General features: G+C 41.5%; 1 protein-coding gene across 1 annotated transcript; it reads left to right on the top strand.

Annotated features, from left to right (window-relative positions):
• Positions 1-23,117: 23,117 nt before the first annotated feature.
• On the top strand, positions 23,118-70,994 carry Ppm1a (protein phosphatase, Mg2+/Mn2+ dependent 1A). Its single transcript, XM_057782102.1, has 6 exons — positions 23,118-23,485; positions 57,259-58,112; positions 60,007-60,124; positions 64,356-64,464; positions 67,224-67,281; positions 68,029-70,994. Exons 2-6 carry the CDS (start codon positions 57,279-57,281, stop codon positions 68,056-68,058), a joined length of 1,149 nt encoding a protein of 382 aa, XP_057638085.1. The 5' UTR covers positions 23,118-23,485; positions 57,259-57,278; the 3' UTR covers positions 68,059-70,994.
• The last annotated feature ends 1,095 nt before the right edge of the window (positions 70,995-72,089 follow it).

Here is a 72,089-nt window from a genome sequence, read left to right as displayed (position 1 = left end):
CAGGCTAAGTGTCAGTGAACTCTGGAGCTAGTGCAGCTGTTCCTTGCTCACAGCCTGTTCAGCAGGGCTTGCTCTTCCTTCTGGAATTCTTCAGGATCTCTGCAGAAGTAGAGATCCATCAGGACCTCCCATGGATGCTCACGGGAGATGGTATCATGCATATACAGAACTCTGCAGGCCAGCATCCACATCAGACCCAGCCAATGAGCTCTCAGGCAGGCGTAAGGGATGGCAGTGTGCACGCTGCCTCGGGACAACCTATGTTACACTGAGCGACGGGAGACAGGTTGAAACAAGATGCCTTCGTGAGGGACTGGTCTTCAGCCCTGGGCTCCCTGAAGGATGCTCGGAGCTGGTTAACGAAGCAGCCAGCGATTAGAATGGTTCCGCTGGCAGCAGCAAAGGTCAGCCCAGCTCACTGGCCACTGTTCCGGGAGGAGATGTCAATGACATCTACAGGATTCTCCATGGTAACAAAGGCTAGAGCTATCGGCAGCCACTTCTCCCTGCTCTTCGGATTGGTGAAGTAGATGCCATCACTTTGCCTTTTGTAGACAATTCCTTCTAGAAACCAAGGTTAGTCCCACCAAAGTGTGTTCCTGCAGAAAGGTCTCGTTCTTCTTCATTTGCAAGACCTTGAAACTCTGGGCATTTTGCTGTGTGAGGTCCTTTCATTACATCCAGAAGCAAGAACCATGCTCTGTGGGACACTGTTCTTTCGGCAGTGTCGAAAAGCCTGCTTAGTTTTTTTTTTTTGGGGGGGGGGTAGGTGGAGGTTGGAGACCAAATCATAGCAATGTAAAGGAGGCATCGAACCACATAACAACCACAATACTGACTGTGCCTGATTAGTAATATTGAATCCTTACTGTCCTATGGGATATCGGGAAGACTCATTTAGTTGAGAAACATAATCCCTTAAAATGGAGTCTCATTTTAAGGATTCCTTCTTTTTTAAAATAACACTTGCATTATATGCCCTATGTGTGAACATTTCATTGTTTTTAATGTATGTCTTTTTATGATGATAATGGTGACAACTGCTAGTTGATTGTGCCCTAAAATTCTTAGTTCCAAACCTATACCACTAGCGATGAAGCCTTTGGTTCTCGCATTTGGTCAATTTTGAGGACACACACACTACATACACACACGAATGATGTTCTTTTTTCTTCTCTTTTTTTTTTTTTTTTTGGTGCCTGTCCTGGAACTAGCTCTTGTAGACCAGGCTGGCCTCGAACTTACAGAGATCCGCCTGCCTCTGCCTCCTGAGTGCTGGGATTAAAGGCGTGTGCCACCACCACCCGGCTACAAATGATGTTCTTATTTGAGATTTTTTTCATATAAATTGGATGAAAAAGAGTCAATCTGAGGCTGGAGACAGAGCTCAGTGGGTAGAGTGAACAAAGACCTCAGTTTGTCCCCCAGCAACCAATTAAAAAGCAGCATGGCTCTCTCACTGGAATCTGGTACTTGCCAAATAGGCTAGGCAAGCTGGTCACAGAGCCCCAAGCATCTTTCTGTTTCAGCCTCCCCAAGGCTGGGATTACAAACATACCACTAGACCCAGCATGGTGGTGCAGGTCTTTAATCCCAGCACAGTCAGAAACAGGCAGATCTCTTTGAGTTCGAGGCCAGCCTAGTCTACAAGGTGAGTTCTAGGACAGCTAGAGCTGCTACACAGAGAAACCCTGTCATGAAAAAAACAAAACAAAGCAAACACACCACCATTCCCTACATTGACTCTATCTGTGCTATGGAATACTTTGAAGGCTCATTTAATTGAGAAATATGCACACAAAAATAAATAATAAAATGGAAAGGAAAGAGACTCAAATTAACTCTGAAGCCTCACTTAAAGATACCTGTAATAATAGCATGAGATGTTTCTGTAATAATCTGTCCTGTCCCTTTAAGAGACACGCTCTGCCCACTTCACCCACCCCATCCATCCCCCAAGGCAAGTAGATCTTCCTTCTGCTTCTAGCCTGAGCTGCTTCCCTTTCTCTCTCCCAAAGAGGTAGCTTCTCTTCTCTCCTCTCCTCTCTTCTCCTCTCCTCTCCTCTCCTCTCCTCTCCTCTCCTCTCCTCTCCTCTTTCTCTCTCTCTGCCTCTCTCTCATCGTCCCCTTTCTCCCTCCCTCTCTCCCTTCTCTTCCATAACCCACTAAATAAATATCCAACCTCACTGTGCATGGCTTGCCTATCTGTCTCTGTCTCTCACCCACTGTGGGCTCCTCGTGGGACCTGCTGACCCGCCGAGGTCTCTCACCCGCTGTGCTGCTCCCTACCTGGGACCCATCACCTCTCGTGTTCTGCTGCCCGCTGCCCCTCGGGGAACAGCGCAATTTTATTTTTACAATTACAGTTTCCCTTTAGGAGTCTTGTCTGCTCAGTAATTATTTTTATAAGGAGAAAACTATTTTCTAAATGGGATAGATCTTAGATCTGGAAGAGCTAATGAGAGTTTTCAGCTAAGGAAGTCAAAGGCCTTTGTCAATGTTAATTATTGATATTTTAAAATTTTTTTTGTCATCTGTCTATTTTACCATTGATCAGAAAGACTGAAGGTTGTAGGTGCAATAAAAGTTCTATACAATAGGTCAAATTTTACAAGTAAATTTATATTATTTGTCTACTAAAATAGTTTCATAATTACTTTGTAATTTAGTCAGAATACCCCAGGTAGAAATAATGCTCTGAAAAAAAAAAAGATTCCTATTCTGCTGTTGATAGTAAAACTATTTGGAATTGAAAATGTGGCTCATTTGGCAGAGGCTTGCATCCAACATGCACCAAGCTCTGGGTTTTATTCCTATCACCACATAAACCAGGCATGCTAGTACATTTTTATAATGCTAGCACTTAGAAGGGGAAACCGGAAGATCAGAAGTTCAGCTATAGAGTGAGGTTGAGGTCATAGAGGAAAATAAAATATGACATTTGCAGGAAAATGGAAACTAGTATATAAAAACTAAATAAACCAGACTGAGAAAGACAAACGCGACATGCTTTCTCTCATATGCAGTTTCTATATATAAATGTACGTATTATATATATATGTCTGTACTTACATGTCTTTGCAGACTGTGGAGCTAGAAAAGGGATCATGAGAGGAGAAATAGAGATCTTAAGGAAGGTGGAATATAGGATAATGAAAGACAAGTAACAGGATGCTGGCTAGGGTTGGAAAGGCAAACCTGAAGCATGGGGGAGGGGAGTGGGGGAGGGGAGTGGGGGAGGTTAATAACTGAGACCAAAGTGTAAAGACATGTATGTGTGAAGTCTTGAGATACAACTTATTACGTTTATTAAAAGAAAAAGTGGGGAGGGAGGGAAAACATACAACATATATCAAATCTGAGTACAAAGCAAGGTAGTGTTAGAAACACACAAAGAGTAACCTTGATGTTGTATAAAATAATACCCAATCAAAGGGAAAGTAACTTGACATGGTGATTCTTATTGTAAAAAGTATGTGCCAGAACCCAAATCAGCTGACTGGGAAGAGGGGGCAATACGGCTTTCTTCTTTTATCCGTAAAGTAGATAGTGGCTGCATCTCATGCCACTGGCAGAGCTCAACTTCACAAGCTGATGTGATTGGCTAGGGGAAGGGGAGGGAACTACAAATCCTTGCCAGGTTAGCTACCTTAGATAAGGGGAAAAAATTTCTCACAGTAGAATATTTATATTTCTATATCTTTGAGATGTAAAGACCCAGTGAAAAGTCAAATGTGAGTTCCTGTTTTAAGAACTTAAGACAGGCTGAATGGTGGTGGCACGCACCTTTAATCCCAGCACTTGGGAGGCAGAGGCAGGTGGGTCTCTGTGGATTCTAAGATTTGAGAAAACTTAGGTTCCTCAGTGTTCACTTTTAGCTCTAAGGCCAGCCTGATCTACAGAGCAAGTTCCAGGACAGGTTCAAAAGCTATAGAGAAATCCTATCTTAAAAAACAAAAAACACAAAATCAAAACAAAGAGCTTAGAGAAGTCGTTACACACAGAACTGTTTTATAGAAGTGAGAGAAAGCCCTGTTTTGTAAGTCAATGGTGTGCCAGAGGCCGGGAAATTCTTTAGCAGATCCTAGCAGGTCCTGATGACTCAGGAAACCTCATAATCCCATTTTTAGCCCAGTATTTGTCGGGAAATACAGATGGTATCAGGATCACTTTTTCCTCTAGGCTTTGTTTTCCCGGGCTTTAAAACTGTTCTCCTCTGATGCAGAGTAGAAAGAGTGAACCACAAAGGAGGAAGCGACCATATCAGAGGACCGATGAGAATCGTATCTGAGAAAACTTAGGTTCCTCGGTGTTCACCTTTAGCTCTGATGTAGCCTCTAAAGGTTTTAATTAATAGCCTATATTTATGTCTTTATTTGGATAGTTTCCAAAACGCTTACTAATTTTTGTAAGTTGCAATCGCATCATTTCTGTTGGGTCTCAGAAACCTGGGGCAAATGACTGACTTGGGTTCCTATTAACATATTAAAATAGATGCTGCCCGCTCTTCCCAGCGCTCCTTATCCCATCCTTCTGTACCCTACACCTCGTACCCCCAGAAGCTTCCATTTCCCTTCCCCCAGCCCGATTCCTGTATAACCCAACCATTTTGGCCTGCGCCACCTCCCTCTCTTGCTCTCACGGTCCGCCCTCTTTTCATGGTCCGGTTTAGTCCGCCATTCGTACTCAGCCTGGACTCTTCCCCTCGGCCTGATTTCTTCCTTATGTCTACAATGAAAATCTTCTCCATAGTTAGGAGTAGTCAAGGCCTCCTCCTTTTACTTCATTTCCTTATTCAATTTCTATTTGGGGGAAGTTACAAACTCCAGTTAAAGTAGTCTGCCCCTTTAGGATCTTTGCTTTGGTTCTGTTGCCTGGAACTTCTAATTTGTTGGGGGGGCAGGGGTGGTGCTTGCTGGAGAATATTGGATTTTCCTCATTTTTTAAGACTTGGGAGTTGAGCTATTGTAACTTTGCAGTGTAAATTCGGCTGTGTACCCAAGGAGGGATTTTTCTAAAGCTTTCTTTCCCTCAGCTTCAGTTTCCCATTTTAGGGAAGTTTTGTTGTTGTTTGGTTGAGGTTGTTTCTTCCTTCTTTCTTTCTTTCTTTCTTTCTTTCTTTCTTTCTTTCTTTCTTCCTTTCTTTCGTTTTTTTTCCTCCTAAAAATGTCAACATTCTATGTCAGCTTCAAGGACTTGGGTTTTGGGTCAGATCATGTGCTGTTTGGGGGAGGAGTTCTCTTGGGGTTTACCCTGAAATCAGTTCCCCTACACTGCACCTAAGTCTTATGCTTAAATCTATACGAAAATACTGGTAATTAAGCCCTAACCCTTACTCATAAAAACCTGACTAGACCAATGAACCTTCAATTGAAACAAAAGGAAGGTCCAGGTCCTATAAAGAACTCACCAACAGGGACTGGAGAGATGGCTCAGCAATTAAAAGCACACTGGCTGTTCTTTCAGAGGACCTGGATTCAATTCCCAAAACCCACATGGCAGCTCAAAACTGTCTGCAACTCCAGTTCCAGGGAATCTAATACCTTCACACCAACACGTAAATTAAAGGCAAATAAATTATTAAAAAAGAAAGAAAAAGAACTCACCAACATTCATCTGACAAGACTGTGTGGCGGACTGAGCACAGAGGGCTTGCATGGGCACCTGGCACGAGCCTGGGTAACTCCTCTATTGGAGTAGGTCGTCCTCAGGGCCCACACTGGCACCACAGTTGACTCAAAACACAGTGAGTCTGAGTTAGTTTGTGCCGAGCCACATGGCCTGGGAAATGTGTCTAGGCTGTCCCAAGCCACATGGCCTGGGAAATGTGTCCAGGCTGTCCCCAGCAGTGTGCAACATTGCAGCAGCACTTACTTGAACTTTGAGTCACAGAATAAAAGAAAGTCATGCATCAAAGGGACTGGAGAGATGGTTTGCCCAGCAAAGTGCTTGCTGCACAAGCATAAAGATCTGAGTTCATATCCCCCATACCTCCATAAAAAGATGGGTGTGATCCAGGACAGGCTCCAAAAACCACAGAGAAACCCTGTCTTGAAAAACCAAAAAAAAAAAAAAAAAAGATGGGTGTGGGGGCCAGGTATGGGGGCCCATGGTTTAGGTCCCAGCACTCAAGAGGCAGAGGAAAGCAAGCAGATCTCTGAGCCCCAGACCAACCTGCTCTCTATATATTGAGCTCCAGGCCAACTTGATCTATACATTGATCTCCAGGTCCACCAGGGATGCATAGTGAGACCCTATTTGTTTATAAAGGGGGTGGGGGACAGCGGCACGTTCCTGTAACTCTCCAAAGTTGGAGAGATAGTCAGCGGGATCCCTGGGGCATATATATATATATCAGGTGTTTGCTGTAGTATTCTTAGTGGAAGCAATTACACTGCAAAGTTAATATATTCCAAATGTTCTACTTCATAGTTGAAAGTATTTTAGGTCAGACAAAAACATAGACAACAAATGGCTATTAAGGGCAAACACAGCCCTGGAGAATTTGGCTCGAACATTCCAATTCTCTACATCAAGAAGTTAATCAGCCTGGTAGAATCTTCAACATAGGAATGGCTCCCTCCCCATTCTCTACCCTCTCCCCCCCCCCCGTGCCCCTCCTACCCCCTACACACCCAGGGTACCTGACTTCACACCATCAAGTCTGAAGTCCTAGGGACTTTGAAAACCTTTGACAAACTGAATCTCAGTGTTTGTCCCTTCTGATGCCTAAACGCCTCCCCATCCTTTGCTTCCAAACCAGGAAAAGGGGGATTCCTAGTCAAGATTCCAGACACAGCTCCCTTCGCTGCAGATTCTCCTCTTCATACAAATTTCCCGTGATCCAAGGGTGTACCCGCTGTGACCTCTAGGCACCAATGGACAGAGATGCCAACACGATAGAGCTGATGAAACCAGAACTTTCTTGCCTCAAGTGTCTGAATTACACTGTGGCTTTAGGAACACTCAGAAGAGCCACAGCCTCCTCCCTGTCACTGTTGCCAAGGTTGGGACACGAGGATGCTTGTTTTGGTAATCTCTGAACAGTTGCTGTGGTGTCCTCTAACTGGACTGCTTGGCTTAGGAGTCTAGCCCTACACCAGATTTTGGACACACAGCAGGAATGTACTGAGAAGAAGGGCAAATTCTCCCAAAGGCCCTGAAAATACTATGATCAGTGCGCTGGGGAAAATAGATGCTGGTGAAAGCAGGGTTGTTTTCCTTGTTAGAGATGAATGGTCAAGCCTGCAGGGGCTGTGAAAGTGAACTGATCAACCATTTTTAATTCACATTTGTAGAAACGTAAAGTTCAGAAGGATGAAATGAATGTTTACCTCATACACAGTGACCTAAACTCTAAGACTAAAGACTAAGACTAAAATCTAAGATCAAAAGTAAAACTCTATTTTACCCAGTAATGATCTGGTACAGTGGTTCTCAACCTGTGGGTGGTAACCCCTTCAGCAAAGCTCTTCCTCCAAAAATAATTACACTATGATTCACAACCATAGCAAAATTACAGTTGAAGCAGCAAGGAAGATCATTTTATGGTTGGGGGGTCACCACAACGTTGATGACCTGTATTAAAGGGTCACAGCGTAGGAAGGGTGAGAACTGCCAGTTTGGTTTCTTTTTGAAATGTCAAGGTTAACTTTAAATCTCTCTGTGTTCACTTTAAATCTTTATTTACTCACGCGCTCTACAGAGAGGACAAGTGGCTTCTATTACTCATCCACAAAGCGTAGGTAGCAGCACCTGCTTCGAATGGACAAGTGACACAGTTAAGTAAATGGTGTCTAAGTAAAGATTCTCGGTCCCAGCAAACGGGAAGTGGTCACCAAATGGTAGCTGTTGTTTACATCTCTTGTCATTTTAATAGGGCTTGACACTATATTTTCTTTTCCTCTTCATTTTGTTCCTCCTCCTCCTCCTCCTCCTCCTCCTCCTTCTTCCTCTCTCTCTCTCTCTCTCTCTCTCTCTCTCTCTCTTCTTCTTCTTCTTCTTCTTCTTCTTCTTCTTCTTTTTTTTTTTTTTGGTGGTGGTGGTTTTGTTTTTTCCCAGACAGGGTTTTTCTGTGTCGTTCTGGCTGCTCTGGATCTCTCCCTGTAGACCAGGCTGGCCTCAAACTCACACAGATCTGCCTGTCTCTGCCTTCAGTACTGGGATTAAAGGTCTGTACCACTACCACCTGGCAATATCTTCATCGTGTATGTGGTGTTTAACCTAATTCTTTGTGGATGTGAGGGATCATGGCTTGCGTCATCTAGAACATTTCACTGAGAACCCACTTATAGTCTTCAAATCTATATTAAATAGACAAAAGGATCTGACATTGCAAGGAATACATCATGGCTTTGGTTTTTATTTGTTACATTTGTGTGTGTGTGTGTGTGTGTTTGTGTGTGTGTGTGTATGTGTGTGTGTGTGTGTGTGTGTGTGTGTGAGAGAGAGAGAGAGAGAGAGAGAGAGAGAGAGAGAGAGAGAGAGAGAGAGAGAGGGGCATGTGTCTGGAGATCAAAGGACTGGTTTCTCTTTCCATTATGGGTCCCAGTTATCAAACTCAGCTCTCCGACTTGTCAGCAAGCACCTTTGCCCTTTGCCCATTGAGTCACCACACTGGCTTCTTACGGACTGAAGCACATTTTTTGTAACATTACCTTTGAGACTCTGAGTGTAAGGCAGCAGACAAATTACAGGTCGTCTGTTTGTCCATGTGTTGCTTTGATTTCAGTTTGCAGTTTAGTTCAGGAGGCCCTGACGTGTGATGATGATTCTAGTGACAACATTCTCAGCGGTGTGGCCGCCCTCATCCAGTGTTCATGGGGACGTAATCCAGATACGGCACGCATGACTCACCAGACCGTGTAAACCACTGGTGTTCTCCATCAAGCCGAGCCTTTTCTTTTGGCATCGCATGTTTCAAGTACTCACATTGTGCCCCCCAGCCTTTCCAAGCGTTGTTGTGGTTGACAACACAAAAGAGTTTTGTGTGTCTTGCCTATTTGGACAAAGGTCAGTTCGTTTGCTGCCCTCCCAGGCCATATACAAATAGTTTCTTTACAGTTCAGATGCATATATTTTATTAATCATTCAAGAATTTGGAATTGGGGGCTGGAGAGATGGCTCAGAGGTTAAGAACACTGACTGTTCTTCCAAAGGTCCTGAGTTCAACTCCTAGCAACCACATGGTGGCTCACAACCATCTGTAATGGGGTCTGGTGCCCTCTTCTGGCCTGCAGGCATACACACAGACAGAATATTGTATACATAATAAATAAATAAATAAATAAATAAATAAATAAATAAATAAATATAAAAAAAAAAAAAAAAGAATTTGGAATTGTCGTAAGATAGGATTTGAACAAAATAATATCAGCAATAGCATTGAAGAGACATGAGTCTGATAAGTAGGAACTCTGCAATATATTATTATATCTAATATATATTAGATATTTAATGGTGTTTGACACATAGTAGGTGGGGTTTTTTGATTTTTTTGAGACAGGGTTTCTCCGTAGCTTTGGAGACTGTCCTGAAACTAGCTCTTATAGACTAGGCTGGCCTCGAACTCACAGAGATCTGCCTGCCTCTGCCTCCCAAGTGCTGGGACTAAAGGCGTGCACCACCACTGCCTGGCCCATAGTAGGTGTTTTATTGGGGTTCTTTCTTTCTTTTTCTTATTAAAAAAAAGGTTTTATTTTTAACATAGTAAAATTATATACAACAAAACAATTATTAAGTAAGAATTACAGATACAATATCTAGTCTATTTGTATTTGACAAAATTAAAGAAAATACTCTATTATCTACTTTATCATTTTGAGTCTAAAGTTTTATTGGGTCTTTTTCTAGGGGCAAGTTCTTGTTAGTGACACTATCTGATGTGTTGACTGAGCTTAAACTCAGGATTCTATGTAACAACTATAGTGCACTGATTCTATTGCTAAGTATTTCTTGGCTGATTTTAATGACTTAATTTATGTTGTAATTAAACATAAAATTAATCATAGGCCTTTTCCAAAGACCTAATCTCAGTTTACTTTTTAAAATGTGGGTGCGAGGATGGGGGTTGGGAGAGGTCTTTCGTCTTGTTTTGTTTATTGAAACAGATGCTCTCTACCGAACATCTGGCGAACCTCAAACTCACAGTGTAGCCAAGACTGACTCTGAACTTTCAGTCCTCTTGTCTCAACCTCCTGAGTACTGGAATTACAGGCACAAGACACTGTGCCTGGCTGTATGTAGACAAATTTTTCTTTGGGCTACCAACTCACAAAAATGACAGGGACTTATTATTTATGAAAACACGGTCTACAGTTTAGGTTTGTCCCACTACCGCCTCTTATAACTTTAACTCATTTTAAAATCTACATTTTGCCTTGTGACTTTTTACTTCTCTTCCATCTTGTATCTCCTGTTTCCTTTTCCTGTTTCATCTCCTCTCTACCCATAACTCCTGCCTAACCTCTTCCTGCCTAGCTATTGGCCATTCTGCTCTTTATTCAACCAATCAGAAAGCGACTTGGCAAAGACACATCTTCACAGTGTACAGAAAGATGATCCCACAACAGCTTTAGGTTTACTTTGAAGATTTGCAACAACAGTGTCTAAATTAGACAAGGGGATTCTGGCAGTTTGAAGAAGACAGGCTATACGAAGCAAAAGCTATTCTTCGCTTGGGTTCCTGAGGAGAAGAAATGCCACCTGTCACTGGTGTTACAGAGGTCTTCACTTAAGGTTTTGTTTGGTTTTGGCTTTAACCCATTTCACCAACACATGCCAAGGCAACTTTCTCCCCCACGGGTTAAAGCTTTTCTATCCAAAGGATCTTGTGACTGTATCCTAATATAATCCCTTGCCCCGTGTGAGGACATTTTAATTGTCATCCTCACTGGAGAGCACGAGATAGAAACTAATCGGCAAACTATTTTCTTCAGCATTCAGACATATCCTGAGAGAGAACAAAAAAAGGTCCAAGTAAAGGGATTGTGTTGGGGACTATGAAATTGAACCCCTCAAGTGTGCCTCTGCCTTCCCTATACTAAGCCCGGCCTTTTCTAGGAGATTCTCATCCTTGCTGAATTTCCTAAGAAAGGTTACGTGATGAGTCATTGGCAGAAGTATCCAAATATAGTTTCCAGAAAATAGAATCATGAGTCCCAGGAAAATGGAGCTTTCAAAAGGCTACATGCTCACTACCAAAGTGCGACCACTTCCGGCTGGAAACTAATTTCACTTCCTCTTTAGTGACAAATAGAAGGGACATGAAAGGATTTTTTTCCTGCTCTTACTTTGTTTTCCTAAATATCTATTTCCTATAGTACAGGAAAGCAGAACAGAAATCAGATTGTGCCATCCCTCAAAAAAGCAAGCAAACAAATCTCCAGCGGTTTTCTACAGGAAAGTTTTTATCATTGCCTCTATGCCCACATTTATACAGCACACACACACCCTCGATGTGTGCCAGACCTCCCAGAGTGGTATCTATTCCTGGACATGCCAAACTTATTCTCATTCTAGGGCCTTTGACCTTGTTGGACATCATGTGATAGTTTTCTTCTGCCATTCAGGCCAACTCAGTTGCCAGCCTCCTCTCCTGACAGACTCACTCGGACTACCCATATATATCAATACTATATTGCAGTAACCTGTCCTTTGCTCCCTCGCTGACCACACCCACCATGGCCGGCTTTGCTTGTTTCCTTTACAGAGTGATCTCCTTTTGCATTGACCTTGCTTACTGAAAACCACCTCTCTCTACTGAATGACCTGAAACATCTAGAACTATGTCTGCCATAGCCTCGGAAGTCCCTGTTGCTGGAGAAGGATGTGTGGTGACTCGAGATCTTGGACAGAAATGTAAGAATACGGCTCCATTAAAAACAAATGGGAGCCGGGCGGTGGTGGCGCACGCCTTTAATCCCAGCACTCGGGAGGCAGAAGCAGGCGGATCTTTGTGAGTTCGAGGCCAAGCTGGTCTACAAGAGCTAGTTCCAGGACAGGCTCCAAAGCTACAAAGAAACCCTGTCTCAAAAAACCAAAAAAGAAAAAGAAAGGAAAAAAAAGAAAACAAGTGGGGACTGCGTCCTTCCTGTGAATCATTCTGAAAAATACAGTCTAAAGATGCCATTCAAAACTAAGTGGTGACCTTTGATACAGATATGCATACAAAATGAAAGTGGGACAGTAGAGGTGGGGAGGCAGACATCTACAGAGCCCTCCGTGGGCCTTCATTAAACTAAAGGACCAGATATTTAAAAAGTCTTAGAATGATTTAGTCCTCTCCCTGGCAACTCCAGTGTAACTTACAATAGTGGGTCTTTACTTTTTTTAAAATTTAGTTAATATACCCGCCCCTGGCCCCGCCAGCGCACCGCCCCTCCCCCCACAAAACATCACAATGACACATGAGCTTAAAATGATTCTATTTCCTTGCTCTTGTGTCAGGCACAACGTGGTATGTGCATTACATGCAGGATCTTATCTGTGGCCAGGAGATTAATCTTTGTTCCAGATGAGGACATCAGGCCCGAGAGGTTAAACAACTTGTACACACGCTAGACAGTGCAGAGATGGCCTCTGAACGCCAATCCTTTGTGATAGACAAGAGAGATGGCCTTCGTGACCACAGTATACTTGAAAGGTCTTGGAATGAGAGGTTTTAAAAATCCCCACCATTCCCTGTTTCATTACACCCAGTCTGATGTAACTAACACTTTTGTTTCCAGTCTGGCCCCTACCTGGGTGCTTGGGTTTTCAATTTGGTTTGATTGGCTTACAGTGCCAGGAACAGAACCTGGCCTCAACAGGCTAACAAGTCCTATCCTGAGCCCTTGTGAGTTCACTCTCGGACCCTCGCCGGAACCCCCACCACCTCCTGTTCCCCTCATTGGCTGCTGCTATGGTCGTCCCTGTGACAGGAGGCCTAAAGATTCAGCCTGAACATGGAGGAAACATGGGCATTGTGCCTGGCTTTGTCTTATGATGTAAGATTTATAATAAGTGTGTGGGAAAGAGAGGATGTATTAGCACAAACAGGGAGGTCTTCCTGGGTGGAGAGAGAAGAATGGAGAACAGACAGTTGAAGGCGAAATTCTAGGCAAAGTGACAATTCTACAGGGAACATGATTGTGTTTGCTGTGTGACACACACCTCTTCTCTTCCCCAAGACACTGTTGGTGACGATACCACTGTCAGGATCGTCCCTTTTGTGATCTTATTTGGGGGATTGTTGTTTTGTTGGAGGGGGGCTCTTTGGTTTTGTTTTCATTTACAAAATAGTGATCTGAAAAGGGTCCCTTTCAGGAAGATAGCAAGCCATCCCAAGAAGACTCAACCAGCTTTGCAACAGCAAATACTAGAACCAGAAAATCATGTTGCCCTGTGTTTGCAAAGGAGCTCTTTCTCCAGGCTTCCTCCTTTACAATATATGTCAATATATATATATATATATTTGTGTGTGTGTGTGTTTGTGTGTGTGTATAGACCATGTATTGCATATATCTAATACACACACATGTAATTTATTTCTTGACAAAGTTATAAGAATTAAATTCGATCACACTCATAAGGGGCCTAGTATGAGGTATGCTATATTCTCGGCCAAGGTCTTTCCCTTTCCTATATTGAAAGGAAATTTTCTCTGTAGTTCTCATGAGTTAGTTCGGGATCTCCTCTGCCGAATGTAGTGCATCTGAGACCTCATACATTGAAAAGTAGCCCTTGTCCAGGTTCTTCAAGAGAAAGGCCATGTCATCTCTCTGCATTTAGTTGGTCTAAGTTTTAAATGACTTTGCAATTACTATTTCACCAACTAAAAAACTAAACCAAACTACTGTTACGAGAGAAATGAGATAAAGAATAAAAGTGAAAGGGAAAATGAACAAAAGTCTTCAGATAATTAAGAGATAAGATTAGTGGCCAGGCTGGGTAGTGGTGGCACACACCTTTGATCCTAGTACTTGGGGTAGAGGCAGGCAGATCTCTGTGAGTTTGAGGCCAGACTTGTCTACAGAATGAATCACAGGATATCCAGGACTATTTCACAGAGAAACCCTGTCTCGAAAAACAAACAAACAAAATAAAGATCAGTGGCCAACTGACTGTTAGTTTTTCCAAAGAGAAAGGACCCAGTGTTTAGATTTGCTCAGTGAGCTCTTGCCAGGTGCCACAGATGCTCCTGCTGTGTGCTTGGGTGCTCATAGTTACAAATAAACAAAATTTTAAAAAGTGGTCTTATCAATAAGAAACATTTCACATGCCCTCTCCCTGAGCCAGGCGTGGTGGCATCCTTTACACCTTTAATCCCAACACTCGGAGAGGCAGAGACAGGCAGATCTCTGCGTTCAAGGCCATCCTACCCAATCTACATAGGGTGCCTTGCAAGTGAGGGCTATGTAGTAGGACCCTATCTCAAAATTAATTAACTAATTAATCAATCCCTACTTTAATAAAAGTTTCAGAAGTAGGCGTTTGCTGCAGAAGTAGGCTGAATGCGGTGGCTATGTGGTACACAGATTGGCCATCATTCCCCTGTCGTCCTGGAAAACCCAGGCTCACACATATACAAAACATGGCTGCAAATGGCATGTTTTCCTCTTGTGACTCTTTTTTACAGAGCTTTCCAGGTTCATCTCATCAGGATTTCTCAGGTGCTAATGGGCAGAAGTTGGGTGCATCTATCTGCACCCCAAGATGATGCTTTCTACCCCTTTCGTGTCATGATACAAATAGATTGTATTCCTAGGGTGCAGAGGGTCCTGGATGAGGTAGCTAGCAGCTAAACTGGGAACTTTGCAGGAATTCAGTGTAGTGGCATTTCAATTGTATTTTAATAAATAAAGACTATCTGAAGATCTGAGAGTAAAACAGTCCCACTGGTCAGCCTTACAGACAAGGTAATGATGACACACACCTTTAATCCCAGTAGCCACATTAGTTGCCATAGAAACCGGGCGGTGCAGGATTTTAATCCCAGTGGTGCACGCCTTTAATCCCAGCCCTAGAGAAGATTATAAAATGAGAGGATACAGCTCTCAGACACAGTCTCATTCTGAGATTCCTGGAGGCAGGGTCGCCATTTCGGACTGAGGTTGAGGTCAGTCAGAGCCAGCAACTGACTGCTTTGCTTTTCAGACTTTCAGGTTGAACCCCAATTCCAGTCTCTGAGATTTTATTAACCATGCTTTACTTCAGCATCTTAGCTGCACTCTGGTGTTCCATTTGTGACATACCCTGCCGGTACATAGACTGGGATACAGTGTTTGTCGCATAGCGATACTTTAGTGACAGACCACAGGTCCGGTGTTGTCTGTAAGTCCGAGAAGATTATTTTAGGCCCATGAGGGGGTAGAAATTCATACCCTCTAGCAACATAACAGCTGTGACGACATCCTTGCATCACACATGACTCCTGCTTGAGGTGATGCTGGAACGAAGTTACCGTTCTGTCAGCAATATAAAAAAAAAAACAAACATAACCATACAATTGCAAGCAGCATATAGTACTCAAAAAATGATGATAAACAATTATGCTACTGGTTTATATACTTTTGGTTTTTTATTTGTTAATTTTTGGGGGTGATTTTTCAAGACAGGGTTTCACTGTGTATCCTGGCTGTCCTGGAACTTGCTCTGTAGACCAGGTTAGCCTTGAACTCAGAGATCTGCCTCTTCCTCCCTTAAGAAACTCTGCCATCACCACTCAGTTTATTATTATTATTATTATTATTGGTGTTCACCTACATAAACAATGTTTCCTGTGAAACACTGCTGGGCTATTGTGGTGATGACCTCAAATGTGTCCTGTTGCCCACATCTCTGGATTGCATTAAGGCATGGAGTGATTGAACTTCAGCTGTTAGGTTTGCAAAAATCCTCACATGATGATTAATACCTAATAGTTCTCAAGGCATCTCCCAGCACTAAGAGGTGCATGACTGTGTCTGGCAGGGGTGGTGCGTGTCTTTAGTGAGGCACATGGAACTTTGTGAGTTCAAAGCCAGCCTGGTCTACAGAGAGTTCCAAGAGAGCCAAGGTTACACAGAGAAACCCTGTCTTTAAAAAATACAAAGGCAAAAAAAGAGAGGTATATGATTTGTACTCTGGTCTAAGATAAAATGGAGAAGAGAATACACACCCACATACAAACGTTGGTGAGAGAGAGAACTACCAACAGGAAGGACGTTTTTTGTCGTGGGTACAGCCCACAACGTCAACCATAACTTTTCCAAAGTACCTGATTTCCTTTAACTCTTTTAGTCTGGGAGGAAGCATTTTGTGCAGAAAGAAATTGACATTAATTCAAATGATTTACTGAAGTTTGAAGAAACAGTAACAGGGCCCATGCATACCAAGAGGCTCTCCAGTTGTGATTCTGACATGCCTGTTGGCTCATTTGTTACTGGTATGAGGGACTTTGTGGTTAACTGCATGTTTCTGTAAAAATAAAATAAAATAAAGAAATCCCACGAAGAAGTTAGAGATATGGCATGCCTAGTTTAATCTGCAGGAAACATTTGCTCTGTCCTTTTCTTAAATTCGAGTAGAAGGTACCACCAAGCCTTTATCTACGCAGTGTTAGTTCTCCCTTCATGGCCAGTTTCCAGTCACCAAAATTAGGTCTCTGGATTTCCACCGCTCTGAAACCTTATGCATCAATTACCTCAGAAACACAGATCATACTAAAAATGCTAAAGCAAAGTGGAGGTAACTCATTTTAATCAGGTTTAATTTTTATTTTAGTGGACCTACCTATATTAATAGTTAATTTTTATTCTCTATTTCATTTATTTATTAATAAATTACTTCTTTTTAAAAAATATTATTTAACTTTATGTGCATTGGCATGAAGGTGTCAGAACCCCTGGAACTGGAGTTATAGACAGTTGTGAGTTGCCGTGTGGGTGATGGGAACTGAACCCGGCTCCTCTGGAAGAGCAGCCAATGTTCTTAACCACTGAGTCATCTCTACAGCCCCTATTTATTTATTTATTTATTTATTTATTTATTTATTTATTTATGTTTTTTCGGTACAGGGTTTCCCTGTGTAACAGCCCTGGCTTTCCTGGAGCTCATTTTAGACCAGGCTGGCCTCGAACTCACAGAGATCCGCCTGCCTCTGCCTCCCAAGTGCTGGGATCAAAATCGTGCCATCATGTCTGACGTTAGTTAATTTTTAATCGTGGCTAATATTTAGCAATAGCTGTAAGAACTTCTGTAAGTTAACTGAGCTTGCAGGTTAGCTGTCCACAGCGCTGTCTAACTTTAAGATCTATGAGCTTCCCTTCTCCTCTGTGCTGCCTGTATTACTGTCGTGGAGAGGCTAGTGGGAAAAGTCCAGGGTACCAGCCATTGCTTCCTGTGAGCCTGAGTAACTGCTGCCACTCTGGAGCATGGTTTTGTCTTCTTCTGTAAAGGAGGCTCCCCCAGTCCTTGGCCTGCCCACACACAGGGCTTGTTGACAGGATTAAGTCACAGGTCTCTGCGCCATTTATTTGATTGTTTCCAACCAAGCTGTCGTTGGTAAAACGCAAAAGTGTTTCGATTTTACTTTTAAGGATGTGGTTTAGCTTAGGATCTCCCACAATGCCAGGAATAGAGGGAAAGCCAAGGGAATTGTTTTCAAGGAGTCTCCCTAAAGACTGCTAGTATTAGATGAACTTGATAACCAGGCTGAGCTCCCAATGTCCAGTCCAAGAGGGAGGAGCAATAATATGAGCAAAGGGGTCAAGACCATGATGGGGCTACCCACTGAAACTCCTTCCTAACAAGGGTGGGTGTGTGGGGGATGAGACACCAGCATGGGACCAAACCAGGCCCTTGAATGTGGGTGACAGTTGTGTGACGGGCAGACTGCCGGGCTACTGGCAGCGACACCAGGATTTATCCCTTCTGCATGTACTGGCTTTTTGGATCTCTTTCTCTTTGGAGGGATACCTTGCTCAGCTTCAGTACAGTAGGGAGGAAAGTGGAGTGCCTGGGAAGAGACTGGAAACTGGGATTGATATGTAAAGTGAGAAAAGATAGGGTTTTTGTTTATTTGTTTGTTTGCTTTTCAAGACAGGGTTTCTCTGCAGCTATGGAGCCAGTTCTGGAACTTGCTCTGTAGACCAGGCTGGCCTCAAACTCACAGAGATATGCCTGCCTCTGCCTCCTGAGTCGTGGAATTAAAGGTATGTGCCACCACTGCCTGGCTGAGCTGATGGTTTTTGTTTTGTTTTAGTTTTTGCTTTTTTGAAACAGGGTTTCTGTGTAGCTTTGGAAACTGTCCTGGCACTAGCTCTGTAGCCCAGGCTGGCCTCGAACTCACAGAGATCCGCCTGCTTCTGCCTCCCAAGTGCTGGGATTAAAGGTGTGCACCACCACTGACCAGCTGAAAAGATAGTTTTTAAAAAATATAAATTAAAAAAATAGTTTGGTAGTATTTACTGATTAAAAACAGTTCCCCCACGAAATGACTCAATTTGTAAAATGCTTGCTCTGAAAGTCTGAGGAACTGATTTCAGATTCCAGTAACACAAGTAAAAAGCCAGGCATGGCTGGGCTGTAGTGGGAGGCAGAGGCAGGTGGAACTCCGTGAGTTTGAAGCCAGCCTGGTCTACAGAAGGAGTTCTGGGACAGGTTCCTAAACTACAGAGAAACCCTGTAATCCTGTAGGGGAAGTGGAGATAGGAGGCTCGGCGGCCATTCAGTCATAACTGAAATGGCAAACTCCAGGTTCAGTGAAAGGCCTTGTCTCAAAATAAATAACTAAAAAAAGGTGGATAGACAGAGGAAGACACTGAATGCCAACCTCTGGCTTCCACACATGCAGGTGCACACATGTCCACATACACATAGATATGCACACACCACATGCACAGTTACCTCTGCCTGAAAAGTGTCCCCCAATTCTTTATCAAGTTAAACTTCTTATTCTAAACATCTGGGTTTAATTCACCTCCTCCACTGCCCCATCTACCACCTCCATGACACCTAATTTTATGTATTCACTCACTTCGTTGTGAGTGTCCCTTATTATAAGGCCTCTTCTGTGGGGGCAGGGATCTTTTCCATTGATGTCATTTGCCACCACCTCCAGCCCAGTGCCTGGCACACAATGACTATCTGTCAAACAGAGACGCTATCTGATAAGAGCCAGTGTTAGGCATAGCCACATGCCGGGCTTTGAGGAAAGAAGCCCCTCATTAGGACTTGGCTACTAGTGTCTAGGAGTTATCCACCTTTTTCTCAGGGACCAGGAGGTGAAGCAGAAACAGCAAAAAGTGCCTGGCTCCCTTGTGCCCCATCCAGGAAGGGCTACCCCCCACCTCAGTGGTGACATCACATAGGGCAAGATTCTCTAACCCTTCTCATTCCTGCCAGTGCTGTAAACAGTTGTTTTTCATTAGCATGATATGGTGAGGGGGGAGAGGGAGGGAGGGGATGGGGTGGGGTACCCCACCCCTGAAGGAAATTAGTTTAGGGCTATCTATGTTCAAGTTCAGGAGAAAATGGGTCACAGAAACTACATTTTGGATTAAGCTATTCAAATCAAGGAAGAGAAAAATGAAGGTGAGAAAGAAAAATGAGCTAAGAGTACAGAAGAAGGAACGAAGAGAGACAAGAAGAAAACAGACAAGAGGACTCCACAAGTGGCTTTGGGAGGGAGAGAAGCACAAACCAGGTAGTGGAAGAAGAGGCAGAGGAAGGGAGCACTGGACCTCTGGCACCCTTGGCTTCCAACTCTTGGGTAGTTCTCAGCATGTTGTGGAAGGGTGGCTGGCTGGCTGGGGGAGGAGGCTTCTCAGGCATCCTGTGCCGGTCACTTACCTGCCTGAGAACAACTGTGAGAGGCCCAGGTGAGGCCATCTCAGGGCTGAGTCTCTGGGTGCATCCCCAATAGTTATGGAATATGGAATGTAAACCACCTTCCAATGCTTTTTCTTCTTTTAAAGTCAGGATTGTAGAGAAAATGGAGAGAGTATTGAGTGTAACTAGGGTCTAAATGTATACTAATAGATCATCTTTAGAAATGGGAGACTATTGAACATACCAGGCTTTAACTGTAAATTAATAGTGCATTTCAATATTAGACTTTAGCTTCTCTACTGGAGTCCTAGTCTTTGCCCAGGTCTCTCAGTCCCTAAGCTGCTGGGGCACAGTAAATTCAGCACTTTGAAACCAACCTTTCAGCTTCCTTTCTCAGTGTTAAGTAAAATAGAAATATCAGATTCTCAGTGTAGAATACGATAGTTTGAGATATGTAAAAAATGACCAAACTGATATCTCATCAAAACTTATTCTGAAGACTTCATACATGTGTTGGAAGATTAAGTAAAGTCTTATAGTTCAAAATGAAAAAACTTTAACCCCCCCCCTTTTTTTTTGGTTTTTCGAGATAGGGTTTCTCTGTAGCTTTGGAGCCTGTCCTGGAACTAGCTCTTGTAGACCAGGCTGGTCTAGAACTCATAGAGATCGGCCTGCCTCTGCCTCCCGAGTGCTGGGATTAAAGTTCCTTTCCTCCTATATACATTCCCCCTTCTTTCTAGGTATAAGATTTAAAAAGAGAAGATATGGTGGCACATATCTTCAATCCCAGCACTGAGACCAAGGCAGGTGGATCTCTGTGAGTTCAAGGCCAGTCTCTTCTACTCAGTGAGTTCCAGGACAGCTTAAGGCTTTGTTTCAAACAACAAAGCAATTTAATAAGATAAGGAAATAGCATAACCAACATTTTAATTAGACAATATTAATATGTCTTATTCCAAGTTTTAAATGTTAGCTTTACAGCACACAAGTTTCCTCATTCATCTGAAAATGTCCCTGCAAATTGTGTCCAAAAATGAGACTTGGTAAGCACAGCTGACTGGCTGGCTGACGTACTGGGAAAACTCCTGGAAAAAAATCTCCTTATATTGCATTTTTAAATTTCCTACCTCTCGTTACCTGGGCTTTCTAACAAAGGTAGAACAGAGAGGCTTCAGGAATGTAAACCTAGAAGAAGCCTGACAAAACCCTATAGCATACCCAGATGACTCAGCTTCTCCTACAACAAGAATATTTATTGCTTCAGAGCACTCTAGACAGGTGTGGTGGTGCCCCCAGGAGTAATGAGGTGAAAGCCAAGGGGAGTGAATTAAAAGAGTTGAAGGTCAGCCTGAGATAAGACTCCAGTCCTGAAACACACACACACAGAGAACTAAATGATGGCTGTCACATGACTTTGTATGGCAGAATGTTTATGAATTCACTAGCAAGTTCCTCCTGCCATAACTTGTTGGAGTATTAAAAGTACTAAGAATTTAGCCAGGTGTGGTGGAACATGCTGGTGATATCAGCAATCCAGAGGCAGAATCAGGAGGGTCACTGTATGTTTGAGGCTAGTCTGATCTACATAGAGAATTCTAAGCCAGCCAGAGCTACATAGAGACTCTGTCTCAAAAACAAAATGAGACAAACACAGGCACATACACACAAAAACCAACACCAGCAAAAACCCTAACCAGGACTGAGGATAGAGTTCAGCGATTGTGTACATGACTAACGAGCAAAGGGCCTGACTTCAATCCCCAGCATCTCCACTTAACAAAACAAAACAAAACAAAAACCACCCTAAATATATTAATATGTATTATAATATGATAATATATAATCATTCCAACAAGGCAGCATTTTATTAAAAGATTTTCCATTTAATTTCATTTATTTTCAGCACTTGTGTAGAGAACTAAGAAATGCATAGCGAATCTTTACTTTAAATTCCTGGAAATCTTACATTTTCATCTTACTCCTAGATATTGAGTGATTTGGAGGTTCAGTGAAGGTGAGGTCATTGCCGTTAGGTGTCAGGTGTAAAAGTGAAGGAAACAGAATCTTCTCTCAAAAGCCATGCTGAAAGTATCAGAAATGGTTTCACAACTTCCGAAGTAGAGACATAGTTTGCTGGACTGCAGACAGAGAAAAGCAGTTTGCATTTGATGTAGCAGCCAAGACAATGGAGTAATTTTAGGAGACACAAAGTAGCAGGGTGCAAATTGTGGCAGTAAGCTCCAGCGTGAAAGAGGGAAGGCCTTAACGCAATTCATCTTCTTACTGGCCAGAACTCAATTTGGCCAATTAATTAGTATTCGTTTTAAAGTACTAGCTTATTTCAACAAAATTGGTTTTCCTTTGTATTATACCAGAATCTCTCTTAAACTTCGGTTCCTGCGAATTTGGTGCAAGGGTTAAACTGGTGACCGATAAGCTGGGAAGGCACCCCAGCCAATGGGAACTCATACTGGTGATGTACTGCTTTCCAGCTCTGATTCATTGGCTGCCTAGGGTTTGTCATTCTATCTCCCGGCGTCTGCAAGCAGCGTGGGTCGGGTTTTCTGTGGTTTAGCTAGCTAAACTGGATTCTGGCCGCCTGCACGTGCAGTTTCAACTACCTTTAGTGCATCTCTGGCTTTTCGAGGAGGCAGCTGTCACGTTTCTGATTGTCCTCTAGATTTTGAAAAACCCTCGGTTCCAATAACCTCATTGGAGGTCTTTGGAAATGCCCGTTGAGACGGAATCACGTGACCGTGTAACGTGCACATAAATATAATTCGGAATCCTTGGAGCGACACAGGGACAACCTGCCAAAAGCTCTAGGCACGTGTCCCAAGACGTGAGCTGGTTACACGTACACACACGTATGCGGTATGTGGCACCCGTGTGGGACTCCTGGGGTCGAAGGGGAGGCTGACTCCCCCACGCAGGGCCCTAACCGCGACTGCGCCAGAAGATCGGCGTCGGTAGGCAGGTGTAAGAAGGCGGTGTGACAACGACGGTCGGGTCTGGAGGGGACCTCAGCGCCCCAGCGCGAAGGTCTGGCGCCTGGCTTCCACCCAGAACTCCAGGGCTCCCTAGAGACCAGCCCCAGGCGCCGGCCGCCCTACAGCAACCCGCTAAGGAGCAGCGCCGGGCAGTGACGTCACCGCAGCCCCTCTCCCGTCCTCGCCGCAGTTCCGGCCCTCCCACATCCGGGTCCCTCCAGCCGCTGGGCCGCGCCGCAGCTGCCGGGCGGGGGAGCGGGCGGCGCGGGGCGGGGCCCGGCGGGGGGAGGGGCGGCGCCGTCGAGAGCGCGCGTGCGCGGGGCCGCGCTAGAGGCGGCGGCGGCGGCGCGAGGGGCGGGAGCGCGCGCAGGAGCCAGAACGCCGTGGTCTCCGCGCCGGCCGGGTCCGCAGCTCGGGATCGGGTGGCTGGGGCGGGGGGAGGGGGGCCCAGGCAGGTGGGGCGGCAAGCGATGAGTCCTCGGCGCCTCCTCCGCCTCCCGCGGGCCCCGCTCTCTGCCTCCCGCTCCGACGCCCGGATGATCTGAGCCGCGAGGGCTCCGAGAGCTGGGGGCCCGGACCCAGCCCGGCTCCTCCCCTCCTTCGCCCGGGCCCGGCCGCTGCCGTCGCGGGACCCCCGAGCCCGGCCGCCGTCGCCGCCGCCGCCCCGGCCGATCAAGGGACCCGCCCGCCCGCGGCTGCTCCGGGTAAGCGCGTCGCTCGGGCGAGGGCGGGCGGGAGGGCCTGCGCGGCGGCGGCCAGGCCTGGGGCCTGTAAACAAGCCGGGCGTTTGCCCGGGCGCTCCCGGGAGGAGACGCGACAACTCCACCCCCTGGGCGGCCTCATCCCTGAGCCCGCGGCTGGCGACGAGGGGTTAACGCGCGGCGGGGGCGGGGGGAAGGCTGAGCGCGGTGGCGGGGAGGGGGGCGCGACCCTCGCCCGGGCGGGGCGGACCCCAGCTGCCCCGGAACTTTCGGGGAGCCCGAAGCGGGGCCGCCCCTTTGAGCTGACCAGCCCGCGAGTCCCCACGATTTGGAGACTGCGGCTGGGCTGAAAGTGAGGCCCCTAACTCGGTAATGATGCCTCCAGTTCATTCATTATTCCGGCTTCAAGCAAACCCATTGAAGTCAACGACAGGTTTTGCATCATTTTGGCCGTGTATATTGGAGGAAAGTTCTTTTATGTTAGAGTTTAGTTGAGGCGCGGCTCGTTTCTGTTTGGAGGTTGTAAATACACACTCGGATCCTTTTCTTGAAAGACAGCTGGCTGTGGAGAGCCTCCTGCCAACTGGAGTTTTAGATGCTTTGCAAATTTCACCATCCGAAGTTATTTTTCTCAAGCACCGCATGGTACTTAGAAATTCACAGAGATCAGAGTCTTAAGCAACCTGCAGTGCCACCCCCACCCCAAGTTTCCTGCTAGTTGGAATAATGAGCCTGATGTATTTTTAAATGTGGTTAGTGTATAGGAGAATGTCATGGTTTGGGAAGAATAAATGATTAGACGATATGGAAATTAGTAACTTTCAACATTTGTGAGAACTAAAAAAATGATTCTTTTAGACGCGGGATTTGAGATTTCAAACATGACCACTTTTTGGATGGAGGAGAAGCCTTTTGAAGATTCATAGAATTTAAACGGTTTCTCTTCTGGGCCTTAGGGTTCCTGAGCCTTCGTTCGTTCACTCCATAGTCAAGTAGTGCTTGGTTCCCACCTCCCTTTAACTAGACAGAATGCTCCACTTTCACACTTTTGTCTTTTATTTATTTTCTGGGCCCTTTCCAATGATTATTTCTGTAGTTAGAGATGAGGAAACTTGAGACGAGGAAGATAGTGAGCAGTTTTACCCCCTATTTTTAAATCTTAGATACTGCCTTTATTGGTTTAATGTCTGCTTTAGCGCTTGATAGTTTGAAGCACAAACCACATCATCCTCCCGGTGTTACAGTTCTTTCCTGGGGTTTTTATGTTTGTTTTGCTTTTGCATTGTTGGGCATAGGTCTGACCCAGGGCCTCTCGCCTGGTGGAAGAGTTACACTGTTGGCCCACGTTCTCATTTGTCTACCTTGTATATATTCATTAACATTCAACTGTGTTGGGATGACTGCCTTTGACCCGTAAGCTTGCAGCAGTAACACATTGCAATTATAGCGAACTACATGTGTAAGTTGCTTCAAACATTTTTAGTTAATATTAATTAAACACATCTGGGAAGTAGTTATGATGGTGGTATGAAATATTAAGACGGATAACATTCCACATTAGTTACCTTAATATGTGTTTGAGAAATAGTATAATTGGCTACTGGAAGCGTCAAGTTGCTTCTTGCATGCAGGGTTTGTGTCCATATTTTCACATGGATTGGATAACTATATTTCAATATGAAGGGCTGAAGAGCTGAATCATAATTATAGTATAACCTGTTGGAAGGAACGCTGCCCTGCTGGAATTATGTAGGAATGGCTGTGCTCCGAAATAGTTGTGTTCATGGACAAGTCCTCTAACCTCTGGAGTCTCGGTTCTGAGTCAGTGAAGCTGAGGGGTAGATTATGTCATCACATGTCCACTTAGTGAATTTTTTGTTCTCTTGGCATCCTGTGGCAGTTACACATACCTTTAATGAATACATGCCTGATAGGTGCCAGCCACTTAGATATTTCAGCCTTCTGCAGATTATTTTTCTCTGGGCTATGATGTATTTAAGAGAACATGACGTTTGGGGCTGTGGTTTAGGAAACTTCCTGTGGTGGCCCTCACAGGTCTTTCTCTTGCTATTGGGAAGCCTGGAAGAACTCCTGGGAGAGAGAGGAGGGTGGACATCTTATGTCCTACGGCATGTTTGAAGAAGTTGGAACCCTCAGTACTTGGATATGATGGGCATTATAAGAATATATATATACATATATGGTGTGTGTGTATATTTTTGTTGGTTCAAGCTGAGTGTTGTTGATTTTGCCTTATTAAACTTTTGTTTGGAAATTTTTCTGATCTAACCCTCCCCCTTCAAGTGTATAGCAACCTCATTTGTCACCTGATAAATATTGCTAAGTGGTTACTAAATGGCTTCATCTTTTTAATTTTTTTAGACCACACCTTGACTTTTTACTGTATGACCAATAGATTGTATTGCCGATTGTGGTTTCACTGAAATTATTTATTTTATAATTTTAAACTAAAGACTGGATTATCCTAAGGTACAAAAATAATTCTGATATTATATTTGATTTTTTTCCTTCAAATGATCATCTGTTGTCTGAGTTATAACCTTGAATACTTTCTATTATTAATTAAATCAGAAGACTGTCTTAAAAAACAGCTTAAGCAGAATTTTGTTAAGAGTTAACACAAAAAGATAAAATGTCTTGGCTGTATGACATACATATAGGAATGTACCTTGGGAAAGGGGAAATAGACGATATGAGGTAATTAGGAAAATATTTCTTTGTATGTGTTGTCACGTTTGTCCTGTTTTTAGGTAGCAAAAATGTTTAAAAACTCACTTGCCTCATGAATTATGTTGCTGTTTTTAGCAGGATGTATTTATTTTCTGGCACATTATTTAGCCATTCTCATAAAAGAAGCTTGGATTAATGTATAGCAAAAGAAAGAGTGATTATAGTTTTCCATGCTTTAAGCTGTCTAATGTTTAATGTATTCAATATTATTTAAGTTACATTTTTATAAATGTATTTTTGTTGTTTTGTTTTTTGAGGTGGGAGTCTCACTATGTAGCCTTGGTTGGCCTGGAACTCACTGTGCAGACCAGGTTGGTCTGAAACTCGTAGAGGTCCATCCACCTGATTCTTGTCTTCCCAGTGCTGGGAATAAAGGCGTGTGCCACCACACCTGGATACAAGTAACAATTTTATACTTCATTATCTTTCCAGAATGAATAAAATTTTAACCTTTATATTACCTGTCTATATGCTGCCTACACTCTTGAACTCCCCCCCACCCCCAGGTGGGAAGAGCTAGAGAAAGTATTGAGTGCAATGAGCTCATAAACCTTTACCTAAAATGTAGTAAGACTTGACAATTCTTATAAGAAACTGAGAAGTGCAGATTTATATACATTGATAAATTAGACTGTGGTGTCTCTGGTTAAGAACATTTACTGCTCTTGCAGCAGAGAACTGAGATTTGGTTCTTAGCACCAACATGGCAGCTCATAATCATCAGTAATTCTACTTCCAGGGAATCTGATGCCTTCTGGCCTCCCTCCACCAGCTGTAGTATGCAGATACACGTGAAGGCAAAGCATTCACATACATAATAAAAATAAATAATTAGGCTGTAGATACTGATCCATCTGTGCGCCCCGCGTGCCCCCCCCCCCCGTATAACCTTGGCTGTCCTAGAACTTGCTCAGTAGACCAGCCTGACCTTGAGCTCACAGAGAATTTTTGTTTTGTTTTGTTGAGACGGTTTCTCTATAGCTTTGGAGCCTGTCCTGGAACTAGCTCTAATAGCCCAGGCTGGCCTTGAACTCACAGAGATCCACCTGCCTCTGCCTCCCAAGTGCTGGTATTAAAGGCGTGCACCACCACCTCCCAGCTTGAACTCACAAAGATTAATAGTGTGTTTTTAATAGAGATGTTTTAAGCTATCTTTGAATGAGCGATGAATTTTCATAATTTTTAGTTTTTTTGTTGTTGTTTTGATTTTGGTTTTTTGAGACAGGATTTTTCTGCTCTGACTGTCCTAGAACTGACTTGTTAGACCAGGCTGAACTCGAACTCATAGAGATCTGCTTCGGCTTCCTGTGCCTTCTGAGTGTTGGGATTAAAGCATATGCCACCTTGTCCTGCTGAATTTATTTTTTTATTTTTATTTATTTATTTATTTTTGAGACAGGATTTCTTTGTAGGTTTGGTGATGTGGGAGTTTCATATATCAATATGTTGATTCCATTGGTTAATTAATAAAGAAACTGCTTGGCCTGATAGGTTAGAACATAGGTGGGTGGAGTAAACAGAACAGAATGCTGGGAAGAAGAAGGGAAGTGAGCAGACGCCATGCCGCTCTTCTCCAGGGCAGACGCAATGAAACAAGCCGCCAGGTCAGACATGCTGAATCTTTCCTGGTAAAACTGGTGCTAAATATGGGTTAGGCAAGATACGTCACCACCTCGTGGTGCTACACACATTAATAGAAATGGGCCAAGCAGTGTTTATATGAATACAGTTTGTGTGTTGTTATTTGGGGGCATAAGCTAGCCAGGAGGCCAGGAGCTGGGTGGCAGGAACATCCAACTCCATAAGGAGCCTTTTCCATGCCCATCTTCCTCTTGAAGTAGCTGGTGCTGCCAGGAGCAGACGTGTCTCATTGTCATGAAAAACCCTAAGTTATTAAAACATTTAAATGCCATATTCTGCAGTCTTTGAAAGATATGAAGAATGCCTATCTAACTGAAATATCTCTATATATTTAGAAAATCTAACTAACATGACTACAAGCTTGACTATTATTGATGATTATCCATTAACAACCTATATTTCTAATTATACATTACATTTTTAAATGAACTACACAATCACAATACCTTAATCAAGATCAGAAATACAAATACATATAACAAAATTGACCCTAAAATTCATATCAATGCAAATTATTCATATCTATATCATATCCCCCTTTAAATGTAAAAGAACATTTATAAACAATATTTGGGAATATGGGCGCAGTTATTTCTTTCCAAACTGCTTCCTGCTGTATGGGGGTGCTGTTATTTAGGTCTTTCATGGTATAACCTGTCTGCTAGGTTCATCTCAGTTGGCAGTCGAGTGAAGTAATTTTTTGAAGGTGTTCACAGCAACCTTTCAGGAGGGCATGGTCTATCATATTGGGATAGAAGCAATCCACAGGGTCTCATCCTCTGTGAAAACAAAAGAAGAGTCTCTTTTCCAAAGTATCATATCCTTAGATCCAAATTCTGAAGTCAAGGTATTTTCAAAATATCTATCTTGGATTAGCTCAGCAGCATTTATAAACAAATACCTTTTAGCAGCTGTTACTCTTTCCTCAGCATTCAAACAATTCCAAGAGAGCATAATAGCATAGAGTATCAAGATTCTCTGTGTATTTTCCGTCTTTGTGCAGCTTTATTTTGACCTCTATTTCGTTTATTTATACTTTTATTTTTTGAGACAGGTTCTTTGTATATCTTTGTCCTGGAATAACTCTGTAGACCAGGCTGTCCTTGAACTCTCAGAGATCCAGCTGTCTCTGCCTCCCAGGCATTGGGATTAAAGATGCATGCTACCACACCCAACTACTCTTTCTTCCTTTTTTTTTTACTTTAAGAACTTTAACTTTTAGCCTGCATATATTTTTAACACACTGTAAACCATTTAGACATTTTCTTCGACTTTGAATCTTTCTTTTACTGTATATGTCTCTTTTTTTGACCATATAAGTCTTTAATTTACCAAGCAATATGGGTAGTATTAAAGCCGTGGCTTTGACAGCTGGATCCAGCCCATTCCTTAGCTTTCCAGCCTCATGGCGGAAGTACCGGCTGTAGCCATTTTTTTTTTTTTTTTTTTTTTTTGGTTTTTTTTCGAGACAGGGTTTCTCTGTAGCTTTGGTTCCTGTCCTGGAACTAGCTCTTGTAGACCAGGCTGGCCTCGAACTCACAGAGATCCTCCTGCCTCTGCCTCCCGAGTGCTGGGATTAAAGGCGTGCACCACCACCGCCCGGCGGCTGTAGCCATTTTTATTGCCACAACTCTATGGCATTTCAAGGTCCTTGCCAGCAAACAAGCTACAACACTCAAATGCTTTCTCTGTAGCTGACCTCCTGCCTCAAAGAGTCAGAGTTTGCCCTGGCAGGATGGCCCAGAAAGCCAGCATTTTAAAACAGCACAACTTTTTTCCTGCTATAGCTGTGAAAACCGAAAACCATGCGTTCAGCTTTTCATCAACACCATTTAAGTGTTTCGTGGCAGGACCTCTTAAAAGAGCTGCAGGGTTTTGCAGCTAAAGCTGAGTCAGGAAGCCTCTCTTAGATGAGAGCACTTGCTTGCCTCTAGCAAGCAGAGCAGACCCGAGAAATTGCTGCTACCAAGAAAGCATGCTTTACTTTATCTTTCCCAAGCTTTCTCAGGCTTTCTGTGGATGCAGTTATCCACGTGGGCGCCATATGAAGGCGTAAATCACAAATAATCTCACACCAGTTTGGAATTATGATTAATAGAATGGTTATTTATTTAAAGTGGAAAACTTACAGATCACCGTCCCAGACAACAGCCCTCTGTACAGTCAGGAAAGGAGCCTAGTCGCCGGAAGCGGAGCCGGAAGCCAGAGAGAAAGGAGAAGGAAGTGGCTGCTTTTTTAAAGGGAGAGAGACCACACCCCAGTGGGCTGGTATCTCAGCGGCTATTGGCTGAAGGAGCGGAAGGAGCTCCCGCAACAGTTTGGAGCCTGTTCTGGAACTCTTGTAGACCAGGCTGACCTTGAACTCACAGAGACCTGCCTGTGAGTTTTATTTCGAACCTATTGATTCAAGTATATGTAGTATTAATATTTAAGATCTGAGTTTTGTGGCAGTTTGGAAATCATGAAACTAAAGTTCTTTGATAAATAGCAGAAAGTAAATAAGGAAAACTATACTTTCCTGGCAGTGATGGTGCATAGCTGTTATCCCAGCACTAGGGAGGCAGTAGTAGTATCAGCCTGATCTACAGAGAGTTCCAGGACAGCCAAGGCTACACAGAAAAACTCTGTTTCAAAAAATAACAACAACAACAAAAAACCCTATACTTTATTGACCATTTATTTGTGTCAAGCTAACAGTCCTCTAAAATACTTGATGGTAACTCCTCTTGTTTTGTTTTGTTTTGTTTTGAGATAGGGTTTTTCTACATAGCCATAGCTGTCCTAGAGCTTGCTATGTAGATCTCATGGAGATCATCCACTTGCCTCGCCTCCCAAGTGCTGGGATTAAAGGCGTGCACCCTCACCACCCAACTAGAATTAAATTTTTTAAGTTGGCATACACACGGGTTTTAAGCCGGGCATAGTGGTGGACTCCTAGCACTTAGGGTCTGAGGCAGGAGATACACAAGTTGGAAGTCAATCTAAACTAGTCAGGAGTAAAATTCTGGGCTAGAACGAGTTCTTCCCCCACCCCCAACAAACACACACAGCATATACACAAAAACAAAATAGATTTCCCTGTGGTTCTTATTGGTCCCCTTCCACAAAAACCTCCTTCCTCCTTGTTGGATACCTTCAGTTAGTTACCCTTAGCTTTCATGACAGGTGTCTATCCATTCCTTTCTGTTTGTTTTTCAGGATAGGGTTTCTTTGTGTAACAGTTCTGGCTGTCGTGGCGTTAGCTTCCTCTTGACAAATAGTTTGCCTCCTTGGTTCAAGAAACCTTGAATAAGTATTTTTAAATTGCATATGTTTCTAAACATTTATACATATTTTTGTATTTATTCTCTAAACAATATATGATTAATTTACAGTAGCATTTCCATTGTATTTGTATTTGGTATTAAGTGATCTAAAGGTGACTCAATGTATACAGGAGAGTGGTTATAGGTTCCATGAAGATTCTACACCTTCTTAAATGAGGGATGTGTGGAATTCTGCAACCAATGCCTTGTTAAGTGCTGGTGGATAGCTACATATGGGCTTGGTGAACCTAAGTGACATTGCAGAATCATATCTATAGATTTAAAAATAGTCTGAAAATGCTCCCGAGTGGGTTCTCTCGTTATTCCTGGAACTGGAATTTTAAAAGCTGAAGGTTAGCATTTCTGAATTGTGGGTTTCTGCTGTTAGAAGGAGTAAGTACATAGTTGTCATCCTCTGCAAGAATCTCTTCAGAAAGGATGTGTGATGATGCTTAGCTTTTCATTTCTAGGTCTTTAGAAGTTAAAACCAAAGATGTTGGCCTGGCCCAGCACTGTTGAGATGGAGGAGTAGAGTTGGTATTGTTGAGTGACTGAGAGCCTGACTGAAGAACTTGAAGACTGTCTCTGAGCCGGTGGACCAGCAGAGCCTCACGAAAGGCTCCACAGAGGAGGAGGAGGAGGGCAGAATCAGTTATTTACTTAATTTTAGGTCTGTTTTCTTTATCTGTCAAATAGAACTTTATATTAGAAGGTTGTCTTAAAAATATGGTGGAATAATTATGTAAAGACTTTCATTGAGCCAGGTGATGGTGGTGCACACCTTTAATCCCAGCACTTGGGAGGCAGAGACAGGTGGATCTCTGTGAGTTCGAGGCCAGTTTGGTCTACAGAACGAGTTCCAAGACTGGCTCCATAGCTACTGAGAAGCCCTGACTTGAACCCCCCACTCCCCAGAAAAAGGCCATGGTGACTCACACCAGCACTTGGTGTGATCTCTGTAAGTTTCATGCCAGCCTGATCTCTATATAGGAAGCTCAAGGCCTGCCAAGGCTACATAGTAGGGTCTTTTCTCAGAAAAGGGGGTGGCAGGTGCTTGAAATTTTCCATCATAAAGAAAGTACCAAATAATTGTTAGCTATTATGGAATCTTATTTTTTTCTTTTCTTTTTCTTTTTTGTTTTTCCTGGAATTCACTTTGTAGATCAGACTGGCCTTGAACTCACAAGAGAGCCGCCTGCCTCTGCCTCCCGAGTGCTGTGATTAAAGGTGTGTGCTACCACACTGGGCTAAGTTTATGGAATCTTAAGATACTTAGGGTTGAGTATGAGTAGAAAATTGAGAACACACTGTAAAGACTATTGGGTATATAGAGCTTTCATATGCACAGAATGAATGTCAAGTAAAAGAAAGTTAAGTATGAAAATTTTACCTGGCTTTCTGGAGTCGGAAAGGGTCATCTTGGGTTTGGAGTTGGTGATTAAGCAATAGTAGATGATGAAATTGGTGATAAAGAATAGCAGCAATAAAGCAAAGCTGAGACTAATCAATAAGTAGGGAAGAGTTGAGTTGGTATTTTGAAGAGGAGTTAAATTTCATGGCTAGAAACAAGCAGAAAAGATTCTGTTTTTTGTTTTTTGTTTTTTTTTTTTTTTTTTTTTTTTTAAAAAAACCTCATCTTTATAATGAACAGTAAGGCTTTGTGTCTGTCATGGGTTGTTTAGGGCTGAGCACGCTAGATCCTACTTCCTCAGCCCAGACCAGCACCAGCGCTGTAACTGGTCTCTGTCCCTTTAATCCTGTACCACCACCAATCCAGTCTATAAATACAGAATTCTCCCCCTAATACTGTTATTCATAGTTTCCCTCTCCTCATTCTTCAGTAATTCCTTCTAGTGCCTTCTATGATTAGATACCAGGCATCGAGTTTCTATTAAGCTGGACCCTTGTCTCTGGAGTGCATCCATTACTTTTCTTGCTAGGGTTTTCCTTATACTAATTTGCAGTCTGGAATTTGCCCCGGCCACCCTTCTTTTTTAAAATCAAAGCTCATTTTTAATAGTATACCTGTATTATTTCTATGGCTTTTAAGTTATGTATTTTACTTCAAGGGATGTGTATCTTAGTTATGCTTGATTCTGAAAGGGAAAACAGAATAATTTATTTCCAGGGCCTACTGCTATGCTTTGCGGCCCGTAGATGTTCAGATATTTGGTAAGGAGTAATCAAGGTCTGTCTGACATGTGAGTTCCTGCTAGAGGAGGTGGAGTAGCCTGTGAGCTTCCTGGTAGCAGACATATGACTTGTGAACATAGATGTTTAAGTGTGAAGGTTACATAAATCTGAAGTGGGACAAGATTCTTATTGGAATGGAGGTTAGGTTCTCTGATTATGGACTTGACAGCTTCACTCTTAACTTATCTTTGGGCTTTGGGGGTTAATAGGACATTTATGATCATACATTTCTTTTCAGAATATCTGTCAATGCAAATATTATCATGTCATAGTTGTCCTTGTAATAACGGGAATTATGTAGTCACAGGAATTATACAGTGCATTCGTTACAGAAAAGTTATCAACACATTTAATTTCAACCAGTTTGCTAGCATGTAATCTGTTTATATAGACCTCCAAGCTAAACTTTACAAATTTTTTTACAAATGTACAAATTGTAAACTAGCTCTAGGATTTAGAAAATGTGTTAATATTTTCTTACTAGATTTTAAGTGGGTAATTCCTTATAATTAGTGACTTCAATTCATTTATTGACTATAATCCTAATGAGATCAGAGTCATAAACTTAATCTTTATGTGCTTTTTATTTTTCTGACCTTGACACTGACTAGCAACAACAAGCATTTGTATAACAGGAACCGCTAGATTATATTTCTAATTATCACTTTAAAACTTTGCAATATTTTTATGAGATAGATAGCATTATTAGTTATATCCTAACAAACAAAGAAATTGAGGCAGCTTTAAAGCCAAATGCATATTCTTGGACTTTTTAAACTAACTCTAAATGTGGGTTATCACACTTTTGTTGCTGCTGTTGGAAGTCTGTGGGTGGTAGTGGTGTGTCAAAGTCTTTGTATACAAAAGATAGGACCTCAGTTCTATTGTACCAAGGATGTAACTCTTGTGATGAGTTGGAATCTTAAGATGGCTGTGTACACTTCTAAAACACATCACTATGTCACATCAGCTTCCTTTAGAACTTTTCACCAAGCAGAGCTACACACACACACACAAGATAGGTAGGGATCTAGTACAAAAGTAAGTCCTTGAAAACTGGGTCCTATCTTTACTCATTGGAAATAGATTCTCCTTTTGTGCCTGTTTAATCTTTTCAGTCTCTTCTGGTTTCTGATTACATGCCAAAAATTGAATGTGAGCCAGAAATATGTCAGACTGTGAGAAAGCATAGGTCATGTGTAATTTAGTTTAAATTTAGACTGGTGCTTTGCATTCATCTATGATGTGACTATCTGAAGTAGAGATGCAGAGAATCATTTTTATTCATGCTATATGTATCTTAATTATTTTAGTGAATATGCTATTCAAGAACTATCTGTTCTCTTTCAAAGAATAATGTAATTGATTACCAGCTTTGAATGCCTAAATTCTTAGTGCTACTTCCTGTAGTATGGTTGGTTGAAAATTTGACCAAATTTGCTTTTACATCTATAGGATATGGTTTGCCTTCCTTTGTTAACAGAATTCCATAGTGAAAGACAAGTAAAGCATAGTTATGTATTTTGCCATGTTTTCTATGCAAAATCTCATTTAATTGGGCTTTAGAAAAACATCTTTACAGCTTGTCATCATACCTCAGAATGGTGTGGTAGGGAGTAGGTTGATTGTCCTGCCTGGAATATGGCAGACAGTTAATATTGAGATAGGGAAGACTTGAGATGTCAGGCAGATCTTGGAAGTGGCAGGTTGTTACAAGAAGCAGGCCGCCTGGCTAGCTTACACACAAAATAATCACACAGAAACTGTATTAATTTAAGCACTGCCTGGCCTATTAGCTCTAACTTCTTATTGGCTAACTCTTACATCTTAGTTTAACCCATTTCTATCAATCTGTGTATCACCATGAGGTCATGACCTACCAGAAAAGTTTTAGCCATATCTACCTCCAGCTGCAGATTCATGGCATCTCCCTGACTCTGCTTTCTTTCTCCCAGAATTCAGTTCTGTCTTCTCCGCCTACCAAGTTCTGCCCTATCAGGCCAAGCAGTTTCTTTATTGATTAACCAATGAAAGCAACACATAAACAGAAGGACCTCCTACACCTGCAGGTTCTGTTCTGTGGTCAGCCTACAGTCTGCCCCATGTGAGTTTGGATCTTTCATCTCTCTGTAATGATGCTTCCTTGGGCTTCTGGTCAGTCACAGAACTGCCGATGAGGCTGTGGGCAGTGGGAAAGCAGTGCTCCTCTAGTATAATCCCAAGACTACACAGAGAGAGTGCCTCCTGTTCCCATTAGTCCTTGTCATGTCTGAATTGCCTTATAATTTTTAGTTACACCATCTACAACTCTGGTGAGTTGGGGATCTCACCAGGTTGGCCAGGCTGCCCTCCAAACAACACAAGAGACATTGCCACCTTATTCTCCTTCCCCCTTTCACATGTGCACTGCCATGCCCTGTTGTAGGAGGCTGCTTGTTCATTCCCGGCCACCCACACTCCGGAAATAACCACTCAAAAACTGTATTAATCATAATGCTGCTTGGCCTATGAGCTTATGCACATTTTTAGCTCACTCTTAGCTCTTAAATTAACCCATTTCTATTATTCTATAATTTATCACGAAGCTTGTGGCCTACCAGCAAGGTTCTGGCTGCTGACTTGAGTCTTTTCTTGTGACTCCATGGCGTCTCTCCGACTCTACCTTTTCTTTCCCAGCAGTCAGTGTAGTATCCCCCTTCCAGCTCTACTCTCCCCTATCACAGGCCAAGGCAGATTCTTTATTAACCAATAAAAGCAACACATATACAAAAGGACTTCCCACACCAATGCCCTGCTCAATGTTTTCATATTTATGATGTATTATTGTTTCTGTGGTGATGGAACAGAATGAACTGTGCATTCTGTAGCCTAAGCAAGATGGAAATGGTTGAAACACTGTTGGCAGGTCAGCTTCCATGAGATTATCTCCTTCTGTAGAAAAGAATCACTGGGCAAGTCAAGATGGTTACTGCCATTCATTTCCTCCACACATGTATCCTAATCCTATTAGGTATTAGCCTCTGCTAAATACTGACCAAAAGCCATGCTCTCTTCCTTTATGAATCTGAAATATAAAGGGAGAGATTGCTCTGGCAGTGAGTACTACTAAGGGAGATACAGGCTGCTACGAGCATGAGGCTATTGGTGGATCTGTTTCCTGAGACAAGGAAAATGATAGGGACATGATGCTTCTTTTGGGCTATGCCATTAGAGGCGAGACTATCCAATCTAGGCGACAGTTAGATAGGATTTTTTTCATCGTAAGTTTTTATTTTCTTATTTTTCGGGTACTCCATCCTACTTATAAGAAAGTATGTGTACCAGTGTATAGATTCAGTGACTGTGTTTGGTTAGGAAGACACATCTACACAGAAGTCTTTTCAGAGCAGCTGCTATTGGCTTTCCTAGAGGAGACATTTCATGTGTAAAGTATTTAGAACCCCATATATTTCATTTGTTGATGAAGCATTTCTTGCCTTAACTATTAAATAAGTTACATTGCTCCCCTCTTTCGAGCAATATACAAGGTTTTTAGCAAATATTGAAGATGTTCAGTTGAGGGACTTGTTTTTAGCGAAACAAAAAGTATATTGGCTTAGTAAGTCAGCTGTTGTTTTTTGGGTCAGCCAAATCTGAATTGTTATGCAAGGATTAAAAATTACCAAACTAGGAATTAGCTATATTTTAAAATTTGTATTCAAAACTGATAAATTTGGATCAGTTAACAGATGAGATTGTGCATATCAAACATTCTTAGAAAACGTCACAGATGAAATAGCTCTGTCCCATTTAAATCTCTACTATAATTGTTGGAGCAAATGAATCAGTCTCTAATTTTTATGGTCACTAGTATTTTTTCAGGCAGTTATTCAATATACTTGTAAAATTTACCTTAAAAAATTGTGTGAGGGGCTGGAGAGATGGCTCAGCGGTTAAGAGCACTGCCTGCTCTTCCAAAGGTCCTGAGTTCAGTTCCCCAGCAACCACATGGTGGCTCACAACCATCTGTAATGGGGTCTGGTGCCCTCTTCTGATGTGCATAAGGACAGAGCACTCATGTTACATAAAATATATAAATAAAGAAACTTAATTTTTTTAAAAAAAATTGTGTGAGATACACCTAGGTAAAACTTGAGGCAGTGACCTTATGCAATATGCAATCATCTCAACATGTCTAGAAGATAATTGCTTTTTTCTTTTCTTAAATGAACCATAGGTAACAAAACTCTATAATATGAACTCTAAAACTGTTGTCAAAATCTGTACAGACTGACTAGCTAGGATACCTGTAAATTTGTACCTAGTCTGGTAACTGATTCTTTCTTAATAATTCAGGGCTTAGAAAAATGACCTTTAGCAGAGTAGACCTTTGTCTTACTTTGGTTCAATTAGTTGATTCTAGATTCATTCTGAATTTTAAAAAAAGTTTTTATTTGGGGCAATATTTAATACAGGGGTTCATTTACATTAGAATTATTTAAAGCTGCTGGGCTGTGGTGGCGCACACCCTTAATCCCAGCGCACACCCTTAATCCCAGTCCTTGGGAGGAAGAGGCAGGTGGATCTCTGAGTTCAAGGTCAGCCTGGTCTAAAAGAGCTAGTTCCAGGACAGGCTCCAAAACTACAGAGAAACCCTGTCTTGAAAAACCAAAAACAAACAAAGAAATTATTTACAGCTTTTTGTTGTTGAAATATTTAATTGAAAAAATATTTAAGTGAGGCTATACCGTGAAATATTGGGCAGCTGAGAAATTATTCAGTAATTTCTTTCACCTTTAAAAAACAAATACAAGTCTTTTCCCTATTAGTATGTCTATTAGTATTTTCCATATTAGTATAGCCATTTTATGTTAAAATACAGAAAAGCTATAGTGATAGTCTTAAACAGCTTTATAACTCACATCATAATTTTGCCTATTTAACTAGCTTTTTTTTTTTTTTTTTTTTTTTCTTGGTTTTTCGAGACAGGGTTTCTCTGTGGCTTTGGAGCCTGTCCTGGAACTAGCTCTTGTAGACCAGGCTGGTCTCGAACTCACAGAGATCCACCTACCTCTGCCTCCCGAGTGCTGGGATTAAAGGCGTGCGCCACCACCGCCTGGCCTAGTTGAGGTTTTTTTATGTTCACAGAATTATGCAGCCATTATTATAGTTGTGTGTGTGCTTGTTTTTAAACTGTTTGGGGGACAAGATTTTTTGTTAGATTGGTTTTTTTTTGGGGGGGGGGGACAGGATCTTAATACTGCCACCCAAACTGGTCTCCAGTTGCTGGGTTTCATCAGTTCTCCTACCTCAAGGAACTGAGACCACAGTTGTGTGCTGTGCTCCCTTTCCCCAGTTTTGTTAGTGTTTTCATGGTCTCTAAACTGTACTCTCCAGCAGTCAATCCCTGTTCCTTTCTCTTTGTTGCTTTTCTGTTTATAGATTTGTCTATGTGAATATTTTATATAAAGCAATGCAGGTAACTTTGATCAATGTTTTAATTTTTAACCTCAGGAGACATAAATGCTTGCAAGAGAGCTAGTTATAAGTAAACCCTCCCAATAATGATCACTGCTTTCTTGTCTGACTAGGAAAAAAATACATGGAAATTCAGAGATTGTGTCCAGATTTAAATCAAGAATTAAACTTGTCTCTAGCATAACTGAATGTGTGCTGTAGGTAGGCCGCTAGTGTTTTTGGGCTGCTCAGTTGCTTCCGCTTTTAAAAATGCTACTGTTGTAGTCTTTTTGTTTTCCTCCCCTTAGTCTGAAACTCAGACTTCCCTGAGTTGCACTGAAATGGTTTTCTTTGCAATGTCAGCCTTGGATTTAACTGTTCTTCTTTAGTCCTAAATTCTATAAGGAAAACTTCAAAGCAAGATGGGTACATTGTGTAATTTGTTCAAGGTGTGAAGGAGTATAATGGTAAGAACGGAATTAGAATGGCTATTTGGATCAACATCACACTGAATTTATGGACAATAGAATAAAACTTGAAGTTGTTTATACTGTTTTTATTTTATTTTTCAAGTCAGGGTTTCTTGTGTAACAGCCCTGACCGTCCTGGAACTAGCTCTTGTAGACCAGGCTGTCCTCGAACTTACAGAATTTGCAGAGATCTGCCTGCTGCTGGGTTTAAAAGTGTGCGCCACCACCTCCTGGCTATAGCAATGCTTTAATAAACAGAGTTTGCCTGAATATCAGAAGGGCAAAGCTAAGCCACTAGAGGTGAGGCAATGGTAGCACACGTCTTTGATCCCAGGATTTAGGATCCCTTGGGCTGCATAAGATCAATGCAGAAACAAATCCAAGTGGTAGTGCCTCACACCTTTAATGCTAGCACTAGAGGAAACAGAAGCTCGGTCTGCTTAGTCTGCAGTCGCCCAGCCTTGGTAGAGGCAAGACTTTTCAGGTGGCTACTTTGGTTTTTTGTTTGTTTTGTTTGGTTTGGTTTGGTTTTTGGGTTGAGCCCCAATACCTGTCTCTGGGTTTTTATTATTCTTGCTACAGTTGTTGAAGAAAAGAATAAAGCTGGGCATTATAGGATACAACTATAATACCAACACTTGGGAGGCAGAGGCAAACCAATCTCTGATTCAAGGCCACACCTGGTCTACACAGCAAGTTCAAGGCTATCCAGGGCTACCGATGAGACCCCGAGAGAGATGGGGAAGTAGAGGAGCACTTCAAGCAAAAATGTGATGTGATAAAACGTCAAGACGGATTTGTTTAGAAAACAGTGCTGTGTGATCCCAGTCATACTTCAGTGACAAACAAAATTAACTACCTTTCTGAACTTAATATCATTAAGAGTTTTTATTTTGCCGGGCAGTGGTGGCGCACACCTTTAATCCCAGCACTTGGGAGGCAGAGGCAGGCGGATCTCTGTGAGTTCGAGGCCAGCCTGGTCTACAAGAGCTAGTTCCGGGACAGGCTCCAAAGCTACAAAGAAACCCTGTCTTGAAAAACCAAAAAGAAAAAAAAAGTTTTTATTTTTCTAGACCCTGTTTAGGAATTTTGAAGGTGAGCAATAGTCTTGTCTGACATTATCCAAGCTATTCAGTTTGGAGCTAGTGAGTAGTAAAGCCATAGAGTAACCTTAAAATAGGTTTTTGGAGGAATTTCCCAGGGGACTCAATAGCATCTGCCTGGGTTTGAATACTGCTCATACTGGGTTTGAATGCTGCTCATAGTGGGTTGTGATGCATTTAATTTAATTATTCTTTATTGATAAGAACTTGGGAAGCAGATATTGGAATAAGAACCTGAGTGATCAGGAACAAGACAAGGTTGGCCACTCTCTCCATATCTATTCAATATAGTACTTGAGGTTCTAGCTAGAGCAATAAGACAACAAAAGGAGATCAAAATGGGACAAGAAGAGGTCAAACTCTCACTATTTGCTGATGATGTGATAGTTTACATAAGTGACCCCAAAAGTTCTACCAAGGAACTTCTACAACTCACAAACACTTTCGGTAATGTAGCAGGACACAAGATTAACTCAAAAAAAAAAAAAATCAGGAGCCCTCCTTTACACAGATGATAAATGGACTGGGGAAGAAATCAGAGAAACATCACCATTCACAATAGCCACAAATAACATAAAATGGCTTGGAGTAACTCTAACCAAACAAGTGAAAGACCTGTATAAAGAGAATTTTCAATCTTTGAAGGAAGAAATTGAAGAAGACAACAGAAAATGTAAAGATTTGCAATGCCCATAAAAATTTTTCACAGACCTCAAAAGAACAATGTTCAGTTTCGTACAGAAAAACAAAATACTCAGGGTAGCCAAAAGAGGCAGTACAATAAAGGAACTTCTGGAGGCATCACAATCCCTGACTTCAAACTCTACTACAGAGCTACAGTACTGAAAACAGCCTGGTATTAGCATAAAAACAGACAGGAGGACCAATGGAACCAAATAGAAGACTCGAATATCAATCCACACACCTACGAACACCTGATTTTTGACAAAGAAGGAAAAAAGGAAAGCATACTTAACAAATGGTGCTGGCATAACTAAATATCAGCACGTAGAAGAATGAAAATAGATCAATAGATCTATCACCATGCACAAAACTCAAGTTCAAATGGATCAAAGACCTCAATAGAAAATCAACCACACTGACGTTTATAAAAGAGAAAGTGGGAAGCACACTTGAATGCATTGGCACAACAGACCACTTTCTAAATACAACCCCAGTAGCACAGATACTAAGAGAAACAACAAATGGGATCTCCTGAAACAGAAGCTTCTGTAAAGCAAAGGACACAGTCAGCAAGACAACATGACAGCTTACAGAATGGGAAAAGATCTTCACCAACCCAATATTAGACACAGGGCTGATCTCCAAAATATACAAGGAATTCAAAAAATTTGTCATCAAAAGAACAAATAAATAATCCAATTTTAAAAATGGGGTACATGTTGAAGGAGGCTGCTTGTTTGTTTCCCGGCTGCCCAGACCCAAACTGCTTGGCCTATTAGTTCACAGTTCTTGTTGGTTAGCTCTTACATCTTAAATTAACCCATTTCAATTAATCTGTGTATTACCACATGGTTGTAGCTTACTGATAAGGTTCCCATGTCTGTTTCCTGTGGTGGGTACTTACCTTCTCCCTAACTCTGCCTACTCTCTCCCGCTATTTGCTTGGAATTCCCACCTTGCCCTATTCTGCCCTGCAATAGGCCCAAAGCAGCTTCTTTATTAACCAATGGTATTCACAGCATACAGAGGGGAACCACATCATGTACAAACCGAAACAGAGAATTCTCAACAGATGAATCTAAAATGACTGAAAGACACTTAAAATGTTCAACACCATTAGCCATCAGAGAAATACAAAACAACTCTGAGATTCCATCTTACACCTGTAAGAATGGCCAAGATCAAAAACACTGATGACAACTTATGCTGGAGAGGATGTGGGGTAAAGGGAACACTCCTCCATTGCTGGTGGGAGTGCAAGCTGGTACAGCCCCTTTGGATATCAGTATGGCAATTTCTCAGAAAAAAACAACCTTCCTCAAGACCCAGTAATACCACTTTTGGGTATATATCCAAAGGATGCTCAATCGTACCACAAGGACATGTGCTCAACTATGTTCATAGCAGCTTTGTTTGTCATAGCCAGAACCTGGAAACAACCTAAATGCCTCTTGACCAAAGAATGGATAAGGAAAATGTGGTATATTTACACAATGGAGTACTACACGGCAGGAAAAAATAACATTTTGAAATTTTGGGCAAATGGATGGATCTAGAAAACATCATATTGAGTGAAGTAACCTAGACCCAGAGCTACAAATATAATATGTATTCACTCATAAGTGGCATTTAAACATAAAGAAAAATCAGCCTATAATTCACAATGCCAGAGATCCTAAACAACAGTGAGGACCCTAAGAGAGAAATACATGGATCTAATCTACATGGAAAGTAGAAAAAGACAAGATACTCTGAGTAAATTGGAGCATGGGGATCATGGGAGAGGCAGGGAGGGGGAGGGAAGAAAACCATATAGCTCAATAAAAAAAACAATTGAGAACCTGAATGATCAGAGAAGCGGCAAAAAAAAGTGAGTGGTGATCTACTGTCTCTGTCATTCCTCCATCCTAAAGGGCTGAGACCCCTCTCTACTTCTGGTTCCCTATCTGTCCTCAGTCAATCGAAACCTCTACGGTTAATTTTTTCTAGCTCTGTCCTCTAATTCAAAGCAATTTTTTTTGTCAGAGCATGATCAAAATATCACACAACAGGGTTACTTTGGAAGTCCCTCATTAGCCAGCAAATTAGAGCTAATTAGAAAATTACTCAGTGAGGGAAAAGAAAGACTGTTTGGTTTAGTCAGAATTATTAGTGAGATTTTAGGGTCAGTCAGTGAAAGTGCCCCCCAGAAGTTAGAAAGCCATGTAATGTAGAATTTGAAGTCAGTAAAGTTGTATGGTAAAGAAATTGGAAATTTGAGGGTGCAGTGTATGAACTATCAGAAGTCATACTATATGTGTGATGACTAGTTTGATACTATAGAGTAAACATTGTATTTAGCTTTTTTGTTTTTTGGTTTGGTGTGTGTGTGTGTGTTTTGAGACAGGGTTTCTCTGTAGACTAGGCAGGCCTGGAACTCACAGAGAACCACCTGCCTCTGCCCCTGGAGTACTGGAATTAAAGGTTTGTGCCACCACTGCCCAGTTTATATTCACTTCTTTAGATTAGAAATCGTGTCAAGAATATTTTATGTCTAGTTTATTTTATGTGTATGAGTGTTGAATATGCATCTTTGTCTGTGAACCATGTGTGCTGGTGCCCTGTGGTCAAAGGACGCACTGGATCCTCTGGAATTCGAGTAAACTTGACTGTGAGCCACCATGTAGGTGCGGAGAAGCAAAGTCAGATCTACTGTGAGAATGACGGGTTCTTAAATGCCAAACCTTCTCTCTAGCTCCATGTATGTCCAGTTTTTAAGGAGATGATGAAAGTAGGCTTTTACCCCTTCCCGCATTAGCTTATAAATTAACTTGTTTCGTCTTTTGTTGTTGTTGTTGTTATACAGAATAAAGGATTTGATTGACATCTTTGTACATATGTTATCACTATACTTTGCTCTCATAGGCAAGCCTCCTTGCTGCCTTTCCACACTCCGCCTTCACTGGTCCTCTCTTCTCTGAAGCAGTTCCTGTGGCTGTGTGAGGGTGTGTGTAAAGCATACAGTGCTCAGCTTTTCCTTTTTATTTCATTTAATATGCCTTTCATGTTCCTGCAGATATTTAGTTCTTTGTATCCAATATTGCCTAGTTTGTTTTTTTTTGTTTGTTTGTTTTTTGCTTTTATTTTTGGAGACAGAATTTCTCTTTATAGCCTTGGCTGTCCTGTAACTCACTCTGTAGACCAGGCTGGCCTTGAAGTCAAAGAGATCCGCCTGCCTCTGCCTCCTGAGTACTGGGATTAAAAGCGTGTGCCACCACCACCCATTCTGCCTAGAATATTTTTTATATAATTCTTTTAAGGACCAAGTGGGAAATGTCTTGTTTTCTTAGAGCAAGTGGGGGGGGGGGGGGGGGCATTTCAAGGCAGGGTTTCACTTTGTAGCCCTGGCTGGCTTGGAACTCAAAGAGATCGGCCTGCCTCTACCTCCCCAGTGCTTGGATTAAAGTCATTCCTCCATCACCTGTTGAGGTTCATTATTTTAACAAAATTAGCTGTTTTATATTGAACTTGTAATGGAAACAGGTTTATAATATGTGTATTTGTTTTAGTAATAAGGATGCTTTGTAAAGAATTTCTATATAAATCTTCATTAACTTTTATAAATTACTCTTACAAGAAACTAGGAGAAACTTATGAGTATTTATTGTTTTTTAGCTAGTTAATGTGCAGATTATATTCGGTGTTTTGTTTTAAAATAATAATTGAATCAAGAGAAATCTAAGAAAATATTTATAATCCTGAGAGGGAAATTAGTGTGACATTCTAAAGATGTTGGCTTTGTAAACTACCAACTAATAGGCCTTGTCAGAAAATCTGAGCCACTAATATAAGTATGCCCAACATCAACATGGTGGCTCACAGTCACCTGTTAATTCCAGTTCCAGGGCATCTGGTGGCACAGATTTCTCCTTGATATAAAGTATTTAGAAAACATAAACTGTCAGAATATTTGCTAAACAAGATTTTGCTCATTGTAGGTGCCACTGCTTTTCTGGCTTTGAGTGTCTGCAATAGGCGACACTAGGAACTCTGCTACCCCCTTAAACCAGGGAATCAATAGGAACACAGCCGAGTTAATAGACCCTGGGCTTCCGATGTTCCACAGTGCCTGCATCTTCATTCCTTAGAGCTGATATCTATGTTTGTTACTCATTATTCTAACAGAGCTTGCTTATCCTTTAGAACGATACTAGTATGAGATACTTTAAAAAAAAAAAAAAAAAAAACTCCTTTGCCAGTAGTGGGAATTATGAATAACCTTCAAGAAGATGGGAGAAATGGCTCAGGTAATATGCTAGGGCCTGACTCAACCAAAGAACTCATGCAAGGTTTTTGGCCCCTTTAGACATCAAGAGTACCAAGCACAAATGATGCATGTATATACATTCAGGCAAAACACCTATATATGTAAATAAATGTAAAAAACTTTTAAAAAGTGAGGTAATATGACTAGTGAGGTTGGTCATTGTTCCCTGTACTTATTATTCATTTGTTTTATTATTTATTCATTTAATCACTTGTTCATATCTTTCTTCTCTTTCATTTCTTTTGAAGGGTTTTTCCACTGGTGGAAGGTGGAGGATTAGGACTTTTAAGTTGCCTTGGGCCTCACCTAGCTCCATGCCCCTGACTACTTTAGATTCAAATCTCAAAATGATTCTTAAAAGAACCTTTTGCACATTTTAGGAATATTCATTTTTTTGTTTGTTTGTTTGTTTTTGTTTTGTTTTGTTTTTTTTGAGACAGGGTTTTTCTGTAGCTTTGGAGCCTGTCCCGGAACTAGCTCTTGTAGACCAGGCTGGCCTCGAACTCACAGAGATCCGCCTGCCTCTGCCTCCCGAGTGCTGGGATTAAAGGCGTACGCCACCACCGCCCGGCTAGGAATATTCATTTTTGTTTCATTTATTGCAGATACTTAAAATTGCTTGCCCCTCTGATTTTTTTGTTGGTATTGATTGTTGTTGTGTTATTTTGTTTTGAACTGCATAGGGTCTTGCTGTCCTCAAATGTGTGACCCTCCTGTCCAGAAGGGCGCATCACTAAACACTCCCCCTGCAGGTTTATGAGCTTTGTTTTGAGTATAAGAGTTTATCAGCTGCAGCTCTTCTCTCTTCCAGAGTTCGTATTTCCCTCTGCACCAGCACTGCCACTCTCAGAAATGCCCTTTCTACCGTGAGACTATAGAAACCTTTCCAGGGGGAGCAGGATGGCTTTGTTATTAAATTCAAGACAGAACTCTTAACTGTTGTGTTGTTTTTAAGGTGCGGGGTAGCCTCCCACTGCAGGGGTGGGAAAGGTCAGCTGGTCTCACCATTGCTGAACCTGTTCCCACATTCCCTCAGAAATCATATAGTTCTATCTCCCTCATCAGTTTTTTCTGTTTCAGCACCACTTCTTACTTGATTGTGCAAATTATCATGATATTTGAGAATATGCCGGACATCCACTTGCTTGGTGTTTTTTCAGTGTGTTTTGAAAAATACATTTTTCATCAAGATCTGGGAACCAAAAGGGCTGCTTGTGATCGAGTTTATAGCTCACTAAAATGAGATGGCAGCCATCTTTACAATGAACCTGTCTTGGTGAAGTCTCCTATTCCAAAGCCTCCTTAAAGCCCTAGTTCTTTCTGACTCTGCTGCAGGGCCTTGCTGTGCTGCCCCTGCGGGCCTTGAACTTGATAGTCTCCTCAGATTCCTATCTGCTGGGGTAATGGACACGTGCTGCCGTAGCCAGTTTGGAAGTGTCTTATTTGTATTGCTATTTCTCTTCATTTTTCTAAGTGACAGATCGTAATAGCGTTCATGTGATTCTTCTATATCCCTATGACCTCACAGTCTTTTCATGTAGATGTTAGGTTTTGAATAACTGCTGGCAACAAACAGTTTGATCTGTTATCATTTTACATCTCTTTATTTTATCCCACTGTATTGACGAGTATTGCTAGACATTGCTAAGTTACAGGAATAATAATAATCTTGTTTTTGTATTTTTTTTTCTAGGATTGTTCTAATCACAGTGTTTCATCTTTGATTTTAAATATGAATTACCAAAGAATGGGTAAATGTCTTTTAGGGAATGATATAGTTGTGCTTTTTTTTTTTCGAGACAGGGTTTTTCCGTAGCTTTTGGTTCCTGTCCTGGAACTAGCTGGAACTAGACCAGGCTGGCCTCGAACTCACAGAGATCCGCCTGCCTCTGCCTCCCGAGTGCTGGGATTAAAGGCGTGCGCCACCACCGCCCAGCTTTAGTTGTGCTTTTTTTTTTTTTTTTTTTTTTTGAAGCTTTTAGGGCTTTTGTTTTGTTTTGAGGTAGTCTAACTATTAAAGCCTTTGCTGACCTGGAACTTACTGTGTAGACCGGCCTAGCCTCAAACTCAGAGATCCATCCATGCCTGCCTCTGCTTCCTGAGTGCTGAGATCAAAGGCGTGTGCCACCACACATGACTCCTTTGAATTTTTAAAGAAACAGTGTATTGTTAGGATCTCTGATACTGGTCCATAGCTGTCTTTCTGAAATGAACACTGGTGGTTTATTTAATTTTTTGTATCAGTTAATGAGCATGTTTGCACAATACTATATAATAGTTGGAGTATGCTTCTCTAACCACAGGATGTGCAGACATCATTTCACCATTGCCTATTCGATATCCTAAAGAAGTCTGAAGCCAGGCTGATGTGTCTCTTTCTGAGAAGAAGGGGACATGTTAAATTTCTCTGAACTATTGTATCCTTGAAATATGCTTTGGTGTTGGCCAGTTTCTACTAAATTTAAATTCATTTTGTGATTAATGAGATTTTATGCTGCTAATTAGAATCTAGTGGTATTGTTCTCCTTATAAAACAGTGGTGCTCAGACCCATGGTGGAAGTGGTGAATGGAGCTCAGTCTAGTTCCTGGGAGCTGCAGTGATTCCAGGGTATGGGGGGGCGCGACTGACAAATCATGATGGTCAGATATAATAGGTGTTGGCAGTCTGCATTTTTAGCTACCTTTTTTTCTTTTTTCCAAATTGATCTTTCTGTAGTAAAATAATACCACAATTTTTAAGGACAACGGGTTTTTGTTGGTTTGTTTTGAGACAGAGGAATTTTTTGTGTAATTCTGTAGGCCTGGCTGACCTTGAACTCAGAGATTTCCCCTGCCTCTGCCTTCTGAGTGCTGGGATTAAAGCCACACACCAACACCGACCAGCTGTTTTTTTGTTTTTTGAGAAAGGTCTCTCTTTGTATTGCTTGCTGTGTAGACCAGGCTGACCTCAATCTCACTTGAGAAATTTGCTTGCCTCTTCCTCCCGAGCACTTAAATTAAAAGGTGTGCACCACCAACCTGGATAATCTTCTGATAGTGCTTGCTGTTGATAGGTCGAGTCCAAAAAATATGAACTATTTCCCTGGCATTTTAAAATGATTGGGTATTTTTTTAGTTCTTTTTTAATTATGATTTTTTTTTAATGTATGAACACTTGCAGGGTTGGAGAGATGGCTCAATAGTTGAGGACTGATCGCTGCTCTTCCAGAGGTCCAGGTTTGATTCCAGTACCCACATGGCAGTTCTCACATGGTGCAGAGACAAACATGTGAGCAAAACACTCAACATAAAATAAAAATAAATGTAATAAATATTTTAATTTAAAAAAGTACAGTTTGGAGTAGTGCCAGCCTGCAAAGGGACAAAATAAAAAGTTGATATTATGAACTGACAATAATGATAGCTTGGAGATTGAAACACTAGGTTAAGTTTTCAAATATTTAAGAAGCATAATGTATGAGACTTGATAGAAGAACTTAGGGAGGCAGCATGTGGAAGAAGACCTAGGAAGAAGCCTGAGGAGCGTTAGTACTCAATGGCTGGGGAGGTAGTGGTAAGCCTCCCAAAGAGACAACTTTGGGGAACCTGGCAGAGTATAGAAATTGTGGGGGGCGGGGCAGCTTAAAGGCAGGGAAAGAATGTTTTCAGGAGGGCTCATAGTGGGGAAGGTAGTGTGAGCAGTCGGTTAAATGGGGCCATGAGATGATGGTAAGAGCACTGACTGCTCTTCCAGAGGACCCAGGACACTTCCCAGCACCTACCTGGCAGCACACAATTGTCTGTAACTCCATTTCCAGGGGATCTGATGCGCCTTCTAGCCTCTGTGAGTACTGGGTAGGCTTGTGGCCAACAGACATACATCAGGCAGAACATTCATACACAAAGTAAAAGCACGAATCCCCCCCCCCCAAAAAAAAAGATATCACTCCAAAATGATACTTTGGAGTATCACTGCTTTTCAGAAAGGTTAGCTGGAAAGGCGGGTAGCTGGAAGAGTGTACACTGAGATATTGGTGGACGACATGAATAGTGCTCGAGTGTCTCTAAGCATCATGCTTCAAGGCCTGGTATAGAGGCACATTGTTTTAACCAGCACTCCTGAAACAGTGTGAGTGCAGGGTCTATGATCTGGAGACTACTCTTATTTATATAGCCAGCCAGGACTACTGTGCGTAAACCCTGTCTCAAAAAAGAAAGTAGTCCCACCAATCAAAAGATGATGATGTGAAGATCCAGGGAAGATAATAGTGTGGGGGCCCAGAAAAATAGCCTGGACTCCAGAGCACTCACAGAAGGGTTCATCATGGACAAGAAACAGTCTCCATCAGAATAAAAATAGACGAGGTCAGAAGAGTTCTGAGAGGAGTTGGATCTTACTTCCCGACTACTACCATTTTTCATCTTTATTTTTCATTTCCAGAAAACTGTTTTCAGAATGCTGTTTTAAACATTGATAGCCTCATTCAGTGCCATCTCATCTTGATAGGTGACTTCCGATTTGGAGTTAATACAGTCCATTACTGCAGCACGAATAATAAAACCCAGAGACAGATACTGGGGTTTGAGCTGCAGGTCAGAAAAGCAGAGCAGCCAGCCACTGGAGAGACCTTTTACCTCTTCCTAATCTCTACCAAAAGGGCGAGATCCTGTCTCCGCAGATCCTCAGACTCCACACTCCACTGAGTGCCTGTCTCTTCCTCTTTATATTCCTCTCTCCACCTCCCTAGTGCTGGGATTAAAGATGTGAGCCACCACCACCACCTGGTTCTGTTTCTGGATCATTCTCATTGTAGCCCATGCTGGCCTTGGACTCACTGAGATTGTCTGCCTCTGTCTCCTGGGTCCTGGGATTAAAGGTGTGTGCTACTACTCCCTGGCCTTTATGGCTGACTAGTGTGTCTGCTTTGCTCCCTGATCTTCATTCATAAGCTTTATTTATTAAAACACAAATAATGTACCACTATAACCACTTCTTGACTTTTGATGTAAAATACAGCCTTTTATGTGTAAGGTGCTACATGCTTCTGATGTATGTGGCCTTTAATCATAAATTTTAGATTTCTTTCTTTCTCTTGAAAGTATAGGTATTTAAAAAATTATAGACTTGTAGGCAGGGAATAATATTAACTCTGAAGGAGTTTTAACTTTGTTCTCTGACAATCCTGAGTACTTCATATCATCTTCAAACATATACCTCCCGTATTTTAAGTTTTCTGTTATTCCATTTCCATGTACATGTGATGGCGTGTGTAGAATTGGGGTGCAAATCCAGAAATACGGGTCCTCTTTTCAGCCTTACCTCGAATATTTCCCTGTACCTTCTTGTTTGTAAAATTAGATTTTGACAGATTACTTCTGTATTTATACCAGAACTAAATTTGTGAATATGTATTACTGTTTTTGTATGGTTTTCCCTTTTTATTAGCTCTTCCCTCTCAATCTGTTGCAGTTTTTTACGTGCTTCTCTCTCATTTCTATAGATAACCTTGAGGTAGCTGCCTTAATTAATCGTGACTTGGGAAATTAAAAGTGTTTTGTGTGGCCAAGTTACCCTTTTCAGGGATGTGACAGTAAGCAGTTTGTGTTGCTTTCCTGAGCTGCAGCTGTTTGATGTGTTGCCCAATACTACTCATCAGTTTGCACTTGAGAAGCCAGCTGACTCTGAGGACAGCAGCACCGATGGACTATGTACAGTGCAGAGATGGGTGGTATTGGTACCTTTCTGCATCCCCTGCTTCCTGTGCTCTCAGCCAGAGCCTTTGCACTTCTTCTCTGTGCCTTTCTTTTCTATCTTTAGGTTCCTATCTCTTAGGCAGATCTATTCCAAATATTCCCCCTCCCTTTTTATAACTAAATCTATTTTAATGCCCACCAAAGGCCCTCTAGTTCCCAACATCCTTCCTGTTAGAGCCCTTAGCAGGGCTCTTTGTTATTTGAGTATATCCTTGAATCTTACCAACCCCCGCTATAAATATCCACATTAAATGTTGCTTCCCAGCATGTAGGGCTCCGTATGAGAATGATGCAGTACCAGTTGCTAAGAGAGTATCATTTTCCTCACGTTGTTTACATGGGTCTGTTTGACATAGAAACTTGGAGGATTGTTTCGTTAGACTGTCCACAGGCAAACAAATACTTATAAAGTTTGATTCAATTTTTTAAAGACTGCTCAAAATGGATTTGTATAGGGATGTATAGTATAGTATAGTATAGTATAGTATAGTATAGTATAGTATAGTATAGTATAGTATAGTATAGTATACTGTTACAGGGAGTGGGGCCCCTTGTTCCGGCCACCCGACTAGCTTACACCCGAAATAATCACACAGAAACTGTATTAATTAAAACACTGCTTGGCCATTAGCTCTAGCCTCCTATTGGCTAACTCTCACATCTTGATTTAACCCATTTCTATTAATCTGTGTTCACCACAAGGTCATGGCTTACCAGGAACGGTTTAGCATGTCTGACCTGGCGTCTCCATGACGGCTCTCTGACTCTAGCTCTTTCTTCCTCCTAGCATTCAGTTCTGTCTTCTCTACCTACTTAAGTTCTGCCCTATCAGGCCAAGCAGTTTCTTTATTGATTAACCAATGAAAGCAACACATAAACAGAAGGACCTCCTACACCATAGTATAGTATAAATAGTATCCCCTTATTTATTTCTTATGCCTTTTAAGGAGCAGTCAATTGTTTCCATGTTTGGCTATTACAGTTTTCAGAGGTCAGCAGTAAAATATGTAAAGCTTGTTAAAACTATTATTCAGTTTGATTCTCCGGGAATTAAACCTCTTGACTACTAGATTATTACATTAGCTTTGCTTTGTGAAAGGCACAAGCTGCTGAGGGGTTGCAGGTGTAGTTTGCTATCGACTGTAACATACACCTGGGCATTGCAGGAAAGAGCAGGCAGTGGTTGACCTTTAATGAGTGGATTTCTCAATTTAGATGTTGGTTTCATTTTAAAGGACTCAAAATGTTTACCACAGCATTCTTGAAATTCAGATCAGCTGCTAATATTTGTGATGAGATGCAGTATGTATTCAAGTAGGTATAAGACTCAGAAACTGAGTTAAACTTTCATTGACACACACACACACTTGTTCATTTAATAATTGTACTAAATAAAACACTGTGTAATCAATCATCCATGTATGCAAGAGGCCTATGCAAACAATATTTATATTAGTAAAGACTTTCTGACATAGTTATATAATCAGCATCATATTTTTATGTAGTTTACAGTTGGCTACTTCACTAAGTTTTTATAAATTATTCAAACTCTTAAGTAGATAAGATTCATAAATTGCATACTTTAGTTTTGCGGAATTAATTTATTTGGTAATTTCATATGCATATCTGGTAAATAAGTCCTGGACTTGTTTCTAAAGGGGAGAGTAAGGTCTCTGTTATGCAAAGTGAAAATCTAGATTTGCTATTTGTAGGAATATAATAGTGATTGAATAGTATTCTTTTGCGGGGCGGTGGTGGCGCACGCCTTTAATCCCAGCATTCAGGAGGCAGAGGCAAGCGGATCTCTGTGAGTTCGAGGCCAGCCTGGTCTACAAGAGCTAGTTCCAGGACAGGAACCAAAAGCTACGGAGAAACCCTGCCTTGAAAATCCAAAAATAAATAAATAAATAGTATTCCTTTGCTCAGTGCCTTCATTCTTACCAGACTGACTGCATTGAAGTATCATTCAGAAGGTCATATTAATATGTCTGCTGCACAGTGAAGAAATCGAGGGATGCTAGTCTAGGTAGGCATCTATCTAGATTTGTTAATCATCTAGGTGTCTTAATCACAACTCAAACATTACTGGCTAGTCAACTTCGCAAGGCAGTTCAGACCCAGATGAAGCAACTTGGCTGTTGGCCTTGAGTAAGTAACTTAATGGCTCAGTTTCTTCCTTGGTAAGATAGGGGTATAATAATGCCAATATTGGCATAATGATTTAAAAACATTAATACATTCATAAAACTTCTGAATAGTGCTTGGCTGGTACCCCTCCCCCACGTGCACCCAGTCTCTGTGAGATGTTACTTCTAGGCCAGTAATCATTCACTAATACCTTCTCCAGTTGTTGAGAGGTGAGGGTGGGGGCTCTAGGTTTTAAGAGAATGTCATGTGCTTTTAAAACATGTCTTGGTTTGGTTTAGAGGAAGCAGTGTTCTCAAGTCCCTTTGTCCCTTTAATACAGCCAAACTCCCATGTTGGACTTCTTCCTGAAGCCATGCTGTCTCTTTTTCTTTCCAGACAGAAACCAGTAGTTTTATATGCTATTGAGTTTCTGCTGTTAGGCTCTGAGTGCTGGGGGCACACCATTGGAAGTCCCTGTCCTCATGGAGTTTGCAGCCACTGTCCTTAAGCTGGCTGCTGCCCTCATTATATGTACTGTACTGTGTATTATGTAGAATTGCTTTGCTGCATTACTCAAGATACTGCCTTTTGTTGGGAAAAAATGACAATTAAATGTCTGTTGTTAAATGCAATCTACTGTACTTTCTAATAAGCAAGTTATTTCCAGTGTTTGCCATTTATAGCTTTTAGTAATGGTCACTACACATTTTCTTGGTAGATAGGACAGTTTCTTTAAGATGCTGTATGTCAGGTTCTTTAACCAACTACAGTTAGAATCATGGTGTGCTTGAGCCTGTTAATGTGAGTGAACATATGGAGCAGAAACCTTACCTTTGCTGCCTTACTCCAGGCCTGTAAGATGCAGGTCAGACATGGCCACAGAGGTGACTCCATCACCTGGGCATTGCCTGCCCTTGCTAGCACACTGCTCTGGAATGGTCATGGGGCCACTGTGCTGTCGTGTAGTGCATCTTCCAGCTTTTGCTGTTAGTACAGTCACTGGAGTTCCTGTTTTCCTCGTACTCTACCTGCTTCTGGTGTGTCAGGCGGGCAGGAAGGGACTTTCTTAATCACCTCCCCCATTTCTAATAATGTGTTTAAAGTATGTTTTAAAGTATATTACACAAAGAATAAATGTGTAGCTCATTAGTAGAATAGCATTAGTGAGGTTTTGAGTTTAATCACTACCACTCCCAAAAGTATATTATGTACAAATTTTTTACTAAAGGACAGACAAAGCTGGTGTCCAGGAGAAAAACATTATTATAACTGACTCCCTTGCTCTGGTAGAAAAATAATACTATAAAGCTACAGAGAAACCCTGTCTCGAAAAAAAACAAAAAAAATACTATATAAGCATTGCTTTATAATAAACAGCTTCACTATATTAAGTGTATATAGTGTACTAGACATGCTGCAAATTCATTATACACTTATTCTTTGTAAGAATCCCATAAGATGCCGGGCGGTGGTGGCGCATGCCTTTAATCCCAGCACTCGGGAGGCAGAGGCAGGCGGATCTCTGTGAGTTCGAGGCCAGCCTGGACTACAAAGGGAGTTCCAGGACAGGCTCCAAAGCTAGAAACCCTGTCTCGAAAAACCAAAAAAAAAAAAAAAGAATCCCAATCCCATAAGATTAGCACCTATGCCAGGCATGATGGTACACACCTTTAATCTAATCTCAGCACTTCAGGAGCTGAGGCAGGTGAATTTCTGTTAGTCTCAGGCCAACCAGAGCTATACAGTGAGATCCTGTCTTTTGATGATTTTTTGGTTTTGTTTTTCTTTGTTTTTTGAGACAGGATTTCTCTGTGCAGCCCTGGCTGTCCTGGAACTTACTCTATATAGATAAGCTGGCCTCAAATTCAGAGATCTCTGCCTTTGCCAGAGATTAAAGGGATTAAAGGCATGAATCACCATACCCAGCTGTCTTTAAAAAAAGTTTAGCTGGGTGGTGGTGGTGCACACTTTTAATCTCAGCATTCAGAAGGTAGAGGCAGTCAGCTCTCTCTGAGTTCAAGGCCAGCCTGGTCTACAAAGTGAGTTCCAGGACAGCCTAGGCTGTTGTTACACAGAGAAACCCTATCTCAGCAGTGCGGGGGATTAGTGCCTTATTATACAGATGAAGAAAGCAGTTCAGAAAAACTAGTATGCTTGCTGTGGTCACACTGTTACAAAGAGATCGAGCTGGTCAGGTCTAACTTTATAACTTGTATTCTTCGGTGCTTGGTTCCATTGGGAAAGTCTTATGAGTCTGTGGTTCATGATCTTTCTTTTGCTTTGTCTATGAAATGAGCTTCAATTTGAATTTTACTCCCCCCACTTTTGAGTAGTTATTTCTAGTAATCATATTTTGAGCTGTTTTTCTCTTTGACTCTTACCCGTTGGCGTCTTTTCCCATCCCTCCCTGCCGTTTTGGAGGGTGTGATGGACAGTGAGGCAGAGTTTCTCTATGATGTATGTAGTCATGGTTGCCCTGGAATGCTTCTCACAGAGACGCCTGCCTCTGCTGGGATTCTAGGCATAAGCCACTACCCCTGGCTTTACCTCGTCTTTTACACTTTTTGTGTAGTTCATCTGATTTTCTTTTTCCCCTATGCTCTGCAACTTTGTTATGCCTCATAAAATCACATAGGAATTTTAAAACTGAAATCCTTTGCGTTTTTATTGAGTGTGTGTGTGTGTGTGCGCGCGCGTGTATGCACACACATCTGCACACAGTGGAAATCAGAGAACTTGAAGGAGTTTTGAGCTTTCTTTCCCTGTGCATCCGTTGGTCAGAAGGAAAAAGGAAGTAGTGGGGAGAGGATGTCTGCAAAAACAGAATTTTTTATTTCTTTCCCAAGGAGTTTCTATACTATTTCTCTCTGAGTTTATCATTACTGGTATCTTTAGTCTCCTAGTTTCAGAACATCACCTGAACACTGTCCTTCCCTTATTATATACGTCTCCTCTACCTCCTTTCTCTCTTCAGTATTCTATTTTACTTTAAGATTTTCTTTCGTTTATAACTCATTTGGTTACTTGGACTGAATTATTAAATGTATTATTAAAATATTGCTTGATCAAGAGCTAGCCTACGTCTTGACCCACTGTGTCTGCTTTGTGGGTCCATTCCAAATCAGGGAACTGGCTGTTAAGTGTTGGCAAAGGATTAGATGAGCCGAACTAGACCCTTTGGATCTTTTATGATTTATACCTGGTGCTCATAAAGCATATAATAATGATACTTATTATTACTGTTAGCTTAATTATCAGATTAATTCTGTTAAATTTTTTGTATAATAAAATTTGTCATTAAAGCACATTATTACTTGAAAATTGAAGCTGAGCGCTTTAGTAACTGACTGGATTTGTCAAAGACTGCAAAGTCTGATGAAGGGAGTAGAATCTAAGCTGGACTTTAAAGGATAGATACAGGTGTGGGTTTTTTTTCTTTTTTTTTCTTTTTTTTTCCTGTTAGTAAAGAGATGAGGCAGGGGATTCAAGCTAAGGAGTATGACCTACACAGGGCTTAAAGAAAGGCACTGAAAATTTGGACCAGTGTGAGTAATTTACAGAGTTTTCTTGTTATGGAAACAAAATGAAATAGCTTGAAATCAAACTTTCAAAATTTCTTAGTACTAAGGTTTCTGAAGTAGGAGATACTCATATGTCTTATGAATTAACTTTTTTATTGACACACAACATAATTGCAAGGTTACATATGATACGTGTACCCTGGAATCTTGCCTGGTTCGTGTAAGTTAATGGTCACTGCTGGGTCTCCTTAGTATCAGAGAGAGGCAGACAAACTCCTTTTCCTGGTGACTTAGTTCCCTTTGCAGCTTGTCTAAGTGAGCTCTATTCGATCAGCCTCTCCCTTTCTTGTTAACTGCACATTCCAGGTCAGTAACACAATGCTTATGGCTATAGCCCATGAGTTTTTACAATTTCCTTATATCTCAGAGGTACTACAAAAGACTGTTGGGTGTGTGTTTTGTTTCAAAGACAGTTACTGACTTTCTTATTTCTCTTCCTTTACAGACCTAGAGGATCAAGTCATAATGGGAGCATTTTTAGACAAGCCAAAGATGGAAAAGCATAATGCCCAGGGGCAGGGGAATGGGTTGCGATATGGCCTAAGCAGCATGCAAGGCTGGCGTGTTGAAATGGAGGACGCACATACAGCTGTGATCGGCTTGCCAAGTGGACTTGAGACATGGTCATTCTTTGCTGTATATGATGGGCATGCTGGTTCTCAGGTTGCCAAATACTGCTGTGAGCATCTGTTAGATCACATCACCAATAACCAGGATTTTAAAGGCTCTGCAGGAGCGCCATCTGTGGAAAATGTAAAGAATGGAATCAGAACAGGTTTTCTGGAGATCGATGAACACATGAGAGTTATGTCAGAGAAGAAACATGGTGCAGATAGAAGTGGGTCAACAGCTGTGGGGGTCTTAATTTCTCCCCAGCACACCTATTTCATTAACTGTGGAGACTCGAGAGGTTTGCTTTGTAGGAACAGGAAAGTTCACTTCTTCACACAAGACCACAAACCAAGTAATCCGCTGGAAAAAGAACGAATTCAGAATGCAGGGGGCTCTGTGATGATTCAGCGTGTTAACGGTTCTCTGGCTGTGTCAAGGGCCCTTGGGGATTTCGATTACAAATGTGTCCATGGAAAAGGTCCCACAGAGCAGCTTGTCTCACCTGAGCCGGAGGTCCATGATATCGAAAGGTCTGAAGAGGATGATCAGTTCATTATTCTTGCATGTGATGGAATCTGGGATGTCATGGGAAACGAAGAGCTCTGTGACTTTGTGAGATCCAGACTTGAAGTCACTGATGACCTTGAGAAAGTTTGCAATGAAGTAGTCGACACCTGTTTGTATAAGGTAGCTAGACTTTTTCTTTTCAATCAACTTTATGCCATTAATTACTGATCCTTTTAATTATTGTGGAGCCTGTAGATATCAAAAATAAATTTTTGGCACAATTACAGGATACTCTACCAACTGTGAAAATATAAGGGTACTTTAGAAACTAGCCAGTTCCCATCTGTGCAAGAGCTGAATCTAAATGCTTGGTCTTTAACAATAGGCACTTAAGCTTTTGGTACTATAGAATATTAGAAAGAGGGTGGGGAGATCTGGAGCTCTGTATCTAGCTGTAAGCTGTGGATATGCTTTAGAACGCTAGTTGAGTGTTTCCACCACTCGAACATGAGTTCTGTAGCATCAGAACAGCAGAGTTCAGTGAGTGCTGGGTATGGGGCGATACAAATAGCCTTGGTTGTGGGCTCAGAAGGACCTCGGGTGAGACCCTGTGACTTGAGGTAAGCTCTTGTTTCCTGAAAGAACAGAGATTGCCCTGTCTAGTGGGACTGCTGGGAGGAGGATCAAATAGGCTCATGCACATAGAGAAGCAGATAAGGAAGCTGAAGACAGAGAAGGTTCTGTGAACTTAAGAGTCAAACAGACCTGGAATCAAGGCTTACCTCTATTGCTTTTGTACGATTCAGTCCTAACCAAGTTCAACCTCTCTCTGCTATAAAATATAGATAATATATAGCTGCTAGCCTCTATTAAGGATTTACATGTGCATACATGCCTGCCTACATGTGTGCTCGTGTACACTCTAGTCTGATAGGTAATACATAGTCGATTCATGCTGGAGAACTCAGAACTCATTTCTACAATATTACACAGCTTTAGCCACAGCCCCCAGACTAGAAAAGCTGGGGCCTTGGCTTAGCATCAGTGTCGCTTGTGCCACACTGTTGTGTCTTGTCAGTGATGCTTGCTGACTACTGTTTGAAAGCAAACGTTTATGTACCCACACATTCATCTCAGTGTAAAATCCTAATCCTATTAGAAGTGGAATTTGTGTCCCTTCCAGCTGTGTGTCTGTAAAGGGCACCAGTGATAGCGTGCTGTCAGTCTAGCTTCCTTATAAACGGTTTGAGGTATCGTTTAATGTGTATAAGACCAATGTTTCCATATAGCTGAATTAAATACTAAAAGTAAGGAAAATGTAGAAGGCTGTCAGTTCAAGTGTTCTATTTAACAACAGTTTGAATAATGATTTGAATGTACTTCCTAAGTTAAATCGGTACTTTTATTATATAAGTAATACATAATATATATTACAAAAGTATAAACTTCTTCTAGTTTTCCTTCTGATTTCATATTTCTACTGCAGAAATAAATGCATTGACCCCACAGTGCGTTGTGACTAAAGTGTAAATTTGTGACAGGGACAGTAAAGACTAGTACTAACAAGCTCCGCCATATTATATGGCATGTGCAGCTGCGTGATACTGACATGGCAGGTGACTTCAAGCAAAGTGGCCACCAGAGAAGACTTACGGAAATTTTTGTTTTATAGGCTCTTTGACAATAATTTTTTCACAGAGGATGTAGCCTGTAATGATTGCTCCTTATAATAGTTAATATATTATATGGAGGCAACTGTCCCCCACCAACATGTCTGCTTTTTTCTCCTTAAAAGTAACTTGTTTTGTTTTTGTTTTTTGAGACAGGGTTTCTCTGTAGCTTTGGAGCCTGCCCTGGAACTAGCTCTTGTAGACCAGGATGGCCTCAAACTCACAGAGATCCACCTGCCTCTGCCTCCCGAGAGCTGGGATTAAAGGCGTGTGCCACTGCTGCCCAGCTAAAAATAACATTTTTATAGACACAATATAGTTATAATTGGCATAGGTATAAAGATTCTCAAGGTTTTAAAAAGTAGAAAGAAAACCAAATATTTTCTTGCCCTTTCTCTTTCCAGGGAAGTCGAGACAACATGAGTGTGATTCTGATCTGTTTTCCCAATGCACCTAAAGTTTCAGCAGAAGCCGTGAAGAAGGAGGCAGAGCTGGACAAGTACCTGGAATGCAGAGTAGAAGGTGGATCATTTAACAAAAAATAAGTAGCTTTCTTTAAAAAACAAAACCTACAACAGAAGTTTAACACTCTAGTTTTTAGTTCTTTACATGCCTTTAACATCTAGTACTTATCATGTAAAAGTGGAAAGGGCATTTCGTAGTAAGCATGTAGATGTCCGCCCAAGGCACCCTGTCAGATTAGAGATAGCTAGTACAGCCTCATGCAAACATGAGTTTTCTGGTTAGGAAACTTCTGTTCTGAATGGTTGAAATGTGAATCTAAAATTCTTGCTCACCTCACTGGCGTGAGGAGTTTTATGCCCGGAGAACACAGTTTGTTTCATTTGAATATTTCATCTTCCTGTGAGAAAGCCATGTGCGCTAACTTCAAACCTCCGGAATAGTTTGTGTATGACCTGTGTTTGGGTGGTTGTTTTCTGGGTGGTTTGGTTTTTTTGTTTGTTTGTTTTGTTTTTGATAACTTGGAAGTCAGATGGTTCCTAGCAGCTGTCACATCCCACAGCTTTCCACACTTAGTTTTCAGTTCTTTGACGGCTTCCCTCCTAAGCCATGAGCTCTTTGACTTTACAGCACAGACCTGGCAGGAATCAACTCTCAAATGAGATCAGGAAAGTGGTTTGGAACTGTAGGAGTGTGGTTCTTAGATTTCTGCAGATTATTTTATAACAAATGGAAAGCATTTGTACCTCAAAAAAATGTGATGCTTTTAAATATTGGAAGAAATTTATCTTTTGTTGGTGGGTTGGGTAGATAGGTTGGTTGGTTGGTTGTAGAACTGGGGACCAAATCTAAGGTTTTTCTTGCACAGTGAGCAAGTACTTCCCTCTGAACCCCACCCCAGCCCTTCCATGATCTTTGATGAAGCTGCTCACTAAGCATAAGCATAAACATTGTCTCCCAGACACTAGGTTCACTGTGTGGACAGATAGAGTAAGCACGGAGATTATGCATGCCTTATAAACAAACACTTGAGGGTAAAAAGTGCGTTCTGCTCTCCTGATACCGTAATTGGCATGCAAGCATCGACCCACCATACTATTGCATCCATTGTGTCTTCATTATTAAAATTAGTGTGCATCTTAATTTTATTTTCTTTTTTTATTGCTTGATATCATTTGTAATCTGTCTATTAGAGTTGTGCTTGGTTTGGGTTGTTAGTGTACCTAGAGATTTGAGGTTTTGTTACTATCCTCCCTCCCCTGATGGTAACGTCTGTTTGTATTGTTTAGTATTTCGTTCATTAAGTATACTAGTCAATGTATTCTTCCTCACTATTTTCAAGGGTCTTGTAATTTTTCACATCTTAAGGTATTTCAATTGTTATTCTAAAATATTCTAAAATACTCTAAAAATACTTAGAATGTTACAGAGTGTTTGGTCTAAATTTGCTGTTTAGTAGAAAATTATGAAGCCAAAAAGATGTGTATGGGGTAAGTTGATGTTGCTGTTTTGGCACCTTAGCCTGGGAATACTTTTTATTGGTATAAAGAAATAATACGTAACTTAGTATTTTTACTATGGAATAGGATCCAGTTTTAGGAATGAATTACTATTTTTCTCTTCAGTGTGCTTATTTTAAAGTGAGTTTTTGGTGGAGTTATAAAATAGTCACTGCATATAATTTTATTATAATAAGTTTTATATTTCATGCTATCAAGTGGCAGTTGCCACCTGGGCAGAGTTTACATTAATAGTCAATATTGTACTATGTTCAGCTGTTACACCGTGCAATTGGAGGTAATGTGTTGTAAATTAAGTATGGTATTTTAGAACTGATGAGATGCAACTAGAGAGAAAGTTGTGTTAAAGTTGCTGCTACTTAAAAGCACAGAAGGAATGTATCTTTGCACTGTGAAAGATGTATGTCTAGTGGACAAGTTCGCAGCTTCTAACACAGACACCAAATACCCTTCTCCTTGTTTAAATACATGCCTTGACGAAATTGCTGTGACCTACTAAGCCTCATTTATTTGTTTTCAACATTTTTGGCTTCTGTGTCTACAACATTGAAAGGACAAAGCTTCTCAGACCCTCCCTCCTCCTGCTGTGTCACCTTTACTGAGGGGAGGTGATGAGGAGACTCTTGCTGCCTTAGTAACCAGATGGCTGTTGCGCTGCGGTCCTTAGGCAGTTTAAGATTATACTCAACTGTGTGTGACTCTCTTGTCTGCTACTGGCCTGGCTCCCTGAAAAGTTGCTAATCTGGAGGAAACTGAGAATTCCTTAAGCTTTCTTGAGGAAAGAGGGGGATCAGGGTGTGTTTGTCTCTGTTTATGAAGCAGAGTTCCTGACATTTATATTCTTTATGGCAGCACCGAGTTTTTGCAGTCTAATTAAAATGTATGGTCCGCCCGGCGGTGGTGGCGCACGCCTTTAATCCCAACACTTGGGAGGCAGAGGCAGGCGGATCTCTGTGAGTTCGAGGCCAGCCTGGTCTACAAGAACTAGTTCCAGGACAGGAACCAAAGCTACAGAGAAACCCTGTCTCGAAAAACCAAAAAAAAAAAAGTATGGTCCAAGAACAATTGCAGGAATTTTTCTTAACATCCAGAACTTTTCTAAAAGCTGAAGGAAGCGGAATAGTGTAAGTGTTCATAACAGTTTAAATGACTGTCCCACATCAAATAAGAGATTCTAATTGTTTCTAAAGTCTTTATTATTCTTAAAAGAATTTGCTTTCCTGTATTCTTAACAATTAAAATATCATATTCTAATGAAGATGTAAGCTACATCAAATACAGCGGGGTTTTTTTTTTTTAACTTAGAACCGAAACCATCATTGGTTGAATTTATCAGTGTTCATTTCTCCTGTATCTAGAGCTCAAACCAAATGATTGTATTGGCTTAGTAGACACTATGTTGTGTGTTAACCCGTCTAGATTGTGAACTTGTGTAGCATAGGCAAGCATCAAATCCCTTTATTTTTGTATAGTAGATCTTCAGCACTAGCACCATGTAGAACATCAATATGCCAAAATGTTAAAGACTATACAATAAAGGAACTTGGCAAACCAAATCTGAGATCCTCGCTTTTTGTTCAGATTTAAGACTGCTTTATTTTGTTCATTTTTTTTTTTAAGGAAAAGAAGGCATAATATAATACATGCAAAGTTTGGCCTTTATTTTAGGAGGATAATTTTAAACCATTTAAAGAGATTTCATGAGAAGTGATGTCTGTCTTTACGTGTGCCTTTAATGGTGAAGAAACATTTTGAGGCTTGATAGAGAATGAAGTTTTTGTGTTATTTTCAGAGGGATTTACAAATGGAGAAATAGAATAATTTCTTGCTCTGGTGGCCTAGAAAATACCATTTATTATAAATATTGAGAAGCAAAGTGTTGCGGTGCCTTGGGCTGGGATTTGCACTGAGAGTAACTGTGCTTAGTCTCCAAATGAGGACTTGTACTTAGTTTAGAGATGGGATGAGGGTCTTTGTTCACAGCTCGCATTGGTCTCTGATAAGAATTACTGCATCTGCCTGTTAGTGCTACAGATCCCCTCTCTGTGCCCTCGGGGGGAGTCTGATGTGAAACTAATCATTCTAAATGCAGCTGTACAGTTACTAAGTCTTTCTTTCTGCTCTTAATTGTTTTGTCATGAAATTTAGATCCTTTCATTTAAAGTGTTGCTTACGTAACAAATGAAGGCGGTGGTGTGTGTTTATTTATATGTCATTTCCTAAAGGGAAAATTGATATGCAGAGTGATGTTCAAGTATATCATTCATTTGTTTATGCTACTTAAGTCATGTTGCCACTATAAAAATATAGGTTAAAATTTTAGGAACTAGTATATCTTTAATAAATTGCCCTATACTTAAAGGTACCTTTTCAAATCTTGAGTTTTCATTTATTTATTTTTATGTGCAATGTATTTTACAGAAAACCCGTGTCCTGTGTAAGGACAGGAGTTGATTTCAACAGTAACTAGTTAACACCTTAAAGAAAGTCATTTATACCCACCTTGATTGTATAACACATCAAGTTAACACAAACTATTTTTTTATTTTCACATTTTTATCTTGTTTTCATTCATTGAAGTTGATGTTTTATGTCTTTTTCTGCATTCCCTGACCTTACATTTTTGAAGATGAGTGATTATGTTCATAGTAGTTTAGAAAGTCTCAGGTGTAGGACAAGTAATTCAGCTGTAATAACCTAAGGTGTCTTTGCTTCAGTGTTTAAAATTGAGTTTTGATAACACTTACAAAAAAGGTACTTCTGATTCCCAGAAATCATAAAGAAGCAGGGGGAAGGAGTCCCTGACTTAGTCCACGTGATGCGCACGCTAGCCAGCGAGAACATCCCCAGCCTCCCACCGGGGGGTGAACTGGCAAGCAAGTGAGTATGTTCTGTGTGTTCAGCCTTTGTCTGTGGGAGCTGTGCATTTACTCTAAAAGTTCATGCTGTGCCTTCGCTGTTAGGAATTGTGCTCCTTGATTGGGATCAGTGCTTAATTGTCACTGTTTATAGTTGTACTGAGAATTGTTCTTAGTGGAAGCTTGGGTGACACTGAGATAACGGACTGAGAGGTTATACATGAAGTAGCATGGCTGCAGAAGGGCAAGGGGCTGTAGTAGTGGTGGTGGTGTTTTCTGTCGTCAATCCTTGTATAACTTAACACTCCAAAGACTGTCTTCAGTCTGGGCAGTGTTTGCTTGTTTATTGCTGATTGGTATTTGGTGTCAGAAAGAGTAGACAGACACTTTTTTCCTTTGCTTGTTTTTCCTTTTCTATTGTTTCATAGAACCATACTAGTTTGTGTTAGATATTAAGCTTATATCTGTAGTCAACAATGTACATTGTGCAATTCAGGTGGGTTTTTGTTTGTTTGTTTGTTGCGACAGCGTTTCCCGTGTAGCCCTGGCTGTCCTGGAACTCGCTGTGTAAAGCAGGCCAGCCTTGAACTCACAGAGATCTGCTTGCCTCTGCCTCCCTAGTACTAGATTAGAGGTGTGCATCACCACTGCCAGGCTTCAAGTGTTTCATTTTGTCTTGTTTTAGTTCAATGCTTGGTGTAAAGAGGGATATTGTAGCCGTTTCTCTGATTTTCTGTAGTTTGCACATACTGCTATCTTTATTCTTTGTGGTCATTTCACCAGGGATTCTAAAAGTTCCTGTTGAAACTTGTAGTTTTTGAAAACTTTCACATGACCATCTTTGAAATGACTGTTTATAAAAATTTTTTCCCATCAGTTTTAGAAGTGTGAAGGCTGTAACTGTAAAAGCACCAATCGTTGCATTACAGACAGACAGACACAGGTGTGTGTGTGTGTGTGTGTGTATGGTTTGTTATACTGAAGAATAAACCCAACGTCTCACACTTGCTAGAGAAGTTCTCTGCCATTGAGGATTAAAGAGGTGTTCCTCCGCACCTCTGTTTTGTAGAAGGGGGAGGGTCCCTTGTTCGTCCTGGCTGCCCAGAACTGAAATAACCGCACAAAAACTGTATTAATTAAATCACTGCTTGGCACGTTAGCTCTAGCTTCTTATTGGCTAACTCTTCACACATTAATTTAACCCATTTCTATTATTTTTTAAAAAAAATATTTATTTATTTGTTATGTATACAATGTTCTGTCTGTGTGTATACCTGCAGGCCAGAAGAGGGCACCAGACCTCATTATAGATGTTTGTGAGCCACCATGTGGTTGCTGGGAATTGAACTCAGGACCTTTGGAAGAGCAGGCAATGCTCTTAACCGCTGAGCCATCTCTCCAGCCCCCCATTTCTATTATTAATCTGTATATCACCACATGTATACCAGCAAAGATTCAGCATGTCTTACTGTGGTGGCAGATTCATGGCATCTCTCTGACTCTGTCTTCTTCCTCCCAGAATTTAGTTCTGTCCTCCCTGCCTACCTAAATTCTGCCCTGTCAACAGGCCAAGGCAGTTTCTTTATTCGTTAATGGTGATGACAGCACACAGAGGGGAGGGAGCGTCCACATCACCTTTTTTCTGTGAAGGAGACAGGCAGACATGATCTTCTTGTACAGCCCAAGATTTCCTGACTCAAGTAACTTTGCCTCCACTATTCAGTACTGGGATTAGGCATGTACCAACACATGGCCAGACTTTAAAACAAAATATTCAAAAATTAATCCTTATACTTGTCATGGAAGTATTCAGTGTTCTAGTGTTTGTAGAAGTTTTTTTGAAGGAATGTTAAAAGGAAGCAAAGACAAGATGTATGTTGGATTGTTCTACTTTGACATGTTAAAGGCGCTTCTACTTGGAAACTATGGTACCATTCTCAGTCAGTGTGTCTTCGGATTGGTATTGCTGTTGCTCACTTGTAGCCATTTAAGTCAGCTCAAATAGAAGTAGGACCATATAGACTTTTTAGTCTGCATACGTGTATGTGTGTGTGTGCTTGCATGTGTGTACGTGTGAGCACATGTGCTTGGAGGCCAGAGGTTACATAAGGCAGAAGACAGGCGACATCTCCCTCTGTTGCTCTCCACCTTATCTTTGAGATTGGTCTCACTATACCCAGAGTTCACTAACTAGCTGGCCAGTAAACTCCAGGGATCCACTTGTTCTTGACTTCTTCCAGTGCTAAAGTCACAGATGCAGGACACTGTGTGGGCACCGGGGTTCCAACCAAGGTCTGTGCTTGTGCAGGAAACCCTTTGCCAGTGAGCTGCTGGATTTCTTGGGAGGCTACTTCTGTTGTAATTTTGTAATGGCTCCTGCTTCCGAGCCTGGTGACTGCCTTTGATCCCCAGAACCCATATAGTAGAATTAGAGAAGAGACTTCTGCCCGCTGTCCTATGACCTCCATACATATGTGCACACAGTAAATGAGCTGAAAAGAAGAAAATCACCAGTTGGTTTGTTAACTAACTGAAATAAACTGTGACTTTTGCTCCAGTGTTATTTAGATCAGTGGAGTGTTAGAGTATTTCATGTTAGAGAGACTGTCTCTGCTTTAGCATCGGGACACAGATGTCTTAAAAACAGACTTGGTGCTGACAGCAGGAACTAGAATCAAATGTATCTGAAGTGTATTTAAAGTTTTAGTGGACACTGGACTGGGGTTATTAGCTGTGATTTACTTGCTGAAAGATTAACTTTCTGCATTTTCTAACATTTAGGCGGAATGTAATTGAAGCCGTTTACAATAGACTGAACCCTTACAAAAACGATGACACTGTGAGTAGTGTTCGCTCCTCTGCTCTCTTGTCCTCCCTGTGGGTCTGCTCTAGCGCACAGCTGAGTGGGTCAGTGCTGCTGCTCTGGGCTCGGCCGGCCATACTCTACAATCAACTTCAGAAGACCTGCCTTTCTTTTTTTATTAAGTTAGGGATCTCTTTCCTCAGAATCTTGGATTATTCTGAGTTTTACAAGAAGCAACAGCAGAATTCAGAATGTTCATCGTGAAGTGTTTTTATGCATGCAGATATCTTTGCCACAGTCCCAAGGCCGAACCCGCACTAAGACACTAGAGAAGTCCCTTGCAGCTGTTAGCTCAGAGTCACTGAGTGCAGCTGTTACGGGCTGTGTGCTGCATTATGAAGCTCTTAACCTCTTCACTCCCACAATGCAATAAGCGTAATGAAAGTGGAGGTTTAAAATAAGTTAGGTAAAGCTTTTTTAGAAATTTTGTTGGTTTAATGATAAATTTGTTCATACTTGTAGTAAAATCATTCAAATATTTTTTTCAAACCAAAGGATTTGTTTGTTTGTTTCTTTGTTTATGGAAATTTTTGGTGGATGGGGCCAAGGCAAAGATTTCTTATTTTTTAACTAAGCAGATTAAATATTAGTTTTCATATGTAGACATAGATATTTTTGAAACCAGCTAAGTTCTGTAATTGGTATATTATAAAACCGTGTCTTTCTGCACTCTCCAGGGAGTGGTACATCTAACGCCCTGTTTGTCTGTTCTCCCCTGTGAAGGACTCTGCATCAACCGATGACATGTGGTGAAGCCGCTCATGGCCATGGGTCGCCTTCGCCGCCAGAGGAGAGCACAGCTCAACTTGGCCGAACCTTTGAACAGCCATCATCAACTTTAAGGAAGAAGGGGTACGACGTGGCTGAGGGACTACACCAGAGCTTGAGCGGTGGAACAGCTAGCCCAGAACGGATTTTTTTTTTTTAATTGTAAATTTGAGACTTATGTAAACGTGATTTCAAACCGTAATTCATGTTGTAAATCAGACTCCAGCAATTTTTGTTGTATGATTTTGGTTTTTTGTAAAGTGTAATTGTCCTTGTACAAAGTGCTCATATTTAATTATGAACTGCTTTAAAATCACGGTCAACGATAAGGAAATGTTTGGCTTGTTGTGTGACACAACAGAGTCGCGCTGTGGACAGGGAGAGCGGCAGCCACATAGCTCGACGCTCATGTGCGCATGATTATGAAGAATTCCAAAATCTTACAAAGCTGAACACCCAGGGAGTTATGGAAAACTGTCTCTGTGTTCTGGCGAGGGACTGGCTTGTTCACGCAGCCGCTCCTTCTTACCTGTCTCTAGGATGGCCTCTCCTGCAGCCAAGAGCATTGCAGGTGACACCGAGTGTTGGTGAGAGTATCGATTTGGGGCTGAAATGCCTTGATTCTTTGCACCTCTTTATGAGTCCTACATTCAGTTACTAATTGGTAAGCAGCAGCTTCCTACACAGTAGGAGACTGCCACGTTTTTTTTTTCCTATCATGATTGGCTGGGCCTGCTGCTGTTCCTAGTAAGATATTCTGAATTCCATTTTATCAATAAAGCTTGGTTTAACAAACAAGAAATTTAATCATGTTCGCGTAGTTCCTCTTGCCCCGGCTTTCAGAACCCCATAAACGGGACATGCCTCCTAGGGAAAGGTGTTAGTCTCCTTAAATTGGATGGTGGTGTTCCCCAGGTACAGATGGATCAAGAAATCAGTCTGTGTTGTCCTAACCTGTTTTTAAAATGAGTTTCTTCCAGGCTGCTTGCTTGTCAGTAAGATGTGCATCAGCTTGGGTTTACCTACTGTTAATGAAAAGAATTGTCCAAGTTCGACAATCTTAACACTGATAGATGTGTGTGTGTTGAATGTGTGTTTGTCTGTAACTTTTAATTGACCCACGTCTTTAGAATCTAAGAGGTTAAGATGTATTTGTGATTTGAAATATAGCATGTTGATAATATTTAGCTGTTGGCCTTTAAAAATAAATTTCAAAGCTTAAGGAATTGTAGATATAAAATACCTAATTTAATTTAGGCTTAACCCCCTCCGATTAAGCATGTAAGAGTAAGTTTTCTGGTCTGTCACATCATAAAGACTACTGTTCTGTACCCGTCTGTGTTTCCGTCTCTGTAGGTTGAGTGCTGCATTTACCAACATGTGACCGAGTCCCCTCTAGGAACCGATTCAAATACGTTAGATACAAAGTCACAACTTTGTGTACAAAAGTTAGTGTAATACATTTTGTTCTGTGTGTTTTCCCCAATCTTGGAAATAGACATGTTTGTATATACAGCCTTAAAACCACTGTAACGTGAAGGGAATGTAGGAGAGCCCTGAGAAGTGTCGCAGACTTCAGTAGCTAGAACACCAGCGGACTCTTCATTACCCCTCTCGCGAGCTGATGTAACTTCATTGTATTTAATTTATATCTTAGTCCAGCATGAATGAAGAAAAGCTGAAATACTCTTGATATTTAGAAATTCATAACAGCTGCAATTACAGAACCAATTCCAAACTTAATAAATGCTTAATGTCTAAATCTGTGGGAGAGTTGGAAGTATGGTAATGTTCAAGCTGTGACTTGCAAAGATGGGCCTGTGCATTTCATGAAATCTAGTGCTCCTAGCACAGACTGGGCGCTAGGCTGACAGCGGAAGCCGAGATCCTGACAGATGACCTGGCTCCTTCGTTTTTAGAAGTAACCTGAAAACCTTTAGTTTTAGAAATTTCAAAACCTCCAGCCGGGGTTTGCTTGTGGCGGCTTTTGAAACTGCCATGGTGGGAAGCTGTGTTTCACACGACAGCAGCCTAGTCAGGTCAGCCTTGTTTGAGATTGCCTCAGCAGAAAAGGAAATTCAAATGCTCTTCTGTTGAAACCGTTAATTCTGAAGACTGGAGTAAGAAAGTGCTGTGATCTAAGGAGACTAGATCTTTCCACGAGTCAGCACCACACTGGGTGTCATTTTGCATTATGGAACTACAGGAAGGAGGTGTGCCTTGTAAAAGCAGATCGTGCCGACTTCCTGGGAAAATGGCCGTGGTGGAAGCCAGCAACGCTTTTTTGAAGGGGGATGTTCATGCCTGCATGGTACACTTTGTTCTTGTTCCCCATCCCCTTTCCTGCTAATTAACATCTCAGGACAAATGCCTCAAAATATTTGGATGTATGGGTTTTGTTTTGTTTTTATGTGGAGAGGAAAAGTTCTTGTGTGATGGTAATATAACATGCAGAGTATACTTTTATGTCAGTGAAAATTGCAGTTCTGCATAGCAGTGTTTTGCTAACTTACATTAAAAAGTTTTGAGTAAGCCAGTGGACACCTTTAATCCCAGCACTGGGGAGGCAGAGGCATGTGAATCTCTTGAGTTCAAAGCTAACCTGGGCTACAGAGCGAGATCCAGGACAGGGCTACCCAGAGAAGCCCTGTCTCAACCCCTCCCCTAAAAATGCTTTTCATATCTTACTATTTTAACAAGTGATCATAAGAGTAAAATAAGCCAGACACAGTGGTGCAGACCTCTAATTCCCGCACTGTAGAGTCTTGGCAGGTGTGACTGTGAGTTCAAGGCCAGTGTGATCTACTGAGTTCTAGGATTGCTGGGGCTTCACAGTGAGACTCTGTCTCATCTGATTTTCACTGATTCACTGTAGCATTTCCTTCCACTGATAGCAAAAGCATCTCATGGCCAGCATAAACTTTATAAAAAAACAAAAGTGGTCACTTGCTTGGCTTCAGAACACTTGTCAAACACCTTCAGTTATTGTGCGTTTATTTGACTCTAGATCACGAAGTAGCTGTTCTTTTGATACCACATAGTATTAGGAACTCGGTGCGAGAGCCAGGTGTGAAAGCTCTGCCTATGATCTTAGCACTTGGGAGGCTGAAGCAGGAGGATCATGGGTTTAAGACTAAACTGGCCACAAAGTGATACCCTCTCTGAATTTTTTTTAAATTAAAGAGTTATATGATACAAATAGTTTGAATTACAGTACTGCTTACAAAGACCATGTGTTTGAACACATTAAACCAGCTAAGCTCTGCTTCCCCACAAAGTGTTCAGTGTTAGCAAAATACTGTTCTAGGTTAAGTCCCTGGGGACTGTAAAGAGATGAAGTAGGTCCTTGTTCTCAGGGAGTTCACGTTTGGGCAGAATTTAGAATCCAGTGTATGTATTATAAGTGGATCATTCATATAAATAAAGAAAAATGCATTGCCTGCCCCTTCTTTTCCTAGTACTTTCTTCAACAAAGTAGGTCACCACCTGGAAGAATAGTTGCTATTCCTTTGTTCCCCAAAATTGTTTAGTTTCTTCTTCCCAAAAATTGAAATCATTCAATAGAAGATTATGCTCAGCATAAGAGTAAGTTGGACTGCTGAAGTGTGTCTTAGTATCTATATGGAATTCCTGGTTCTCTTTTGGCCTTGACTTTTCCTGCTGACTACAGCAAGTCACAAGCAAGTAATGGATGTCCTAGAGTTCTCCAACCCCCAGGATGAGGTGGGATCTAAGCTTAGGGCCTCCTGTAGGTTCTTCCTTAAGACTGTGGGCCTCATGATACAGCACCAGTGTTCGTATGAAATCGTCGTGCTATCGAATGCGCGTTAGTGTTTTAGAGTAGCCATGCTTACTGCCTGTCCTTACTGAACAGATTAGCCTGGGAATTTAGCACATGGATTCCCAAAAGACTGATGAATTGGCTTTGTTTTAGTTTTTAATTTCATGCTATACTTCTAGTTCAAACTTCCCTGATTTTACAGTATAGATTTGGTATCCGAGAAGATGTAAATATT

The sequence above is a fragment of the Chionomys nivalis genome, chromosome 10 (assembly GCF_950005125.1).
Source record: "Chionomys nivalis chromosome 10, mChiNiv1.1, whole genome shotgun sequence".
NCBI classification, from domain to species: domain Eukaryota; kingdom Metazoa; phylum Chordata; class Mammalia; order Rodentia; family Cricetidae; genus Chionomys; species Chionomys nivalis.
This window is presented reverse-complemented; position numbering and strand designations above follow the sequence as displayed.

Coding starts and splice junctions, on each gene's coding strand:
- Ppm1a (XM_057782102.1), top strand. CDS start 57,279: ATGGGAGCATTTTTAGACAAGCCAAAGATGGAAAAGCATAATGCCCAG. Junction 58,113..60,006: donor TCGACACCTGTTTGTATAAG/GTAGCTAGACTT, acceptor TTCTCTTTCCAG/GGAAGTCGAGACAACATGAG. Junction 60,125..64,355: donor CCTGGAATGCAGAGTAGAAG/GTGGATCATTTA, acceptor TCTGATTCCCAG/AAATCATAAAGAAGCAGGGG.